This window comes from Molothrus aeneus, chromosome 2 (assembly GCF_037042795.1).
Source record: "Molothrus aeneus isolate 106 chromosome 2, BPBGC_Maene_1.0, whole genome shotgun sequence".
NCBI lineage: Eukaryota > Metazoa > Chordata > Aves > Passeriformes > Icteridae > Molothrus > Molothrus aeneus.
Window position 1 is genome coordinate 48,589,186 of NC_089647.1, and position 72,089 is coordinate 48,661,274.

The 72,089-nt window shown below is 39.7% G+C and overlaps 1 long non-coding RNA gene across 1 annotated transcript; it reads right to left on the reverse strand.

Moving 5' to 3' along the window:
* Positions 1-8,004: 8,004 nt before the first annotated feature.
* On the reverse strand, positions 8,005-17,740 carry LOC136570578 (uncharacterized). The gene is made up of 3 exons (XR_010785540.1): positions 17,622-17,740; positions 10,514-10,635; positions 8,005-9,536 (listed from the first exon to the last, which is right to left on the reverse strand). It is a non-coding gene; the product is annotated as an uncharacterized lncRNA (long non-coding RNA).
* Positions 17,741-72,089: the final 54,349 nt, after the last annotated feature.

Below are 72,089 nucleotides of genomic sequence, written 5' to 3' on the forward strand. Positions count from 1 at the left end.
GCCGTATGTTATCCTGACACATCTGGAGAGCAAATCAGAATTTAGTCTGATGTTAAATTTCAGGTCAGTCAGAAAACAGATTTTCAGTCACTGTCATTGACACATTTAAGTCAGTCAGAAAACAGAGTTTCAGTCACTGTCATTGACACATTTAAGTCAAAGTCTGAAAGGAAAACCCTCTTTATATTTGTATATTACTCACTAATTTTCTCTTCAGAATGCCACATAATTAAATACTGCTCAACAGCTTACTGGCTGTAAAACTGGCATTTCACTTTTGGGGTGATGATCTTGGAGGAAGGCCTGTATCCTGCCTGCACAGTTTCAGTGATAGCACATGCCTTCCCCTGGCACCTCCTCTGGGAGGTTCGCACTCCATTTCAGATTTGTCAGCAAGACTAATGCCAGCCCTCCTGAGCATCATGAGTCCAGAGACAGTACGTTCCCCTGACAAAATCCCTAAGTCATGCTACATTACCTGTTGTAAATAGACTCCGGAAGATATTCCATAGCTTGTGAGTGTGGATCTCTGTCCTGGGAGAATTTGATAACATGGGATAATTCATTGAAGTGTTAGAAGTAAGTGGATAGCGGAAGGTGCATCTCCCTGTAAAAAGCTGAAATGCACAATTGGGTAAAGACCCTGTGTTATTAGCAATGTCAGGCATTTTAACATTGTATCCCCTGATTTGGAGTACTCTGAACTCTTGCTTCCATCCTTTGTCTTTACTACTCAAAATCTGTGCAGCAAGTCAACAATCCCTTTTGGAGTAATTGGTTTACTTCAGTTGTTTACATTAGCAAACCTAATGAAAGCAAAAACACTCTAAGCAGTATTCAAATGGTCACAAATAATTGGGGTTTTTTTGGTGTTATTGTGATCTAGAGCAGGCAAACAATTCCTAGAGATATAAATCAAGGCATTAGAAGTAGCAGAACATGTATAGGCAGATGATAATTTTATTAAAATGCATGATATTATAAAACACAGCAAACCATTCTGTTAGCATTCAGTCTGTATCAATTTTACAATTAGCATTGTAATGTGAACAGGAAAATGGCAGTGTTTTGAATCTCCTTTGAAGGGTCCAGAACCAGCAACCTATCTGTTGCTCTGTGGTGCAGGGTTAGAAGGAGAATACATGATATTTTTCTGTCTCAGGGGACTTTGAATATGCTTGCAGAGTACACCGTGGTAACAAATATTTCCCCCGGCTATTTGACCTGGTTGTGTCTCTTACTCTCTGGCATTTTGTTAAAGATGTTTTTAAGTATGTATTTCTAAAGTATGCCTGCCTTGAGAAGAGCTGCTTTGCTTTTTCCGTCCTTTAATTTTCTTCCCTTTGCTTGGCACTCCTGGGAGAGAATAAAAGAGTTGAAATAACCACTACTTGCATTGAGTTTAGTTTTACCAGTACTGTTGTAACTAAATTATTTGGCCATCCAGCCAGAAAGACTAGAAAAGGCATTAATAAGTCTCCCTAACACACCAGCTGGGACTGCTGAACTTCACTAAAGCGAGCACTACAGATGTATGACTGGGTCATATCTGTTTATCATGTCTGGTTTATCCTTTCCTAAGATAAACTTCCTACACCAGTCAGTCTATTTTCAAATAAAAGATGTCTACACCTCATGTTGTTCTCCCTACCACTTCACCATGTGGTCTAACCTTTGATCATAAAACCTGAAGTGAGTTAACTTAAATACGAGAGGCAAGAGTCAGTCTTCAAACATCTACCAAAACTTCAAACTCTATCAAAGCTTGAACATCACAAAGACAGATGTTTAAAAGGCTCAACAAAAATGAGATCCAAATGGACACTTTTGCTAATGGGATGATAGCTAGTAAAGGCTGAGAAGTGAAGTTTACATTTGCACAGCATGCATGTAGATACACAGGTTGTGGTAATTGGGAGTGGAGCTGTGGCCGAGCCTCATCCCCAATGGGCTACAGCTGTGCAGGGCAGGTGAGCAGCATTGGAGGTAACGAGCCATGACGTGCTGAGGTGCACTGACCAATCAGGAAAGGGCACACAGGTGCAGTGCATTAACATGAGGCTATAAAAGGTTGGGCTAAAGAACGAGAAGGGTAGATGTTTACAGCCTTCTGAAGTGGTATGGAGTTCCTCTGTATGGGCAGACACCTGAAGCCTTCTGATGTGCTATGGTGTTACTCTATATGGGTTGAAGCTTTCTGAAATTGTATGGTAATGCTCTGTGTATAGTAGCTGTCTCAACTGGGACTTACGCTGTGGTGTATGCTGCAACACACGTAGCTGTAATGTTCCTGTGAATCCTCAGAACTTTTGTCTCCTACAACTGTGGATTGCATGATAATAGATTTGATAAGAACCCTAAAACCATTACCAGATGCCCATCCCCTCCACAGTACATCAAGCTATGGAACATTTCTGTAGTACACAACAAAGTGACTCAATTAATATCCTGCAGGATGAACCTTGTCCCTAGAAGAAAAGTGACAGGGTTGCTCTGCCATGACTCTTGTCCTTACAGCTGATTTTCTTTGTGCCTTCTTCCTGGCCTGGGAATTACCTACAAAGGGAATGGAAAAAGAGGAAGGGTCCAAAAACCCTAACACCTCTAGTACAAAGGCTCCCAAATTTCATGTGCTAAGTGAATGTAGCATTAAAACAGCAGGTGAGAGTATTGCTACTGTGTTATATGAGGTATGCATCTTCAAGCACTCTGTTAATAATGTTTCTATTACATTTAGTAGTGCAGCTTAAATTTAAGAACTAGATTTGCTTAGAAGGTCAGTATAAATAATTTAGACTAAATATTCTAATTAGGGTAGTCATGAGAAAAGTATTTAGTAATTTTTTTTAAAAGCACACAGCATTTTTATATTTGTTGCTATGTTAATCCCTCATAAACGTGTTTTCATTAGCATTTTTTTTGAATGCTAAGATTAATGCAAATGAAGGTCACAACCAAAGTTTTATGCAACACAAAATTGTAAAGCAACCCTGATAATTCCTGCCAAAGCCTTAGTGCACACATGCCAATAAAAATATCTAACAAGACTACTGGAACAATATCCTCACAGTCTGACCAAGTGGACCTCAACATTGCATGTATAGGCAACAAGAATGTCTCAGGGACTTCCCCATTGCTTGTGTGCAAGTAGTTAGGAAGAAGTTTGAGAAAGAGGAGAAAAGAGTGACAGTTCCACAGGGCATAAAGCTGCCAAGCTCCCAGTGGATGTGGTTAGGATGGAGCATTTGCCTCCCCAGAAGCTGAGTGTTCTGTTCAGGGTAAACAGTTGTGTTTTCATTCATTTCAAGCTCTTTGTATCCTTCAGCTTTGAGAGGTACCAACTGACTCAGTGAATTCTCTGCAACTTTGTGCTTCACCTGGGATTGTGTGTGGGGGTGGTGTTGTTCAGGTAGAAAATGCATTTCATTTCCTCATTACTGGATGGCCATGTACATATAGACAGAGAGGTATGTGTCTTTTCTACATGGAAAAATCAGAGACATTTCAATAGACTATTAAAATCAGTTTTGTTTGAGTAACACAGCCCTTCTGGATGCATGTAGATGAGATAATACCTGGCTAGTACTGATTTCTTGGATGTCAGTGATGGGATGAAACAGGTAGTTTCCTGTCTTGCAGCATAGTGCATGTATGAATTGATTTTTGTAAACTGCATTGAAAGTAGAACAAGTAATACAAACATATCATTCATGTGCCTTTTCCTGTGAGAGTTAAAAACATAAAAATTTGCTCTAAGACCAAAGCTATGGTAGTTTTAGAGCTTTTTAGCTTCTTAAGGGGAAAAAGGATGGGTTTATTGTTTTAATATTAAAATTATTCATAGGGTTAAGGGTTGGATTCGATGACCTTAGAGGCCTTCTCCAACCCTAAACACATCTATGATTCTATGTAATTTGGTTCTCAGTTCCTGAACAGACTGAGGCATTCCTGAGATTAACAAGCTGGTGGTCTTTAATAAGTCCATGTTTTTTGATGGAGCAGGGACACGTATGTAAGTTGTGAGGGAGAAAATGCACTGATTTCCTTTTGGTGTGTGCAGTGCTTTTATTCCTCCTTGTTCTGGGTGTGCTCCTGAGCCTATAGGCGTCAGGTTGTGGTGCTTTCATGTAGGAGATATCCCACATTTCTAGTGGGGGAGAAAGAGAAAGAGAAAGAAAGAGAAGAAGTTTTTGGTGAAGGTAAAATACCATGGCCCTATCCAAGTACAGGTGTTTTTTCTTTATTTTAAAAATCTCTATCCTGCATTGATGGCTCAAGGCTTTGGCACTAATGCCACTTGCTGACCTTGGACAGACACAGGAGAAGAGAGAAGTTAAATGACCTGCCTGCAGTCAGAAAGCAGAGGGTCTCATTCCCAAAAAGTTCCTGTTCTTCAGTTCGAGACTATTTCTCTTTCCCAAAGGCAGTTGCCTTGTTGCCTAGGCAAGAGATATGCCTACTTTGATGTTTGCTGTTTGGAAAAAGAGGTTTTCAATGCATACTTAGGCTTCTGGATTCTGCTGATGCTTTCTAATGGCTCTGTGATAGGTGTGGAGGACAATCAAAGTTGTTACTACTAGGCTGTACTGCAATATATTGGAACCCTCAGTCACCATGGAACATTTTCAGTCCAACATACTTAGAAAAGATGGAAAATCATTGTCTTGAGATTGTAATTTCTAAGATCTGGAATAATATTTCCTATGGGTAAAACTCTGCAGAGTAAATGTATCTCCCAACTACCTCATAATGCCACAGGAGATTCAGTTCTAGACACTTATTTTTATAAATATTAACTCCTCCAATATTAGATATTTCAATCTTTATAATGTAATATTATTAATATATTATAGGTGTTATATTGTATAACTATTAGTTATATAGTCCAATAATATGGTGATACATTTATTAGAGATGAAATATCTCAGTGACAGATTAAATTTTGCATTGTCAGGGACGTAGCTTTACTATGTGCTAATATTGTAGTGCTGAAAATTTACTATCCAAAGCAAACAGCTTTCTGAGTACTTCTGAAGCATGGTCAGCAGTCTTTAGCCTTTCTATTGAATTCTGGTTTTTAAAATTTGTGCAGTCCCTAATCTGGGGAGTTTAAATAGACCAGGATCCTTTGGAAGTAAATCTCTGGGCAGCCTCCCAGACAACAAGGTAAAGTTGGGCAATGCTCATTTCTTTTGTTAACGTTCAGATGTGCCAAGAAGGCAGTGATTCATTCTTTTACCCCAAACACTGTGTTGGTTGGGTTTCTTTCATTCAGTTGTGAAATAAAATCTTCTTTTCCTACAAAGCAGCACTAGCTCAACATTCAGGGAAAATGGACAGAATAGTCAGTGAATGTAGTAAATGGCTTCATTTCCATCAATATTTTGAAAGCATTTTGTAATGACTGGTAAATTTTTTTGGTTTATGGGTTGGTTTTTAAAGTTGCTGCTGTCAGTAGAGATCAGAGTGAGAAAACAAGTATAGACTGGCTTGAACCACAGAATCTGAAACAGAAAAACAGCCTTTAAAGTTTTGATTGTTTAAATTTAGGGCTCCAGTTGTAGTGAGGGAGAGCAGACACCTGCTTGGATTTCCTGCCAGATTTCCTTAAATATGAGAATAATTTTATCTCTGGGAGTTTGGTTTGGGCCCATTTGCAGTTCCAAGAGTATACAGCTGTGGAAGAGGTGTGACAGAAAGGCAAGGGTTACATGGAGGAGTAATTATTCACAGCTACTTTGCAGGAATAGACAGGATGTTGGTAAGGTTGCTTAGCAGCTGTGTTCCCACAGTCCGAGCTCTGCTGTGTTTCCATTAAGGATCCAACGTGCTTTTTGTTAAAGTAAAGCTGTTTGTGGTGTAGGGGGATATATTTAAAGAGAGAAGAACTTACTGGGCTTTTCTTATAATTTTAAAGCACAGCCACTGTCCACTTACTCCTATTGCTAATACTCAAATTGAAAGCTGATTTGACCATGTTAGCCTGCTTTTGAACCAGTGCTTGTTACAAGAGACTCTGTCTCTCTCTTTGTTCTCACTGGAAGTCTTTCAATCTTATAGCCTTGCTGGGAAGACTGATGGCCAGCTCTGGGCCACCACATGCACTGATGTGACTAGAGGTGAGGTTCCTGGCAATATCCACCTGAGTGGAGCATTTGCTGCTCTCTGTTGACCAATGCTCCTCATGATTCCTGCTTGACAGCTAGCCCACAGGGATTCTAAGCAGAGATGTCTGTAGTGGATCCTGTCCCTGGCAGCCCATCCTGTCCCTTCTGATTTTCCCTGCAGCTACTTGTCTAGCAGCTGCTCAACAGCCGTAGTTCACAGGTACTGAGACAATTGGCACTGGTCTAAACTGCCAGTCTGTAAAATGAAATTACATGTGACAGGAGCTGTTTCAGAAACTGTGCTGGTGCCCAGGCAGCTGTGGGGCTGGAATACATGCTGTCCACCCTGCAGCAGCTAAACTATGCAGCAGGATGGGAACCTCCAAGAAAGGAATGAAGCAGGTAACTGGGACAGAGATAGGTTTCAATCTCTGTGTTTTAAAACAGAGTTTTAAGAAAGAATTTTAGTGGTGGCATTTTAGTGGTGGAAAGCCCTGTATTAAAACCAGATGTCACTATAGAACCTCACACATAAATTCTGCTTATAAGTTGAGAGTTAGAAAAAAGAGGTGAAGCCACCAGCAAAAGTAAGGTTGTGTCTCCAGTTTTTCATGTGTAGCTTTTCAAAGTTTGATATGTAACAATTTTCTCTTTGTTTAAAATAAGCTTTGTTCCCACATTGGCTCACTGTATGTGTGTGAGAGCAACTTCAGTAGGCATGGAGAAGTCACAGAAAGGCAGCAGGGAGAAATGGACAGGTCAAACTCCTACTCTTATTAATGACATTTTTCTACTCTGCAATTCTAGCAATAAAGGTAATGGTTATCCTTCTTCTGTTGCCTGGCATAATGGGCTCTGGGGTGTACAGAGTAAATAATAATTCTCTAGGGGGCCTGGATACAGCTCATCCACAGCCTCGATTACTGCTCTGAATATTGCATATCCTCTTGTGTGGCATTGTATCTCAGTCTTCCTGTGCTGGCTGTGTATCACCTAGGCTTTTCCTCTTTATTTTGCCTCACACCATGCACTAGAGAATAGGTCTTGCACATCAGAAAGTGATGTGAGAAATGGTGTCACCTCTTTCTTCAAATATTAAGAAAAGCCAAACCAGTGAACTACCTTTAAATCATGTAGGATGTAATTGCTCCCTCCAGCACTTATAGCCATCTCATCTTCTACTATTGCTTGTAATCCATGCATGCTCTGGCCTGTGGGACCAGGAGAGGATTGAGATGGGAGCATGGGCAGTGAATGCCTCTGTGCCTGTGTCATTGAACTCAAATGATGAGAGACATAGAGCAGAGAGGGCTGCCTGTGCCTGGGATGTGTGGAGGAAAAGAGAGGTCTGATTAAAGATCTACCCATCCATTTCAGCACTCCAGTTGTACAAGTTCATGCCATCGCATTTTCATGATGGCAACTATGTCGTAGTCTTCCTGCAGCACAATGCTTTAACAGAAGATCTGCTTTTCCTCTGTGATCTCAGGTGTGTGATCTCAGACATCAGCCACTAATTACTTGCTTTCTAGATGCTTGCCTTAATTTTCTGGTTTTGGATTCATATTTAATGCCAAGACATCTTTTATTCATTCACTATGTACACAAGTGGCTGTAAACAACTTCAGCATTTTTCCCATGTCTGGAGAATTTGCTGCTATTCTATTATGGAAAAACTCTCCACTCTTCATTAATGTTAATGGTCAGATTTCACTTTAATGTTGTTTTGACATGTTTCAATTTTTTCTTGCTAAAGGAAAATATTTACTTGTCTATTATTAGCCATAAAGTCAAGGTTTTTCTGTTCACAGAAATAAATTGCTTATTGTCATTGCAATTCTTTTTTTCTAAAGCCTGAGGAAAACAACTTGTAATGGAAATTAGCAATGGCTATTACTGAAGAGGCGAACAAAAAATTTTCTTTTTATTATCTGTTCTATTAATAGTTACCAAGAAATATCAGGTGAAAAAGGAGAAAAAGTAGATAAAAATCAAGTCATGTTTTAATCTTAGTTAGTCTCTTGTAATGATGAACCAGAAGAGACCCTAATTATGCAGTTACATGTCTTAAATAGTCTTGCTTTTGGAGATAATTGCATTTGCAACATGCCTTGAAAGTGTTAGTGGAATTATGGAGCTGATTCTGAAACAACTTTCTCATTTAATGCGTCCATACAGAGGCAGATACATCTCTGTTGGAAAATGTGAAATTAATTTCTCAAGCAGTGGTAACACCACTTTTTTTAAGACAGTGTGTGCCTCAGAGGCCATTTATGTCTTTCTTCACATTTTATTGTGTTGGGAAAACAAAAAAGGTTTTCCTGTGTCATCCAAAATAGGAAGTTCATCTAGCAGATTTACCCAAAGAACACAGTGCTTTCAACAAAATTACAGTTTGTAGGCAGGACACTTCACCAGTCTCTAGACTGCACTCAGAACTTAGCAATTTCCATTCCAGTAATTAGGGAAACCAGATATGGTTTTATATTAATTTATTTTGACCATGTCAGACCAGCAATTTGTTCCTTCAATGCTGTCTCACTTGGAACCTCCTCTGTCTTTTGTGTATTGTTGGGAGGATGGAAGTGCTAATGTGGGAAAATTTAAGCAAACATTTTGCTTCCAGTTTTAGCTCTCACTCCTAACACTCCTGAATATTTATCCACATCTATCTTTATAGCTTGAAGTTACAGCAATTTTTGAACAATTATTGAATTATATTTCTTTTTCTCAGAAATCTTTTGCCATTTATTCTGTGTATATTTTGCAGAGTTGAATGCCAAGTGTAATGGAGAACTCAGAAATATATGTCATAAATGTTAAAGTGCATAAGAAGTCATAGGACTTCAGCAGAAATACAGTGGGATTCAATGAGAATATCAGCTTGTCAGATGCTTCTCACATTATATTTTTTGTTTATCATGGAAATCACTTGCAGTCAAATTACCAACTTGTACAGAAGAATCAGTTAAAGGAGAAAAAGAATATTTTCCAAAAAATGGGATTTCAAAATTGTCCTCTGTTGATTATACTTACAGGGACCTGAAAGATGCATCCTTATTCAAATGCTCTTTCTTTTATTTTCTGAGGGTAGCAACACCTCAAACTTTTAGTGCATTCAGAACCACAATTTAGTCTCTTTTTCTGGCATGTCAAAAAGATGGGTCAAAGTCCTGGATCAGAATGAAACTGTGCACCATCTGTTTTACTGCAGCAAACAGTGCTAGGAAAAGGTCATAATCTGTATAAATAGAATCATAGAATAGTTTGGGTTCGAAGGGACCTTTAAAGGTCATCTAGTCCAAACCCCCTGAAATTAGCAGGGACAACTAGATCATGCAGTCCTTGTAGCTCAGTGAGAAGAATAGATGCAATATCATTCCAAGGGTTTTTCTTCCACATGATGCTTTTCCTTACTGTGCCAAGTGCCTGCAGGTAAAAGAAGGCAACAGCATTTCAGGGAAAACCAGTGAGATTAAAAGGCCACCACCCTCCGGCTGTCATGAGGATGATACTTTGTCACCATATTCTCCCTCATGAGTAAAGCGCTTCCTTGTTCTGTCGCTGTTCACTTACTCAAGCCTTTGAGCAAACCAGCATGAGAGGCTGCACATCAGTATTCAAGGCACACCCTGACATGAGGAATCTGGAAGGGGGGCTTGACTTGTTCCCTTCTAAATAGGATTGAAATTGCTGAGTATCTAGTTCTCACAGACCCCCTTTTTCCAAAGGGCCTCAAAGGGTTTCACAAAATTGACCATATTTAGGGGGCAATAAATGGCTTGTTGAAAGAAAAGTGAAGGATTAGCCCTCGGCAGAAGCAGTGCTCTTGCTTTTTCACCTGGGCAGCACTGCCTCTCAGGAACACCCTGTGCACTGTGCCTTTTCTCACTGGGAGCTGTGGAAGGAGCCTGTTGCACCAAGAGTGGGATGGCAAGTACTTTCCCAGGGGCTGTCTGCTATGTGCCTGTGCCAGCCCCTTGTCCTACTGGGCTCTGCCTAGGTCTCCCAAAACTGCCCTGCAGGCTTCCCGCATACCCAGCCACCATCTCTGCATTCCACATGATTAGCAGGATTGTGTTCAGGACTGTGTAAGGCTGAGGTTCTTTTCCCAGAGGGTGGGATGGATTTGTGGTAGGGGACCTGTGGCAGTTTGTGCTTGGCAAGTGCTGTGAGAGGCTGTGGGTCCAGCAATTCAGGGAAGCTATTAACTAGCTATTATTAAGTCTCTGTTGAGAAGCTTATGTTGCCTCAATAACATGGATCATTAATTTTGCTTTTTAATCATTAAGAAAATGCCTTTGTTTGATGGAATGTTTGGGACAAAGTTAGATGTAAGAAACTTTTCTGCTTTTCTTACTCATGTAGCGCTAGCTATTAACGAATTCACTAAGCTTTTAACTTACCTCCTTTTCATAATTTAAAGCTGATGCAATTACTCTATTTGTATGTATACAAATTAGTTGCTGCTAAATCATTATTTTGTGTTGTCTTGCTTCCTGAGCACTTCTCTCTGTCGATGAGAAACCTAGAGCAATAGAAACGTAATGCAAGCAAATTAAAGGAAGTGTTATAGGGATCCACCCAAGACATTTATCCTGTATAGATGCCAGTTCCTAATGAAATTATGAGGAAATAAGTGGAATTTATTCCTGCTAATATACATTATTTTCTCCTTTTAAAAAATGTTCACAAGATTAAGATGTCTTCTCCCTAAGTTCCCTCTCTCTCTCTCAGTGAACAGCCTGTTGTTCTCTGCCCAGTGCCATTTTCATTTGGTTCCCTCTCCTAAAAATCAAACAAGTAAATAATCAGTCTCCAGGGCAGGCTGTGATTCATAAAGGAAATAAGCAATGCACCATGCACAATCAGTGGGTGGTTTAAAAGTAATACATGCATCTCTCTGACTGTTTTTCTACCACCACACCATGCAGTGAAGGACATAATTAGGTGTTGGTGGCCAACATATATTCTTATTTTGTCCTAGATGTATATAGTTGTACAAGAGTCACCAAGAAGAGCAGGATTTGCAGCTCGTCCCAAGGGTCTGCAGCAGCTGCTGTGGTGCTTTGCCTACAGAGGCAGGGCTGGAGCCTAGGCAGCTGAACCAGAGCACCAAGGGCTTATGCCAGTCTCCACAAGCTGACTGCTGCCAACAGTGCTCAGTACAACAAAGTGACTGTGTGTTTTTTCTGTCCATTGCAAATGATGGTTACTGCATCCAAAGATGCACAAATGGCATCTGCCTATGCCCAGAGCCAGGTGTCACCCCAAGCAGGTAGGAGTGAATGCCTCTCTGGAGATGGTCTCTGCTTTCCAACCCAGTACAGGTGCCTTTTTCACACCCTTGTTCCCCATTAGGCTGAAAACAGCTGCTATACCACTGCCTGCTTCTCTCCTGGATGCCGGTCTGTTCCACTTACTGAGGTCTCCCTGAGGTGACCAGATTAAAAAATGTCTTCCATGTGTACTGGGCACTGTACAGCTTTCTTGAAAGTAAACATCTTGCATTTAGATAACTGAGGTTAGTAATGCAGAAAATCAGTGCCAGTTTGTTATGTTTGGAGCCTTTTCATGCTATGTTCATTAACATCTCACTGTGGTGAGATGTTAATTCTTTCAGTTAATTCTTTGAGAGGCTTTTTATATCAGAAAATCATAGAACGCTTTTTAAGATTAAAATTAATATTATTGAGTTTCTTTTACTATCAGTATAACTCCTGAAAACTTTTTTAACCATAAAAAAACCTTACCAATCCAGTTTCTAAACCTACCATGAGCCATAGAAAAGTAGTAAACAAATTACAAGCAAGCAGTGCATTTCAAAGTATGACTTATAAAATTTTTGTTGTCTTAATAACATGAAATGCTAAAAAACACCACTAATGCTGTGGTCAACCTTAAGGACAGCCCCAGAGAACGCAAATTGTAGTGTTATAGAGAGATGATGTCTTTACAGGGAGACTGTTACAGGACAGGGATGAGTTTTCCTTGGTCTTTACTAAAGGCTCATGCTTTCCCAACTGTGTAAAACATCAAGAAGCACAATGATGAGTAAAATCCATTCATATGGTTCATGATTCCTCACAACCTCAAAAATTGGAGTTTATATTGCTGTTTTATCATGTTATCCAGTGATGACAGCAGTGCAAATGCAATTACAAGGCATCTCCTTCTCCCTTTGCCTGTTCTGCTGCTGCTCCTTATTAGGCTCATTCCCAATGGAGTGTGGCAAGGTACAGTTTTTGATGTGATAAATGAAATCATAAAATCACAGAATAGTTTAAATCAGAAGTGGCACTCAACATAAATCCAACAGATTCAGGTGATACTGGGCCTTCTCTAATCAAGTTTTACATTTCTACGGAGAAGGATTTTGTTTCCTGTTTAATTTGGATTTTCATTGGGTCCATTGCTTCTTGTCCCATCACCATCTGTTCCTGAGATGATTCAGGCTGTTTCCTCTGTTGAGCCTCTTAAGGCTGAACAAACCCTGCTCTCAGCCTCCTCTTGCATGTGCTCAGCTCCAGTCCCCTGACCAATTTGGTAACCCTTTACCAGACTTGCATCAGGCAGTAAACTCGATTGTGCTGTGAAGGAGAGAGATTAAACACCGCTGTGTAGGAGGGAGAATGGGAGGAGAGGTGGAGAAGAACTTGCTCTTTCCAGGTTTCCTAAAAATAGGAAGAAACTCAAAGAAACTCTGGAGATGCTACATCCACACACTGGGGGGGTGGGGGGTGCTGTGGCAGCTCAGTGAAGTAACTTCTCCTCTGCTCTGCAAGGACACCTTGTGCCAATGACTACTTGATTTGTTAAAAGTAAAAGAGAAGAGCTCGTGGAGTCCTCTTTGGCATGAGAGGGTGCCTCAAAAAGGTGAAGAGTTCTGGAGAAAAGAGAAGGGCAGGGGTTCAGAGAGCAGGACGGATTGAGAGCTTTAAGGGATATGCACCCTAATTCACCAGTTTTGATGTAGTCTGAGAGGCTTGTGTACAGTCTTGGGGCAATGAGTGAACCTGATTGCCCCAGGTGGGTAATGGAAATGCATGAGGATGTGCAATGGACAGTATAAGCTGCCAGCATGGACTGCTGGAAAACATAATCTAAAGTTTCTTTTGGCCTCTAAACCTCCCTGTTCAAACACAACACCAAAAGTATCACCAGCACCAGGATTAGAGCCACATGAGAGGGGAAATGTTACCTTGTCAAACTGAATTTCCTTGAACCCAGCTATTGGGTTGTGACAGTGATGCTCAAGATCTTTGTCTCAAAGAGGGAACATTTCTCCCATGGCCTCAGGTCAATTGCAGATTCAACAGAGTCTTCAGCTCCCCTTCAGTGCTCTTTGCTCTGCTTGCACAATTCACAGTGCTTCAGACTTTGTATTTTGCCCTTTAACACATCTGCTTTGATAGTGCTTTAAGGACAATACAGTCAAACCCATACTGGTAGGTAAGCTTTATTTTGCCAGCTGAGAAACTCACTCTAACATGCATGACATAAGTCATGCACAGACAAGGAGCCAGCCATGGCCTGTGGGTTTGGACTCCCAAACAGACCTAACACCAAGCTTCTCTAGAGATTGACAGTGGTAGAAGTTTTTGGAATCTTGGCCTGTGTTCCCCAGGTCTGTCTCACACAGGTCCCCATCCTTGGTCTCCTTGTTCATCCTCCCTGCCAGGTTGCCTCGAGCAGTTTGTCAAAACCTGTTTTTCTCTGTAAGGTAGCTGTAGATAAACATGTTCCTGATACTTGGTGTTTAGGTGGCTGAAAGTGCTCTGCAATTCTTTGAGTCTCTGCCTGCCAGCTCTTAGCTCTGCTCACTGTTTGCAGCTGGTGCAGAAGAGAAGATGCCATCTTAATTCAATGTGGGTGTTGCCTTGTCGTCACAACATCGGGCCCCCAGCCAGCTAATAATTAGCATTGATTTCATGATTCACAGAAGGTTGATTAATCTCTTTATTATACCATATATCTTTATTAAGAAATGTATTGCTTTTATAGATAGTTATGATACATCTGGACTTAACTGGTCTACTAATTTAAATACTATTACTATTGGTTAATAAAGAAACTACTCTTTGGTAAACAAATCTCTATAACACATTCTACATGTTTATAACAACAGGTGTAGCAAGTGAAGATTAGAATTGTTTCTCATTCTTTTCCCTGATCTTCTCACAGACTGTTCACCAGGACAATGCCTGGGAAAACTGTTTCTCTCTAGAAATGTGGCTAGAGAGCTATTGCCACATTGCCTCAAGCTTTCTGTGTAATGCTGGCCATTTACTCCTAAAATCAAACTCTACTGTCATTTTATTTGCATGACTGTTGAACAGGTCTGTATGAGATGCAGCTGTCCTGTAAGAAGTGTCTTTAGACAGTGTGGTAGAGCTCACACAGACTCTCTCAGGATGAGAGATGGGGTGATGTCACCATGAATATCCCTGTTGTTGGACTGACAATCTCTCTCCCTTCTTCATAATTTTTTTTAAAATATGTACTGGTTGAATACCCTTGATAATTCCAGTATCCAAAATATTTTTGGGACAAGTCATGCTACTACTGTGCTCTAAGGGCAGGACCGCTGCTGGAGGAAGGGACCTCTTTCCAGTTTAGAAGCTCCATGACATGGGAATGAAGAGGCAAAAAGATGCTCCAACTGACTTGCTTTCAGTGCCTGCCAGTGCATGTAAGTGGCAGTGCAGGCCCTCTGTGTTTGGTATATTCACACATTCACTGGAATTGCTCTTTCTGTGTGACTCAGGAAGAGTTATTTTAATTAAAGCATGTTAGTGAGTATTGAGGTGTAAAATCTGACCATCAAAATGGAAGTATTATTTCCTTTTCATTTTCCTTGTGTGGGCTTCAGGACATCTGAAACCTTAAGGGCCACATTTTGATTGCTGTCTATTTTAAAAGGGAAACTTGCAGGCTTGCACTTCAGTAAAAATGACCCAGTTGTGCATTTTTCCTTTCAAAACCAGCAGAACCACAGCTGCTGTAAGCCTGTGTGAAGCACATTCCTTCTTGTCTCTTAGCTTGTCTCCTAGCAGCTGGCTTGTGGGTGTGTGTATATTTTAAAAAAAAATCACTTAAATGTGAAAAAAAAGCAGATTGATTTTGTTAAAGGAAAAGAATTCTTTATCAATTTTTCTTTCTCACTCTCCCCTAACTGTAACAGGTATGTAGAGGTGAGAAAGGCCCATCCCTGCAAACACAGCAGGATGTTGGGATAGCTCCATGCTTTCTCTGGAAAATCCTGTATGCATGCCAAAGCATTGTGTAGTCTACCAGCTTGTGAAAATTCAGTTGTGAAATCTCTGCCATGACAATGCTGCCAGTGAAAAAGGCAGCCCCCATTTACAGTACAAAAGTATCTTAACTGGATACTGAGATGTAGATTTTTACCTCTTTGAGTTCCTCTCAGCACTTATTAGATATGAGAAAATCTGTGCAGTAGTTTACATCATTCTTCCTGTAAAATTACATTGCTTTATTTTTCAGGCAGTTTCCAGTCTCCCCAATTAAACCAGCACTTTTGCTGCAATACGTGTCTTGCTTAAGAGATGAGGGTTTTTCCTATTTGATTCATGTAATTTCATTTTGGCTTTGAATTTTTAAACAAGTGGAATAAATTGTGACAAAGTGCAGTGTTCACTCAACATCTGGATACTTTTGTACATTTCTTAACTCATTATGATAGTTAATACCAATTTACTGTGTTTCCAAGATTTTTATAGGCCATCTGCATTACTATAATTTCTTCCCTGCAATTAAATGAGGATTTTTAAAAATCCTTTTTTCCTAGCTAGTGCTACAGGTGTTTGATATTATAAATGTTGGGATGACTGTGACTCAGGGTGAGCTCCTGAAGCTACCATGTGTTCCTGTGGTTGCTGTATCCTGCAGACCCTTCCTATGGTCCCATCACAGTATCTGCCTCCCTACTCCCAGCAGTGAGGCATCTCCATCTGGCAGCTGTGCAGGGCTGTGCCAAATCCTGCTGGGATTTTGTTCAGACTTAGGCACTTGAATTTGATCTGTTTGTCCTCTTAGATCTATGCATGAAGACAGCACTCGGAATGCAGAAAGGTCACTGCTATTTGCAATTCCCTCTGAAAGTAATTATTATGGCTATTTTCATAGAATCGTAGAATTGTTTCGGTTGAAAAAGACTTTTAAGATTTATCAAGTCTAAGCATTAGCCAAGCATTGCCAAGTCCACCACTTGTGCCTCAGTGCCACATCTACACATATTTTAAATACCTCCAGGCATGCTGATTGCCCCACTTCCCTAGGCAGCCTGCCTCCAACGTACGAACATCCTTTTGGTGATGAAGTTTTTCCCACTATCCACTCTAAACTTGCCCTGGTGCAACTTGAGGCCATTTCCTCTTGTGCAGTTGCTTGTTACCTGGGAGAAGAGGCTGACCCCCAACTCATTGCAACCTTCTTTCAGAAAGCTCTAGAGAGTGATAAGGTCTCTCTTGAGCTAAATGACCCCAGCTCTCTCAGTTGCTCCTCATGAGACTTTTGCTCCAAACCCCTCCCCAGTTCCATTGCCCTTCTCTGGACACACTCCATGAGAGCACTATGGGAAATGGTGTCTAAAGTCCAGGCAGAGGACATCCACAGCCTTTCCCTCGTGCACTAAGTGGATCAACATGTCACAGAATGAGATGAAGTTGGTCAAGCAGGATCTGACTTTCACAAACTCATGCTGGCTGTGCTGACCCCTGGTTGAGCTGTACATGTTGCATGATGGCATTCAAGGTTATCTGCTCCATGACTTTCCCCAGCACTGCAGTCATGTTGAAAAACCTGTAGTCCCCCAAATCCTCATTCGGATCCTTCTTGTAGAGGGGTGTCACCTAGGCTAACATCCAGTCTACTGGTTAGCCAGGACTGCTGGTAAAGGATGGAAAGTGTAGATGTTGTCTTTTGTGCTCTTGTAGGACCTCAATGTAATATTTTGTAAACTTGGTTAAAACCATTATATATATATATGCATAATGTTTTTTTGTACCAGCTGAAGCCCTGAGTCTATGTTTTAAGCGATTTAGTTGGGAGTGGGGACACCTCTTGTCCACAGGTATGGAGGACTTCTTTCAGGACTAGTGCTTAGCAAACAATCAAGTCTCTGAGCCTCTACTGCTAAGTAACTCAAAACAGATCCAGTACTGTCCTGTTTAAAGGTCCAGACAGTGGCTAAATCATGAAATAGAGACAATAAATTCCTTCATAACCTCATTAGGACTCTCCTTTTCCAGAAAACACAGTGAGGCCACTTTGTCTTCATTGCTCTGTTTTGACTGCTGTATATCTATGGTAAAATCTAAACTAGGGCTATTAAACTCATCACTAAAAATTAATAGCCAGGAAATAAATGAAAAATCTAAGTACTCTAGAAAAGGATGGCTCCTATTTCAAAGACTAAGCACACGCACCCATTTTGCAGAACATATGCTTCAGGCAGACAAAATGGACAAAGTGGACAAGGACAAAACTTACCTCAGAGACACTGCTGTCCTGAAACAGAATACTGATGAAGAATACTGTTCATAAAACTAGAAGACTAGGTCTATGAACTCTCCCAGAATGGAGCACTGGCATGTGGCTGTGATCCTGAGACCAGCCTCCCCAAGGAAGAGCTATTCTTTGTGAATCACTCTCTAAATGTCAGCTGGACTGACGCTTTCCCCCACATGATGTTTAGTAAGAGCTGTGTAGAACATGTGCAGAGTTGTTGGATGACTACATATTCCTTAGTTCAAACCTGTTCCTTATTCTTTCAAGTGTCCCTGAGAGTGATTACTTCTCTCTTTTTTTATGAGTCATCACTTCATCTTTTGTGTAAGTAAAAGGCAGGTTGACTCAACTCAACCTTTTCACAGCCTTGATAATATATTGATTAAGTCTTGTTTTTGGGCTAGAGAGATCCGTGGTCATAAGAAAAACAAGAGAAAAATATAATTTTTTTTTCTCTCCATGAGCTGTCCTTAGACTTCATTGAATTTCACAGAAGTAGGAAGAGTCATAAACATGGTTTTGTGTTTCCGGTCTGACTATTAGACATGTATTCATGTTATATAAATCATGAATAGCTAAAAGTATGTTGCATTCAGAACAAAAAAAACACTTATGGGAGTGTTTTTTTGTAGCCAGCAAATACTTGCTGCACAAGCAAATACTTGTTGCACATGAGTGTTATATATTTTATTGCAAGATGGATTAGAGGTACAGAAAAGCTTTTTTAAAGTAAAATAGCATATTATCTTTTTCTGAATTGACCTGATTGTTCCAAGGTAGACCCCTCACCAGTGCCCTGTGGAGGTATCCATGCAAATTTAGCAACTTTGAAAAAGAAGGATATTGAACTTCCATGATCTGGTTGGTACTTACAGGAGGAGCACTTTGAGCATTAAAGCTATTGCAGGGGAAAATCTTCTGAGTCCTGTGGTAGAAATGCACTGAAGCAGTTTTCCCTTGGAGCTTACCATACTGGTCAGAACCGAGTTGCAGTTCTGGGGATTTCTGAGGGGCAGAAACTCACAAGCTGAATGTGAGGGACTCACTGTGACTTTGCTGGAAGTCTGCAGTGTGAAGATTAAATATCCTGGTCAGAAAAGGATGAAGATTTTGGAATGGTTGAGAGAAGTAGTGCAAGCTGTTCCTCTGGAAGGAATTCTGACTTGTTTGCTGAAGGCTATTATCTTCACAGCAATCCTGTTTAAAATAAAGTTGCATATACTTTATCTCAAACATTGTGATTTATGTAAGATATGCACAAATAATGCATCCTGAATTTCTCTGGCTGTATATGGATATATGTTCTATTGCCCGTGAAACACAAAATTATACAGTGGGATGAATTTACAGGTGAACTAAAGTCTACCTGAAAGAATTACAGTGAGAATTACAGCAAAAGTACTATCAGAGTACTCTAACTTTTGTTAGCTGAGGAAGATCCATCATATATATCACTTGGGAGTAAATAATAGCCGTGCGGGACACAATACTTGGGGCTTGTTCACTCAACGTGCAGCAGGATAGAGCTGTCAAAGTGATCATCATCTTACTTCGTGTCCAGCTATTTTCTTGTATGTTTGATCCTTTGAATTATATTTTTGCATGGTCTGTGACTGTGGTCTGTAATGAAATCCTATCAAAAAGGAAAGCTATTCCCTTGCATCCAGAAATGCTCTGGAATTTGATATAAATGATATGATTTTGCATTAATCAGTAAAGACAGGAGGACTGTCAGATCAAAACCATTTTGTAAACACTACCCTGGACTTCATGAAAGAAGACTTTGGTCTCTTTGAGGGTCTCCTTGGTACAATGCCATAGGATAGAGTCCTGGAGGGAAGAGGGGCCCAAGAGAGCTGGATGATTTTCAAGGATAGTTTCCATCAGGCTCAAGTGCAATGCATCCCTACAAAGAGGTAGCTTACAGAGGGTGAAATCAGGGGGAAGGTAGCCTGAGAGGAATACAGAGAAATTGTCTAAACAGCCAGGGATCTGGTAAGCAAAGGCAGAGTACTGGGAGAAGTAAATTTGGACGAGTATAAGGGTAATGTACATCAGCAATAAAAGAAAAATATTGAAACTGTGAGTCCTCAGAAAGGGTGTGGGAGACCTAGTTACCCATGACATAGCAAAGGTTGAGGAACTCATGACTTTATTGTCTCACCAGTGAGCATTCCAGACACGGCATCCAAGTTGCAGAAGGTGATAGCAGGGAGTATGAGAATGAGGATCCTCTCATTGTTGGAGAAGGCTGGAGATGGGCTTGTGTGAACCTCATGAAGCTCAACAAAGCCAAGTCCACGAAGTCCTGCACCCGGGTCAGGGCAATCCCAAGCACAATGACATGCTGGGTGAAGAATGGATCAAGGTTAGCACTGGGGATAAAGACTTGGAGGTGTTTGTGAATTAAAAGCTGGACATGGGCTGGCAGTGTGCACTCGTGGCCCAAAAAACCGACTGTGTGCTGGGCTCCATCAAAAGCACTGTGGCCAGCAGGTCAAGGAAGGTGATTCTCCCCTTCTACTCTGCTTTTGTGAGACCTCTCCTGGATTGCTGTATCCAGATTTGTATCCCCCAACAATAGAAGGCATTGACCTGTTGGAATGAGTCCAGAGGAGGGGAACTGCATTGGTCACAGGATTGAAGCACCTATCCTTTGAAGATAGACTGAGACTGTCTGGGCTGTTCAACCTGGAGAAGAGAAGGCTTTAGGGACACCTTATAGAAGCCTTCCAAAAGGTTTGAGAGGGACTTTTCACAAGGGCATGTAGTGATAGGACAAAGGGGAATGGCCTTCAGCTGAAGGAAGGTAGGTGTAGATTACATGTAAGGAAGAAATTATTTTCTGTCAGGATTTTGAGGAACTGGAACAGGTTGCCTCATCCCTGGAGGTGCTCAAGTCCAGGTTGGATGGGGCTCTGACTAAACTGGTTTAGTGGAATTTTCCCTGCCAATGGCAGCAGGGTTGTAATTGGATGATTTCTAAGGTCCCTTCCAACCCAAACCATTCTGTGATTCCATAAATGCAGATTATAAAAATAATTTTACTTTTAAGAATTAAATTATTGAAATATATTTGGGGTTGTATTTATATTTTGCTGCTATAAACAACATCATGACTGATGCAGAAGCAATAAAACTGCATTGTAGGACACCAGATATCTCTGGATATCTGTAAGTCTTCAAATAGCTATCACTCGGTCATGACAGAAAATTAAAAAGTACTGTTTTTTAGATTCATCCACAGTTAAAATAATACAGTGCAAACCGGAGTTACTGAAAAAATAGATTAATTAGTTTTTTTAACTGAGAAAGCAATTAAAGGGTTCACTGAAGAAGGCGTGTTTCCTTTTGTGGTCCATGATTCCTCAAACAATTAAATGTCAAAATGCTTTTCATGGCTTGTTACTAAATGGTTGAAAGGGAAATCATCCATTGTGTGTCTATTTTAAAGACAACAATGAAGCTGGAGAAAGATAATTAATATTTACTTTCACCCAACTGCTTTTCTCACATCATGAAAACATCTCAGTGAGCAACTCATCATTTTACCTTGAAAGCTTTGCATCATAGCATCATAGAACCATAGAATAGACTGTCCTGTGTTGGAAGGGACCTTTAAAGGTCATCTAGTCCAACCCTCTGCAATGAGCATCAAACTTTTTAATTGCTATTTTCTTTGTCTACTAAAGCAGTTTTAGAATTACCAGGAGTTCTATCTTATTTTGTTAACATGAATACATAGAAATGTTGAGGCATGTCACATTTACAAAGTCACTGAAGGGATATGAAATTGGTTTTCAAACTGTGAAAGATAATAAGTTATGCAAAGACTTCCTGGTTGACATTTTAAAAAAATTAAATTTATGTAAAATTTCAAGTTATTATAAAGGGGTAGTGAGGAAGAGAATTAAATAGCTAAATACCATTTAAATTTATTTCACACTATATTCCAAATGTTGAGGATACATCCTTAAAATGAGAATCAACAATTCCCATACACCTCCAAATTTATGACTTAATTTGTTTAGTGAAGAATAATTTACTATGGTGAATTACTAGGAAGCTAAAAACTTGTGGAATGATTCAGTGATTTTTTTTTTTTGTGGGAGGGAGGAGGGGCGTGGAACCCAACCAAAAAAAAGCATTAATTCTGTAGGAAGACAGAGAAAGATGTTTATGTGTTATGCTGGGGTTGAGGGGAATATATGAGATTCTGTCACCAGACTTATCTTAGAAGAAGGTGCACTGTTTGATCTTTGAAGAATAGCTATCTTGGTATCAATAAGCTCACCAAAATTGTGACACTTCTGTAGACCTTCATCCATTCAACAGCAGAATAATTAGTTTTCTTATGTAAATAGGAATTCATACATTGCAGAAATCTGCTACATGTTGTTTCTAAGGCTAGTCTTTCAATCACACAATTTCATCTGTATGCATAAATGCTTTTGTTAACTTATTTAAAAAGAGATACTAAAATAAACAATGTTAAATTGATGTTAAGCACAGTTTTAAACAGCCTTCATCCCAACTGTACCCTTTGCTTTTTGATTTCTGTACTATTTCTCCACAGACACTACCCTTTTAGTGAGTGCCTCTGGTAAAAAGAGCTGAAGACAGTTAGATCTGAGGTCAGGGTATCCTTCTATACTGTCTAGACAGATAAAACCCCAGTTTCATTTTATCTAACTTAAAAGACTTAACTGAGATATCTAGGCAGGCTCAACCTAGGTCAATAGAGAAAGCACATCCTAGAAATGAAGAGAGATGTCATGCATCATAGTTCATGCTATTCTGAAAGTGGATGAAACATGAACTACTTATCTATACATTAAGAAGTGAATACACTACTATCTGTGATGCAAAGTTTGATTCATATATATTAATCTATTAAAGATGTCTGTTCAGCCAACACTTATACAGTTTAGTGGCAGGTAAGAAAACTCCATCCAAATGGTTCTGAAAATCATGGTGTAGTAAAAGATGACCTCATGAAGATGATTAAGTTGAAAAGTGGCATTGTCCAAGAAAAAAGGACACATGTTTAAGCAGCCTTCCATTACCCTGACCTCTGGATATGCAACCAGTGTTTCAGGTGTGGGCATCATGAGATGCTCTTCTTCCAAGCACTCTGTTCTTGCATGCATGTGGGCACAACATCTGAGGAAGAGCTGTTAGCATAGGATAAATGTCTGTTCTTTATCAGCACGTACATGCCTGTTTGTTCATGTCTTTATAGTAAATCAGCTTAGCATGATATTAAAAACTGAAAGACGAAAAGGTAAGAAGCAAACTGAGACACAGAATGCCAGCTCACCCAGATTTACTAGCAAATCCAAAGCACCCAACAAAACAAATGCACATCAAAGTGTGCCTCAGCAACAAAAGGAAATGAAGGTAAACAGCCTGTGCAGCTTTGCCAGTCACTGCTTTCATGGCTAGCAGCAGCACAAGACCTTGCAAGACATATGAGAAAGCATCAATCAGGGAAAAAAGTATCCTAGTCTCAGCACCATGCACTTCATATAAGGGAAAACTATTAAGGTGTGCCTGAATGTTCTGCACTTGAAAGTAATATGTTTCTAGAAATATATGTTTTATAGCACTTGATCTTGAGGCATCACTAGCTGTTACATTCAGATAATTTCCTTACCATCCTGGAGGGGCTGCTGACATTACAACAGATTGAGCATGAAGATCTGGCTAATTTTTCAGAAAGAAATGCACTTTCCCACACAGTACAGCTGAAAGCAGCAGTTACACAGGGCTAGGAGAGGACCAAAAAGCTGCCGGAGTCCAAGAGCTGACAGGTTGGACAGGAACCAAGGTCAGTGTAGTGCAAATCCATGCTGTGATCTAGTAGCAGATGCCTCGCAAGGAAGGCACTAGAAGACAGCACATTGCAAGTGTGGCATACTTTCCACTCACAAATGTCTCTTCCACTGGTGGTGGAAACTGCATTTCTGTGTTGTTAGGAATCCCTGTAGCCACAGAAATAGGGAGGACTTCCAAATCACCTTGCCATTAGTTTGTGATAATACCACCTATTCTTTGTCTAAAACCTACAAGCCTTCAAATTATTGTAAATTCTTGGCCACACATTCTAGTCTTTTGTGGTTTGGCACAAGAAGAATCTTGCTGAAGTATCTATGGAGGGTGCAAGACACAAAGCTTTTTTTTCAAAGAACAAAATATAATATCTAACTCATAATGAAACTAAGATGGAAAGAGCATGTATCAAGAAGGATTTTTGAGGAAAAATTGTATTCTCTCTCAGTAGTAGATGCAGCCAATTCGTAGGTTGCCAATGGAGAGTCTGCAGTTGTTTGATGTCTTTTTTTTTAAATTTAGATATTCTTAGTATCTCTTACTAAATTTGGAATATTTTTTAGATTTTGTCTTCCATGACTTTTGCAGCAGTATGCATCTTGTCAGTGATAGCTGTGATGATGTTTAGAGGAAGCAGTTTATTTTTCTCATGGATTTAGTTCAGTCTTGATGGCAGCTATTTTCTTACAAAGATACTGGGTTTGCTGGAACTTGTTCTACTGAAGTTCGTGTTTTCTTTAGGCACATTCTATATTTACCTTTTTGTTGTTGTAATTTTTAGGATATTCACAGTATTATGAAGCAGACCATTTTCCTCACTTTTGGGCTTTTTAGATGTATGTACATAAGCAGACAAGCATATGTACATAAACAGACAAACATATAAATATTCAGTGTGAATTGCATACATTGTATGATGCATATGTATACCTTGCATAGTATTTCCAAGAGAAAGTGTACTGGATATTTTATTAGACTGTATTAGAGACACCAGTTAAAAAATGATTTTTGGGATTTTTTAGTTCATTTTTCCTTTATTTAACTTCAGGACACGTGACTGAAAAGCCTTTTGTTAAAGGCAGCATCCAGCCAGCAGCAGAAGACATTCAGTATCCTTTGAATTCCTTTGGAATTTAGGACCTGAAGCACCTTGCAAGAATAAGCCATAGTCATCACTTACTGGCATCCCACACCATAAACCCACAAACCAGAAGGAGCCCTGTGGCTCTGCACAAACTGATGTGAAAGTCTGGAGTATTTCTGGTGATGGGTTCAACTACTGCAGAATGGAGCAGGACAATCATGTCCCTGGAATGTCTGGCAATGTCCTCATGCACCCCAGGATATAATTGGTTAAGCATTTGCGTTCACCATTAAAATCAGGCAGGCTATTAAATTATTTTCATGTCTCAGTTTCATAACTCAGTGGTTCTGGTTTTGCAATAGTAGAAATAAATCCCCTACTGAGTCCTGTGCCACAATGAAGTGGTGAGGCAACCCAGAGGTGAGTAGCCCTGTGTTGCAGAGCCAGCAGAGGTACAGCCATCATACTGACAGGTGAAAAAGCTCTACTTCAGCCTCATGCCTGGTCTTTGGTGTGGTTTTTTTTCTCTGGATTTCTGTGTGGAGATCACTGCTTGAGAGGTTAGCTTAATTCTCTGGGATGTAAAAGTGCTTTCATGGTCTGTGTTGCCACACCACAGGGAACGCAAGTTTGGCAAGATGAAATTGACTGAACAAAATGCAGTGAAAAAAGAGACTGACAGTGCTTGAGGGAGGTGGGGCCTGATCTGCAGGTTCCAGGATGGACATGGTATGGAAAAGTGATAGGAGCTTTCAGATCTTTTTATCAATTATTCTGAAATTGCCTCAGTTGTTACAATGCAAGCTTTTTAATTGTACATCTTGATAAACATTCCAAATTTCTAGAGAGAAAATATATTTCTTTTAAATCAATTGTGAATTAGAACCCAGGAGAAAATTCCTTCTAAGTGTGAAATGCTGGTGGATGATGCCATTTGGAGTTAGAAAATATATGCCTCTCTCTGCTGCCTGGGGAATTGGTAGTGCTGGGAAGGGGCAAGGTGCTTGCACTGGAGCAGGGGCTTTCCTCCTCCCCTGTTCCATGAGCAGTCAGGAATGGGGTGCCCTTTGTGCCCTCTCAGACAGGGGTGCAGCCCAGACCCAAGGGAAGGAGGGACAAGATGAGGAGTGTAACACTGCCCAGCAGCAGCACATTGCCTCTTGGCCTGCCTTGTACTGGCAGCTGGCACTGCTTAAGGCTGCCCTCAAATGTGCTCTTGTGCTTCTGCTCTCATGTTGGCATCAGGAGAGGAAGACCAGAACAGTGCCCGAAACCATCTCTGTCTCTGTGATTCTCCTGGGGTTTCATCAGCTCAAACCCCTTGTGATGATACCCTTCAGCATTTCCTGAGACTCAGGATGGCCATGACTCTTGCACTGCAGCCAACAGAGCTCTGCTGCTCAGGCTTTTGGTTTTTTATTCTTGTGGTAAATTACTGATATAGAAGATGCTGAATAATTCACTGGATTGGCTTCAAATTTCTCTAGAAATTAAAGATTAGTTAATTCCACATAATTTTGGCTTTCCTGCTTTGTTTCAGAATTGGCCAAGCTGACATAGGAGAGTGGGCAGGTGCCTGGGGCTGTGGTGGGGTTTGGGGTCAGAGTGGTTGGTACCTGCAGGAAGGACTGCGCAGGAAGGACTGGCCTGGTGCTCCAGTGTACTGCTGTAGGGGCCTGTGGATGTGCATCAAGCCCACAGTGAAAATGCTCTGGATTAAAAAATAGAAGCAACTTTCTGCCAGGCAGACTTTTCCTAACCCCTGTCTTTTCATGGTTCCTGTTTATACTGTGGTCCCACAGACACCATGCTGTATTGAGGAAAGTGAGTTGCAGCACAGAGGTGGGAAGAGATAGGAGCTTCCTAAGCCTTTTTTTTTTGTCGTTGTTGTTTTGTTTTGATTTGCTGTGGTTTTTTTTTTTTTTGGTTTTTTGGTTTGGGGTTTTTTTGGTGGGTTTTTATAAAATGTTTTTTGGTTTTTTTTTTTATCAAAGAACAGTATATTAGTTAATTTTGCCTCAGCCTGGGGGAATAGGCTAGTGTCAAACACTACAGCTTACAGCAGGTCTCCTACTACTTTAAACCTTGCACAATCATTGACACCGATGTCAAGGGAGCGTTGAATAAAAGTATGGTGTGTGGGGTTTAACTGGTTACATAAGAACAAATCAAATGAAGATCAAACCCAATCTTCCTGGCACCTTGCTCAGAAAAATCAGAGTAGATTTTTTTTTTTTTTGAAAGATTGTCAAAATATTACATAGCTTGAAAAATGGAAGATTGGTAAAATCTTCCATCCTGAACTAGAGAAATGCTGCTGTCTTCAGCAGAAATGCCTTCATCATCTTTTCTGTGCAAAGCAACAGCAATTTGCAAGTATGTGTTTATTTTTTCTTAGCAAGGACAGATAGCCCACATTTTTACATTTCTAATGGTGAAGAAAGGGCCAAACAAATGAAGGAGAAATTGTCCATCTAGCAAAGCTACTAGTCCAGACATGTTGGAATAGGAAGTGGAGCTGGGGAGGACTGGTTACAGTATCAGCCTTGGGTTCAAGTCAGAGACTTGTCTTTCAGACGGTGATTTATGGCCCATTAAAGACATGGTTATTCATAGAGCACTTGACTAGTCTCTGTTTAGTTCCAGGTGCTAGTGTGAGTTACCAAAACACTTAAAAATTTTCCATGTGCTTTTCCAGCACATTTTCCCCTACTGGGGTCCTTACAGTTTGTTGTAGTGTGTTTTTATACTTTGTAATACTTTGAAGAAGTTTTGTTTTGTATCCCCATATTTTTCCCAAATGGTTTATCCCAGACTGTACCCCCCCTCCCTTCACCTGTGTTATCCCTCTCGCGGGATGAGATCATCCCCAAACCCCCACCCTGGCTCTCTGTCAATCACTCAGCATCCCATCCCCTCCATCCAGAAGCTTCGGTCCGGGTTGTCGAGTGATTAGCCAGAGGCTGGGAGTCAGCCCCCCAAGCCTTGCCCCATACGCTGTCCTATATGTCTATCCCCCAGCATCCATCCCTTAGGGTCACTCACTGGTTGGTAAAATGTTATCTACTTTTGGTTTCCACCTCCCTTTAAATGTGACCTTGGCACATCTCCTGGGGCTCTCGGCAGGAGGCCCCTGAGGTGCAGGAGCTCCTTCGGAACTCCTAATAAAACCTTGGATTAACCCCTGCTAAGAGTCGGCCCTTTCTCTTCTACCAATGTCTCTGGTGTCTCTTGTGCTGCAAAGGCACCCAGCCCAGGTGCCCTCAGCACCCTCGGGGCACACACAGAGAGTGTCTCCCTGCCAGCCCAGGTGCCCTCAGTACCCTCGGGGCACACACAGAGAGTGTCTCCCTGCCAGCCCAGGTGCCCTCAGTACCCTCGGGGCACACACAGACAGTGTCTCCCTGCTGTCAGCCCAGGTGCCCTCAGTACCCTCGGGGCACACACAGACAGTGTCTCCCCGCTGTCGGCCGTGTCGGGGCTGCCCCCCGGTGTCTGCCGACTCGGGACTGGCCCAGGGTTCCTGAGCGGCTCGCAGAGGGACTGAGACAACAGTTGGCAAGGTTGTTTGCAATGGGCGAGGACAATTTCTCAGGCTGTGGTTAGGGGGGGAGATGGCTCCCAAGATTTTCTCTGCCTTGAGCTGCAGCTCTGGCTGTGGGGAGGTTGAGGATGTGAAGTTGCTGTCTAATGACATTTTCAGCTAGAGATGTATCTCCAGCATGATTTTTTTTTTTAAGCCCAAACATTTATTTATTCATTCCTTTAGTATGTGATAATGTATGCAGGTAATGTTGAACTTCAAAGGGACTTTCATGCTTTAAGGGAGAGGTGTCAAATAACACCGTAGAGAGGTGTTTTTCTATCGGTTTGTAATGTGTTTATTTTTATGTTACTTTTTTTTTATGTAATCCAAGCTATTTCTGAACTGATTACTTCAGAACTGCAGGATCTGTTGCTACACACATTGTGTCTTTGGAGGTTACTTCTCTGAATCTTTCTACTCCAGTCAAAAGCTGAAAAGAAAGTCTCACCAATAGCAAAGTAAGTAACCACCTGAGGTAGCCTCTGCAGGGGGAGCAGCTCAGAGTGTAGCACAATCCAGAGTCCTGGGAAGAGGACAGTTGTGATGCTGGTAGTGGGATACAGTGTGATGCTGGTAGTTTCACAGGGGACATATACTTTGTTGTTATATTGTGAACATCCCACAACAATCTCTGTTCCTCAGAAAAATTGTCCCTTTCCATGCTGCCATCTAACAAATGCCCAGGAGGAAACTGTTACTTAATGCTGATTGTCTGTGATTGAGACCACAGGATCCAAGTGCTGGGGAAGCCTGTAAAGGAGCTGTGAGGCAGGTGGTTATTTCTTCCATCCTTCTCCTATGCTGGTGCCGTGCCTGGGTCTGACATACAAAAATCTCTGGTGCTAGAGTCTTCCCTATATTTTACTGTTTTATCATTCTTATTGCTACATAGTTTCCCCTCAGCTGTTCCTTGGATTTTTTATTTTCAGAGTCAAATCCATTTGTTTTAATTTGTCCAGCCCAATGCAGATGTGGATAAATGATTGTTCTTTTTCACTTTGCAGAACCCCTTTACATACTTGAAAGCTTTATTCTATTTCTCTCAGCCTTCTTTTTAGGCTATGCAATGCCACTGCATTCAGTTTTTCTTCATGTGACATGATTTATAGATCTGTTACCGTTCATAGTGCTCTGCCTGTTCACCTCCCCCTGAATCACAGTGCCCATGACCTTCTGCATCTTCAAGCAGCAGTTCTGTTTTTATAATTGAGTATGATGATGTCTTTTTCACTACAGAAAGGACATTGCTGAGTCAAGTCCAGCTCTTGCTCTGCACTAATCCTTACATCACTCCAGCACAGTGACTGTGGTGTAATTAATTAATAGTTTCACATTTTGTATTTGCTGATGATCATTCCTGACTGGATAAAGCAACTTGCATTTTCTTCTAGAAAAGAGAGAGGCACATTTTTTGTCAAAAAGATCTGACCTTTGTCCTCTGCTGCAATTTTACTGAGGAAGGATGTCCTGTTTAACCTTTCTGCAAATCAATTAACATTGTCTGTCAGTGTTCCTTGGGTATATGGGAGACACTTCCCTTTCCCACTGGGAGAGGGGCTGACTATTTTGGTCCTCCCTTATGAGGTTTTTGGATAGTGCTAAGGTCCTTTGGGAATCTGCAGTGTGCCACAGGGTAACTATTCACAAACTGCAAGCTATGCTGTCAATCATTGCTGGTCACCACAGTATTTATGACCCAAACTGTCTTGCAATAGACCTTAGCCAGTGACTTAAGAGTCAAAAAATAGAAGTAAGCATCCTCCAGACAGCAGGAGACAATGAATGTCATCCTGAGGCAGGCACATAAATCACATCAGCTGAATCTTCCTCTGAAAGTGCCTGTCCCTCAGAACTGACTTCAAACAGAGCACAGGGTGACTGTCTCAGACATAGTCATGGCACAGATGAATCCTAGCCCATCTTTTTAGTGGTCATTTTACTCAGTGGAGTGAAAAAGGTTTGTGAAGACCCTCATTTTCCAGTGACCTGTGAAGTAGGCTCTGTTTCTGGTTGTGTAGCCAAAATTATTGTAATAAACTATCAGCTCTGGGAAACTACTGCTTTCATTCAAACTGTGACTATAGACTTGATATCAATGCATCTGTTAGTTCTCTTTAGTCTGAAGAAAGGTGATCTGTTCTGTGGAACAGCTACCAATGTATTTCTGTGGACTCCAGAGGCTAGTATTCGAACAAAGGAAAGACACATATTCAGACAATGAGAGAAAACTGCTTCATGAGCAACATTATATTTGGCTCTTTGATGTTTATTTGGTAAAACCAAGTTGCATTAGTGTAGCTCACTGCTCTTGTTGATATATTCAATGCATTTCCCTGGTATGCATTCTGTACTTAGGAATGGAAATTACTCAGTAACACTCTACTTTCTACGCATATTCTGATTTCAATGTAATGGCTCATGGACTGTGTTAATGTGTATAGAATAATCTAATAATGCAATAATACCATAATGATATATTTTATATATGTGTGTGTGTATCTCCCTCAGAGCCTTTCCTATACTAAAATTTTCATACTATCTATAGTATTGTTGTGCTGGAGTAATCCTGCTGGGAAATTCTCAGGCACTGTCTCACTGGCAGTGTACATTTTTCCTTGCTAATGCACTCACTATTCACTGACCATACAGCAATAAGCCTTCCACACAACACAATTCACTAGAGACTCTTGTTTTCCTTTTGTGATGAATTCTTCAGGAGTCTAGAAGCTGCAAGGAGAGATGCCTTGAAACTTGGTTTTCTTTTTGTCAGAGGGTTGTGCCTACCCTGTGACAGCAGTCAGTATCAACAGATTTCCAGTTCTTTCTGTGTTGTTTCCTCATGCTACTTGGATATGTGAGACCCTGTGAAACAGCAGAAATGAAAATGTTTATTTGTAATATTCATAAAGCTATATACATTTTTTTTTTCTAGGGGATAATAGACTAATTCAAGGACAGAAAAACCCTCCATAGGGTAAACTGAAATTCTTCCTGAGCACTAGTAGTGCTATTATGTTTTTGTGTTTTGCTTTTTAGAGAGCTTAAAGACCCTGTGACACCAGGTACTCCATAACTATTAGGTGTTGCCATTGATTTCTACAGGGATGATGCATCAGTTAGCAAAGCTTCATCTATCATAACTGTAAAATATTTCAAATTGTAGCATGTGAAGTGTAAAGGCTTAAATCTATTTATTATCCAGATCTTGCACAGTGGCTGCAAAATCCTCTTTGACCTTGAAAATCCCTGAGTTTGGGGTTTCCAGCCCAAGCTGTCAGGAACAAGGGTGGGGGATATGTGGGTAGGATAGTAGTCCATGGGAAAACTTGCACTGCTCAGTGCCTGATGATAAGATCGTTTCATCAAGAAAAAAGAAGTCACTGATATCTGATATCTTTGTTGTCATGTAAAGCAAGAAGGAGAACAACAGCCCATACAGGTGATTAACTTTCCCTGCTCCCCCAAGGGCTGGCTGCTCACAAGCAAGGACAAAAGCAGATGATAGCATAGCCTGAGAAAGCTGACCCCATCACCACTTGACCTGTGTCTGTATGGTAGATAAATGTAAATGTATGTTTGGGAATGCAATGTTTTGTGTTCTCCACTGAAGCATGCCTACTGTTCACATTTGATCCTGGGCAACTGTCTCTAGGTGGCTCTGCTTGAGCAAGGTGGTTGGATTGGATGACCTCCAGAGGTTCCTTCCAACCTCAGCTCTTCTGTGCTTTTACCTTAAAACCACACAAGCTGCTTACCAATTTCTCCCTGCATTGAGAGGATTTTGATTCAAAGCCTAATAAGTGTTTCTTCCAGCATGAGCCTGGGATTATACCACACTGTGTTTGCATGCTGACAAGGTGCACAGCTGCTAAGTGCCATGTTGCTTATGGCATCATGGCTTTTACTAAATGTGTGACAAATGCACTACAATATGAAATACTGCAAACCACATAGTGATTATCAACTAAAATGTTTTCAATGATGTTATCTTTGCTTTTTATCTGTGCTTGTTCATTTGCAAAATGCAATCATTTGCAATTGGCCTGCCTATTGTTAGCTCAAGTTGGTTCTGTTGAATATTGAACTCAAATAATTTGAGAGTATTATTCAATGTGATGCCTGGTTTATTAGTTTCATTTTAATGTGTTGGAAATCTGCATAGAGAGCTTAGTCTTAGTGGCCATTACAGGGGAAGATCAGTTTCCAAGACAGCTGCAGTGCTGCAAGCTACATTTTCTCAGAAAATGATAGAAAAACAATTTAGAAATATATATAGCTTGTCAATCTATGCTTTTTCTAGTCTATGACGTGAAGGGTCTTGTAAAGACTGAACTCATCACATATCAGCTGGTATAAACAGGTAATGCTACATGCCATGAATTTTAGATTGTGTGTCATTTTCATTTATTTTTCTGTATTTTGAGTGCATCCCTGAAGTTTAAGCACAAAAAAAAGACTAGTTGAAAAACCTAGTGGATTTATCACCCAGCAGGTATTTGGTGACAGCTCTTGCCATGGGGATTATGACTCTTCTCTTGTCACTTTCTCCTTGAGCACAAGCTACACAGCCTGGGAATTTAAAACACCAGCTAATGAGGGATTAGAGGCATGTAATTTTTAGAACCCTTGTACTGTCAGGAGAAAAAATAATAGTAGGTTTCCTCTGTCATTCACACCAACCTGATCTAAATTAGCTGGAGAGACTGCAATGAAGGACACTTCAGTTTAAAACTCTTATTTTCATGTCAACTACATGGCATTTCCTGGCCAGCCTCTTTGCCTCCCGTGAGGCACATTCAGCTCTAGAGGTGGCTGATAGGATATTTGATTGCTTTTTGGACAGTAGTCTAAGATGCAGCACAAAGTATGGTCCAGATATGCACCATTGTGCTTGTTAAATTGGGGGCTTTAGGCTCTTCCTGTGCAGAGCTCCTTGGTGGTTGGAACTGCAGATTTTGGGGTTCCAGCTGTCTTGGTTTGTTCTAACCTCCAACACCAGCTTATCCTAAAAGCGTCTTAGAGATGTACCTCTCCAAACAGCAAAGGAGATGGCAAAAAGAGACAGCTCTGGCCAGAGTTGAGCAGACTGAGTACAGCTGGTTTTACCCACACCCCAGTGAAGTTAACTCTTCACGTTTCCAGGATGGGGGGAGGTGTAGTAACTGTGCCTCTGCTTTTGAAAACAAGGTCGAAGGCTCCTGTTATTTTTTATGTGTTTTCCCAGAGCTCTCTTTAGAGAACTGATGTGAAAAGTTATGGAGAGGTGATGCCTTTTGAAGGCTGACCTAGAACAGATGCTAGATGGAGTTAAAAAATAGGTATTTATTAGAAGGCCTTAATGGGTACACCTGGAGCAGTACAAGAGCCCAGTCAGGGCTACACCCAAGATGAACCCAACATGGTCACAAAATGGACAACCTGTCACGAGGCCTCTCACATTTATAAGTTCTGGTCCATTAGCATATTGGTATTAATTGTCCAATTACAGCTTTAGGTTATGAAGTCCCATCCTTCTTGTTTTTATGTCTTCTTTCAGCTGTGGTTTATGCTCTTGGGCCTGAGATTTGGATCATTTGTCCTTGGTCCCCAGCTAGAGAAGGAATTGTTTTGCCTACCTACTCTGTGAAGAGAGCTTCCTATACTATCCCCTAATATAAAGCTCAGAACTACATGCTAAAGCAGTACAGAATCTAAAAAAGATAAAAGCTAAAACCCGAGGCATCAGAGGTTTAGACATAGTGAGACTTAAAATGCACAAAATCATGGAGGTGGTGTTTTAAAATCCTCTCCCACACTGATGAAGAAGAGGTTTTTTAACAGAGGAGTAAAAAAAATGGTCTGGCAGCAGTGGGCTACTTTGACCTTGAATTCATATATCGTTCTTAATACCATGATTCAAGCAAGTAGGATAAATAACTCCATGCCCTTTGGGCACAGATTGCTATACACAGCGGGTACTTTCCAGCAATGCGGATATTCTGTCCAATCTCCTTAGAGACAGAGAGACTTTGTGCCAAGCTCAAACCCCTTATAAACATAGTTGAGACTCCTTCTTTGGTATTCAGCTATTTTAGCTGACATTTGTACTAATTTATCTTTAAGTCTGTTCAGCTGCCTACATTTAGAGTGTGGAAAGTTGTTACACAGGAGTGCTCTGAACAGACAGATAAGCAACCCCAGCCACCAAAAGCAAAACCCCTTTGACAACTTCAGCATTTTCAGGCACTGATTACTGGCAGTGACAATCACTTCTAATGTACTCCCTGCCTGTAGGTATTGACGTGTTTGTTCTGATTCTCAGTCTTTGTTTAGGGCTTATTACTGTGATCACTTTTTCTGTTGTAGGTTTGCACATCAGCAGTTTAATTACAAAGGCAGTTCTGTCTTAAATGTCAGCTTGCTATATTTTTGCTGTCCCTGTAGCCATTAACTCCTTTGTACTGATTCATGGGCACATGCTACCAACCTTGACGTCAATTTTATTTGTTCTTCTCATTTAAAACGGGGAAGAAAAAAAAATGTCCTGTTTTTCCTCTGATACAAAAATGCTTGTGTCACATTTATGTATGCACATTTACAGTTGTGTTTGAGAAAGATATATACTCATGAAAATGGGGGACATTTATTTTGATGAATGAATGAGTATGTTGCTTAGTGATACATCAGGTCATATAAAATTGTCACTAAGCAACTAAATGTGATCTGACAACATTATGAATTTTTTTTCATGTGTTTACTGATTTCTTAGAAGTGCAAGTATTTTTTTTCCCTGATCACTAGTAATTAACTGTAAGAATCTGTTTAATGCTTTTATTTCATTGGTTTTTGGTTATTATTAAATCTCTTCCATTTGTCATAATTTTTCTCATCCCAGATATCACAGGAGGCAATGCACTCAGTTGCTCCAAATGTGCATTACACTAAGTGAAAATAAAAATACTGTCTTTTTTATCATGTTAGGTTTTGTGCCCTTCTCTCCTCACTTACACTAGGAAGTAACAGTCATCCACTGTGTCAATTCAATTACCAAATTACAAAGGTATTTTAGTTTGGGTCATGGTTTATTAGGTAGAAATAACTATGTTTTCATGTGTTGCAGACTGAAACTGAAAAGGAATTAGTGAACCAGAAGGTGCAGGTAGCTGAATGTAGAATCACAGAAGGACAGAATGAGCTGAGTTGGGAGCAACCCCCAAGGATCATTGAGTCCAACTCCTGATCCTGCACAGAACACCTCAAGTCACACCATATGCCTGAAAGCAGTGTCCAAACTCTCATTGAACTCTGTCAGGCTGGTGCTGTGACCACTTCCCTGGGGAGCCTGTTCCAGTGCCCGATAAGCCTTTGGGTGAAGAACATTTTTCTAATATCCAGCCTAAACTCCACTGCTTTGTGATCACTGTGGCCAAAACAGCCACCAATCTCCACTTCATTCAGGAGATCCACCCTGTTGATAAGCAGATAAAGGAGGACATCTTTCAGAGTTAGTTTCCCTTAGGACCTGTTCCATAAAGTTGCTATCCAGGTTGTTTCAGGAATCTTCTGGCCTGGGCTGTACCAGCTGTGTGATGCTGCCAGTTAGTTTCTGCCAAGTAGAAGACCCCCATTAGGACAAGGGCAGTTTACTTGGCAGTGTTCCTTGGTTCCTCAAAGAATAATTAATTGGTGTCATTGTCCTGGCTGGAAGGTCTATAGAAGATTCCCAAGGTGACATTCACATTATATGTTACTCCTGTGATCCACTTGATCCCTCTTCCAAGCCACCCCTTCTCAAAATTTGGAAGATATTTTTCTTGTGCGAGCATTTCCCCTCTTCATACAAGCACCAAGGCCATGTACCTTTTGGAGTGTGTGGCTGACTTAGGTGCTACTCTGCCTTTTGAGTGTCCTCTTGTAGAAATGTCTTGTCACTCACAGCAGTGACTATTATGATCCATTATTAGAGAGATACCTCTGTCTGAATTAAGGTGCAAACGACACCATAGGCCCAAGTCAATAATACAGATTTTATTTAACAGTAAATGAAGGGGAGATAAAGAGGGGGGGAGGGGGGGGAGGAAGAAAGTAGAAAAAGGTGTCATCACTTTCATTAAGTACTTTTCATTAAGTAGAAAGAGGTGTCACCACTCTATAGATTTCAATGACACCCTGTTGCTCCTCTTCTTCTGGTCTCAGTGGTCGCAGACTGTATCCATCAAATGGTGGAGGGAAAGAGTCCACAAAACTCCTGTACTGGTTCATGAGCACCAGTCTCTTACCAGTCTCTGGGTGGGTACTGCAAGTGGTTGAATGTCAGCAGTTCAACCTCTTGCACTTGTGGATCCATTCCTCTCCTTTGACCTGGGATACTTGGACAGTAGCATCACCTTATCTTATCTCAAGCTTCTTTTGCCATCCAGATTAGGAGACATATTCAGAAAGGGGTGGGCTTCAGCAGATGAGCAGCTGTTTCTTTGCAGTTTGCTACAGTGGACAAAAGACTTTTGGTGATCTTAACAATGATTAAGCCATTAATCATTTCAGTCTCTGACAGTGACTCCAATGTAGAGCCATCAATTGGCTTGAAACCTCTTGAAAATGTGAATTATTTGGTAGGAAAGCTAAAATAGCTTTAACTTGCTCAGAAATCTCCAGCTGTCTGTCTCTGCTTTCTTCTGCGCCATCCTGAGTATCAGGACAACAGAAGTGCTAGTTTTCTGTGCTTGGGGGCACTCACCTTTCTTTTCTAGCTTGTGGATTTCACAGAGCCCTCTTTGGCTTTATGTCTATGTTTCAGGGAAAAGCTGAGAAACAAAAGTGAATGTTTCACGTTTGGGGTCCTCTTGGGTCACTTGGCCAGAAGATGCTCATCTAAACTGAGGCTAAGAAGAAGGTAAATATTAATTCCAGGTGGCATAATGATGAACCATGCATAGAATAGGGATGTTGCTAAGAATAGAATTGCTGCCTTCAAGAGGGAAAAAAAAAAAAGAAATTAATTAAAGTTTTGAAGGGCAGGAGTAACCATTAACTAAGCTGGCACCCTACCAGACTTTGCTTGCACAATTTTAGTCTTAGTTATGGTCAGGCTTTCTGAGCATTATTGGAATATAAATGTCACCTAAATGAGTAACAAACCAGATAGCCCCTGCCTGATGAGAAGTAGACTCACCTGTCCTAAAAGCATTCGCTTGAAGCTAGGGCAATTTCACATTTCTTTCAAATGTGCAAGCATTGGCATTGCCCTCAAATGGTGCTGTCAGTGTGGGCGATAGGCAGTCTATTTGTATTAGTGTTGCCAACATGATTTCAATGCTGTGGTTTGCACTGCTTATCTTGTATGCCCATGTGTGCTGCTGTGTGAAGCTGATCCAGGTAAAGTGAGCCTGCTGTGCCTTTGTCACATCTCCCTCACCTCCTGCATCTGGGTCCTCTGCTGCAAGCTATGAAGATCAGGGGTGGTGGCAACTGCCCTGAGTGTAGCTTGGGTGGGAGTGGAGGGTGCAGCAAGAACCAGGCAAGGTGCACCATCATATTGGAGGGACAGCAAACCTGCCCTGCAGCCTCACTGACCCTGGGCTGAAGAGGTTGATAATTGCAAGGGGGCTGATTACATCTTGCAGGGAACACTGTTGTGAATGCGTCAAACAGCACAGTGTAGCAGCACTTTCCGTGTGGTCCCAGGGCAGTCACTGCTTCCTGGTCCTCCCTCATCCCCTACAACAATGTTTTTTTTTAGAATAGGTCATTAGGATTTGACTTGTTCAGTGCAGCACAAGCAAACAACTTCTTGTGGGGAGGCACCTCTTTCTATACATTCCCTCCCTGAAAAAAACACTATCAATAAAGAATTGCTGTGTTTTACAAGATCATGTTAACTGCACCATGCCTCTCTGAAAATAGAAAATAAATGTATTGGGTACAGAAGCCTTGCTATACAAAATGTTGTAAATCTGACTGTATCTCTCTCTTTCCATGGTTCAGAGGGGAAATCAACAATGCTCAACTTATCTTACACTCTCCTTCTTGCTTTATCCACCTTCTCTGCTTTTCAAATGATGAAAAGTGAAGTCCTGCCTGATTTTAAGACCCATGTTTTAAAATTCATGTTTAGACTCTTTAGACAAGGTCTGTTGGGCTCCATTTGCCAAAGTCCTTCTCAGTTTAGCCTATTGATTTCAAGAGTCCTCAAAGAAGTATAAACTCTTGTAATTTAGGCAATTTAAACTGATGCAAATTTTTTATGTGGTAGGAAGCTCTAAGTTAATCCATCATGGGTTCATTTCTACATCTATTTCTAGAGTTCAGAATATACACCTTAGGGAGGGAGGGAGGGAATCCAGACTTTGCTCTTTTACACCTGCTCAGAAAGGGACTGGATGGCATTGGACTAGACTGTACTGGATGAGATTGAGACCACATAGCCATCTTAAAACAGTAGGGTTTGTTCTAGAAAAGGAGCAGAAGCAGCAGTGTCAGCTGTAATATGGTTAATTCTGTACATGTCTGACTGATGGAGAATGCTACCAGGTCATGACCCACCAATACTGCAATGGGGAAGTGAGAAGAAAATTCTGGGTGCAGTTCTGGTTCCTGAGGCTTGCTGTCTACACTGATAATATTAAATCAGTGTCAGGCCACAGCCTTCAGCACCTGTAATCACCCATCCTGCTGGGCACAGTCATTACTATTTTGGCCAGGGCTGACTTGCACTCTTAGCCAGGTCTAGATTTAGTGTGGGCTGGGGGTGATTTTCAGCAGTCTGCCGGTATGATACCCCATCATTGTGGAAGCCAAGGGAGTGGTAAAGTGGCTGTAGGCTGCTCCAGGGCCAAGGAAAAGTTCCATGAACATTTAATAGGCTGGAACAAATGCTGTTATGGTGTTGGAAGCATACCTGATTTCTTGGAATAATTTACATATTTGATGTAATTACCAGTGTAATTAACACTGATCGAAAGCATGTTTACATTTGCTGGGTTTTATGCACTAAATATTGCTGACCACCATCAATCTTCCAAGAGGGAGCAACACTTTGATGATTTGAGCCATCCAGATGCAACAACAGCCATCATGAAAGACAAGTAACCTTCCTTTTGGGCTGTTTTTGCAAATTTTAATAAAATGTTTCTTCTGCTATATTTTTGCAAATTTTAATAAAATGTTTCATCTGTCCAGGGGCACAAGTTTCTAGCATATATAAAAAGAATCAATCAGTGGAGTTTTATCACTTCCCCTGGGGTTTTATACTGAAGAGCATTGAAAAATATTTAAGAAACAACAGCAGAAAAGAAAGAGATGGTCTGTTTTTTTTGCAGCAACAGAAAGAACTTCGTGAATCCTTCTGCCTGTGTTTCAGACAGACTAAATTGACCCTGGAGCAAAATTTTTCTTGTGTCCAAACAATTTAAAACTTGAATGGAAGAGGAAGAAATTGGGCAGATCAGCCAAGGACCATTACTTGATGAATAAGGCAGTAGTGGTTGCAATGTTGAAATGGTTTTAGCTGTCACCTATTCATGAACTAGAGGTGTCGGTCAGCCACCAAGCTGCCAATGGGCACTTTCTGACCATGTGTGAAAGAAGCTCCCGCTGGGATTGCTAAATTGCAAAATGATTTCTGTGAAATATATCACTGTGAATGTCACACAGGGATTTTGAGAAAAATGCATCTATTTTAATACAACTTTCTTGTATTTTTGTGAGTTCTAACCCTTTTTTACACCTTTAAAGTCACAGCTTTTGCTTGTGGTTGTTATTTTTTATTGTGGAGAAGCAGCCACTCCAAAGAGTCCCAAAGCTTTCTGTCCTGAGTTCAAATCTTTGTGAAAGCTAAATTGCCTCTCATATGTATCACCTTAGGGTTACAATTGCTAGGAAATATATTTTCATTTAATTTCTAAGAACTAATAGGTAATGGAGATTAGTTGGATGAGACAGAAGCAATTAATTGAAACATCCAATAATTCAGAGGTCTGTTAGAGCAAGGATGTTGGTTTGTAGCTGATAGCATTTTGCAAATTTGCAATTAGGATGAGACAAAATTATACAAATTCAAAAAATATATTCTTCTTAGAGCAACAGGTAATTTTTTGAATTCACACACAACTGTAAAAAGACTTTTTGATACAACCATTCAGGATAGGGTAAGTTATCCAGAACTTGAACAATAGGAGATCTGTAAAGTAAAAGCACAGGAAAACCTCCACAGACACCATCTTTGATGCACACTTGGCACTTGCTAGTATTGGTAGAGCAAATGACTCATCACTGCACCCTCAACTCCAGGCAAATAAATGGGGGCTAGAGTTAAAATGTCTTGTGTGAACCAGTGGAAAACCTGAATCATTCAAATGTAGAACAGGAGAAGTCATGCAAGAAAAGCTCATGTTTCAAGGTAGCTCTCAAGGTCTGGCAATAATTTGTTCCCCCAATATTGGAGACTGGAGGCCTCCATTGATAGGTCTGAAAGGTTTGACTAAAGGAGCAAGGATTATTCTTCTCCCAGCAGTGTACCTCCGTTGATTTGCTCTCTGTCACATTTGAATGCTTATTATATGAATATTTAGTTCTGAATGGATACAAACTTGGTATGAGAAAGGGAAGGGGAAAGTAGCTGAGGAAGTCTCTTGATCAATTTGCATCTCCCACATGTAGTCAGAAACTACTTGCTGTGCTGTACATAGAGCAGTGAATTCCCATTGCAGCACTGTGGAAGCAGGAATTGGGAGTTTCACAGCTCTTCTGTCCCTCAGCCTCTATTTCAGATGGAGCCAGTCCATTCTTGGGTCACATGGAGCTAGCTGATGTCTATGCCCATGCCATATATAGACTTTTTTATTTCTAGAGGCTAGTGGGAAAACAACCCATTGTGTATTCTAGACTTATTAACATTTATTCAATTTTTTATTGCAGATACTTGTATGATTTTATAAGTATGTAAATGAATCTGCAAAACTCCAAAGTATACTTTCATTAGTAATCTAAAAGTAAATACTTAGTGTAAAGTGTGATATTTTTGCATTTCTTCGCAAGTTGAAGTCATTAAGTATTTTCTATTAAAAAAATAGATAAAAAGTAAAACAAAGTCCCAAGATTTCAGCATGCTATTTGCTTTATAATCAATGCAATATTGGTAGTCAGACTGTGCCCTCCACAGCAAGCATCCAGACATTCCTCTTAAAGAAAGGGACATTGTGTTACATTAGATTTTTGAACAGTGCAGGAAGGGCAGGTACTCAGTGATTTTCTCTGCCTACCTTCATATTCAGCTTATTTACTGACAACTCTCTTTAGATTTGGTTGAGGTTAGAGAACACTTCAAACGTTTAACTGCTTTCTCAGAATTTAGCCTCAAGTGTGGCTGTAAGGCTGTAAGTCTCAGTGCAGTGATGTGCCCCAGAGGATTTTGGGCCCATCTTCTTGGAGCTGAACTTTGGCAGCCTACAGCAACAACAGCCTTGGCATTTATGTCCTTGGCATTACTGATTTCAATCCTAGGTTTAAAACAGATCTGAAATATTTTGGAAATATAAAAAAGTTAGTAAGGATTTCTCCTCTCTGCTGTGTGAAAAGACACTCAGTTTCAGCATGCAGGGCCTAATAGTCTCTTCTGTGGTCTAAAATGGGTCTGGGAAAGTCAGGAGACTCCTGTGTTCTCAGTAAGGTTCTCTAAACACCTCAAGCTACATTATGGTCTGTGGTCAACCTCAAACTGCTTTCTACGGCTCCACAAAGAAACTCTAAATTTCAAAAATTGTTGGGGAAGGAGGTGCTCACATCAACAGTAGTGCACTCCACTGCATGGTTGAGTTTTTGCCTCTTTTAGCAGAGTCTTTATGTAAAAACACAGATAATTGCCTGCACAGATAATTTACCATTGGTAGTTAATTTAGCCTTCCAGAACCAAAAGGGACCTACAGGAAAGCTGCAGAAAGACTTTGCATGAGGTTATGTAGTGATAGGATAAGGGATAATGGCTTTAAACCTAAAGAGAGTAGGTTTAGATTAAATATCAGGGAGAAATTCCCTTCTTAGAGGGTGGTAAGAGACAGGAACAAGTTGCCCAGAGAAGCTGTGGATGCCCCATCCTTGGAAGTGTTAAACACCAGGGAGAATAGGGCTCTAAGCAACCTAAAGTTGTCCCTGCCCATGGCAAGGGGGTTGCAACCATGTGATCTTTAAGGTCCCTTCCAACCCAAGTAATTCTATGATTCTACACATTTGTATGGATTTCATAGGCTTTAGTAATCCACATGCAAAATAGGACAAAATAGTACTGCTTTTCTCCTGGTGTTTGTCTGTTTTACTGATTTAAATTGAAAGCTTCCTGAGATGGGACCATCTTTGCAATCTGTGTGTACATGGACTCTCATAAAGGGCTTTAGAGTCTCATCTGGGTTAGAGAGACATTGCTGCACTAGAAATATTTACCAATTATTGGCAATAATTATTCCTTCATGGAGATGCACTGAAACACAGCAAAGACTATTTGGGGAAAGAAAAGCTCACTATCACTTGGCTGAATTGCTTGTATTGGCCTGTGTAGGAATTATTTTGCTTTACATGATTATTCTTGTAACAAAGGAAACTTCAGAGCAGCTGTTGACTTATTGTTGATTTGTTTGCCAGTTAAATTTTCTAGAAAAAACAAAGAAAATAAATTTAAGGAAACTAGAAGATCAAAATGGGCACAATAATTATTTCTCTCTCTTTCTTTGTAACAGAGATACCCTGTATGCCTCAGCAAATTATTGTTGAAGTATCTGAAATATTAGCATAAAAAGCTTTAATTGAAAACATATCTCCTGAGAATTTCAATTCTTTAGTTGTGTGCTCAAACCTCCAAGATTTTCATACATATTGCTGAAGGCTAGTGCACTGGGACATACAATCTTCAGCAGTGGATGATGCAAGTAATTAATTATTATAAAAAAGACTTGGTTGTCAGATTTTCCTCCCCACTGAGCTTGGTAAAGCACCAAAGCAGATATGTTCTTGCCCCAAAGAACCTTATTTTTTATTACCATGAAATAGGGGGGGTGGAGGGGGTGGGGGAGAGAAAGCTAAACAGAGCCATGAGGATAATTTTTTAAAGATAATCCTCACAGTGTCTTAATTCTCAAATATTTTGCAGTATTGCTTTATTCTTAATTCTTGGATTTTATTAAAGAAATGAGGCTTAGGAAATTGTACCAACTTTCTTTCAGTATGCCTGCCTACAGTATATAAAAGATATCATGTTTCTGAAAGTTTCAGAACTGAGAAATTCTGAGAAGAGCAAAGATCTAGTTTTTGTCCCCTGTGAAGAGAAAGGCACTAAGAGAGAGACAACATGTAGCTGTTGGGAAATTTACCATAAAAACATGTCTCAGAAAAGCTATGCATATTTGGGCTGGGTTTTTCAAGAAAAATCAACAATGCATCTGGACATGGAAATATGAAAACTCTTATTTTTTAATAATTAAAACCTCACTGCTCTGTGGTTTTGGTTTTATTTTATTTTATCCATGCTCATAAAAAGTTTGGATCCAACATGGATTAAAATTTTAAAGGCTGAGCTCTGAAACTTTCAACAGGGTTCCCAGCAGGACCTGATGGTTTCAGACACTGTTGAAAACCCAAACAGAGACTGATCTGCTCTGAAAAGTCATCATCAGATCAGATGTCCTTATTCATCTGGAATGTAGGTCCTCATCCTGGCAGCCCAAAGAATTTTTTCAAGGGCTGCTTTAAAGAAGATTTCCCTCATTTTCTTCCTCCATTTCTGAGAAGAGCAAACTGTAGACATCAGCTCCCTACTGGACATAACTGAAATAATCTCCACCTTAAAATCTGGATGAGAAAATATTTTCACAATGGGACTTTTTGATCTCACACAGGTTTGAACCTTCAGATGTGTGTAAAGCTAAAGCTGTGGCCTCGATGTCCCAGTGATGTTTTTCTCTCTAGTTCATATACTGTAGAGGAATGTTTTATAACACCTGAGAAGATAACAGAAAGAGCAGTTGTCAGTCATCAAATGATGTTTTTTTCTAATGAAGTTCCTCAGGAATCAATAGCAGCCATGCATCTTGCCAACAATTTTATCAACATTCTGGAAGTAAATGACAAAAAATTTAAATGATTTGTAGTGAAAGCAGGTCAGCCACTTTTAGAAATGTGAGGTACTTGGTGACTGCAAGAAAGGATCACTCTAAAACCTGTTTTCTTCTCGGGGATTCAAAGCTTTGTAGCTAGAAATAGGAGCTGTGAAAACATTGTGGAAGTCATTGAAGAGCTGATAGGGAACACGGCAATGTAGAAGGCTAAAGCAGTTAATGAACATGGATGGGAATGGAAGAATGAGGAGGTGGTTTTTGTTCTGCATGTGGCATTATTGAGACTGATATGGGAAGGCTGAATCCTCTTGGTAGTATTTTTAGCACATCTGAAAAACCAAAAAGCTCCAGAAAGAAGCACAAAGAAAGGACAAAAGTCTCCACTTATCAGCTTCAGCAAGGGACATTTTTGGCTAGGCTGAAGGAACTGGTTTTTTACAGTATTAAAAACTTGGAGGTAGTCTTTTCCCTTCTTTTTCTTTTTCCATTTGATGTCTGTCAGTATTCCATCAATGGTAGGATTTAGGAATGACAGACATCTTCAGTAAAGTTGAGGAGTTGGTGCTGTGTGACCCCAGAGAAAATCTGATTTATTCGTTTTTTTGATGCAGGTATGGATATTTGTAACACTCAGCTCTCACAGGACATTTTTTATCAGTAGACCTTGGAACACATTGCAAATTACTTTTTTTTCATCTCCTCTGTTTCACTTTCATAGAAATTGAAATGCAGAGAAGTCAAGTGACAGAGTTTTCTAGGGGCAGATATGGGAATAGGGCCTGTACTCCCTCAACACCTCTGTCTTGAGCTGCTTGCCTGACTACTGTGTAGTGCCTCCTGCCTTCTCTGAGTAGTACCATATCTATTGCAGCAGCTTTCAGCCCAGTTATCAACTCATTATTTCTAAGTTTTAAAATGAATGGAGCTCAACTGCCTATTGCAGATCAGCACTGGATCACGAATGAGATCCCACTGCAAAATGGGTAGAATTGCTAGTGCATCAAAAGCATGGTTTTCTGTGAAACTGAAAGTGAGCTGGACAGACCTTGTGAGAAGGCAATGCCCAGAAAAAAATGTCAAAGTTCTGATCTAAAGCAGCTGATAACTCATAATTATGGTAAATATCCCAATATAATTCCAGCTACATAGGGGTGTCACATGTTAACAAGAGCAGTGAAGGTGAGAAAAGTTACACTGAAGGGACAAGACTACACTTGGCCTTCTCTCCTTTATCTTGTAGTATAAATGTGAATCAGCATTTTAACCTTCATATAACTGTATTTTCACACTGAAGAAATGTGAATAACATTTCCCAAGTTTTTAGCAGCTCCTTGAAATCTTTCACTTGTGAGGCGTCAGAGGTCAGTGATTGTGTTTGTTGCTTTGTTGTATTTTTCCACAACAATCCATAGAGAAGCAGAGGATAATACAGAGCAGTTAATTGTCTTAAATATGTAGCTCATAAATATCTAGAACAAAATAATAAAAGAGAGATTCAGGTTTACTGAAGGAATAATAGAATATACGTATAATAACTTTTGATGAATTTATTTTAAAATAAATGTGGTGGTTTAATTTTTGTGTATGAAGTATGCCCAAAATTTTCTGTTTCTAATTCAAAACTATATGATATAAAAGAACAATATCTCTCTACTGTTTTTGAGATTTCAATTTTCCAGTTTTAGATGTGATGATCTGGGGAAACCTGAATCTATTTCCTAGACCCATTTTATTTAGATGCTCTTAAAAAACTCCTATCACAATTCACGAGTTTTATCTAACAAGAAAATGCTATTAAAGTCTGTGAGCTTTAAAAAGCATCTGTGCTTAAGAAGAAATAGAAATACCAAATAATAACAAATACAACAACAAAGTACAAAATGAAAATGGTAGTAATTTACAGTAATGTGCCACAGAGTAATGGCCTAATTTCCTGAGGATCAACTCAAGTTCAACAGTTTGAAGGTAACTTATCATTTTCAGTGATTTTTTCAAAGTAATATCTTGAAAAGGTAGCCAGTAGTCTTATCAAAACGTGACTTGAAGAGCAGATATCTATAAGGCTTCTTTTGCATTGTAGTCAGTGAAGCAGGACAAGATGAAGAAAGCAAGACCTGTACACAAAGTGTGTACAAAGTGTGTTTGGCTTCAGTGATTACTGGGACTCTGAACCACTCTCATCCCATTAATTGTTAACTTGGGTAAATACATTTCAGGCTAATTCAAAATTTAAAAAGAAACCCACCCAAAATGCTTAGAATGCTTATAGTGGCCTCTTGGAGGCCCTTTGGCCTTTATGCCCCAAATATTAAAATTTGGAGTGTATGGTAGGATCCTTCAGGACAGTCCAAGCCATGACCAAAGGACTGCCTGGTTTGCTTTGGAGGCTGTGGACTTCCAGATCACTTTGAAAGTCCCTTGGCTGAGAACAGCATCTGAGTTGTAGAGTGCTTGATGCCACATGTGGACGGTGTATTTCCAATGCCATCACTTCAACGTTGCACTGATTTGATTGGACATAGCACTGGGGTCCTCAGGAAAAAATACTTTTGAATCAGTGCTTTGTGGATGCTCTTTTCTTTTACAAATAAGAATATGCATTTGATTTTTTTCTGCATGAACTAAAAGTGAGAATGTATTGTTTAAAGCTGTGTCTTGTTTTCTTGTAATCAGTAATGCAGTAGTTAATAATTATTGTCTGTTATTTGTTATGTAAGTTTTCCCTTTTTTTTTATTTTGGTGCAGCAAATATTGTTCCACCAGAAGATAAAATGTGACTATGAACAATGTTTTTCTACATTTTTAACATCATTAGCATTGATTTACTAATTGTATACTAAATTTCTTCAAGTGAGTTTACTACCATGGTAATTCTTGTTCCTTCTTCTTAGGAAGTGTATTTCTTTTTAAGTTCAACAGATAAAAAAGTATTCTGATTGTAACCAGTCAGTGAAGAATGATCTATCTATATACCTATATCTATATGTCTATATGTACATATGGTACTGAAAAATATTAAAAACAAGTATTTGAAGCAAAACAATGTAAGAACAATATGAATATACTATAGAAGCCAAATTTTTAGGCCTTTTAACTGTGCCTTACCTCAGAGTGTATTAGTGAAATGGTCTCCCTGGTCCATCTAGAGAAGCATATATGTGCAATACTTCTGCTGGCAGCCCCTTTGGCCTACCTTATGTTGCCACTTTTTGAAAATTTTTGCACTACAACCCTCTGAAATAGTAATAAAAAATCATCAGCAGCTCAGTGCATCTCAACCCCTTGAAATGGCCAGAGCTCACTGTTCAGAGGCAAAACCTGTGAGATCAACAGCTTTGAAGCAGCCTGCACAGATGAATTGTCTTGATTTGAGGCTTAAGATTGTTCAAATGATGTCATATCTCTAATGTGATTCTGAATGCTTCTTTTTCCATCAATATGTAATCATCTTAATTTCAGTTTTGTAACATTTGTATGCAAATCAAGACACCCTCTCAGCCTTGAGAGTTTTTTTTAATGCTAGATTTTCCTCGGTTCCAGTTATATAGTTCTGAATGTGAAATGGGGTAATTTCTACCTGCTGCTGGGCAAGGTGGAAGAAGTGAAAACTAAGACATTTTAAATTTTATTGTTACTTCTCAGACATCAGAATACCAGATTAGAACTAAGGTCTTAAATTTAATAACTGTTTGCCCTGGATACCAAAGTTACCTGAGGGCCTTAAAATGTTTTTTCTGTTCTTGATGGTTGCTCACCAGTTCTTTTAGAAAGAATTGCTTGTGAACCTTATGCTTCCAAGAGAGAAGATCTAGATACTGTCCAGATGTGGTTTGTCGTCTTGTCCATGCTGATCACTTTTGCTTTTCCCAGTAATCTTAAACTTCAGGAGGCACAAGTTGAAAATCTCAGCATACCAATTTCATGGCTGCACATGAAATTCAAGTTTATCATAACTTGCAGGCCAGTTTTCAAAAGTATTTACTGTGATGAGACTGAGAAATCCAAAAGGATCACAAAAATGGTAATAAAAGTGGCAACGGAAGTAATAACAGGAAGCTATTTCAACTAATGTTGAAAATTCTGGTATGAAGAGATGTCCTATTTTTCTCATGTCAGTTCTCTTTCAGAACAGCTAATCATGATATGGAAGAAGAATGTACACAGAGCCTAGTTTGAAAGGTTATCCCTTATCCCAGGGATACTGAGTACTTCTCTGCTTTCTGTGCAACAGCTTTTCCAGCTCAAATCATAAAGAAATGGCAATTAGGCTTCACTATTGAATTTTTTCTTCTCCTGCTCTCAGGCACAGCCTGGAGTATGCAAAACAAGAATGAAAAGCATGAATTGTCTTGCTACTAATGGAGCAGGCAGGTGGTAACCCCATTTTCAGCTCTAATGTGTATGGGTGATGGAGAAAGGCTGTAATCAACAAACTCAGAATAAAGTGCCTTTGCATGAAGCAATCTCTGAATGATGCAAACCCATGGTTGCCTGGCAATCTTTTTAAGCTTTTGATACTGCTAATTTGTTACGTATTTTTCACACAGCACCATCCTTGGATGATTACTGTAGCTGGTGCCATACAAAGAAATCTTTAAATTGTCCATGTTAGATGTTTTTGCTGATAAGATTGCCTGCTAGCAATCTTCTTATTGTCCTGTGATGATTCAAAGTGATTTTTTACAGAGCACGAACATGAGCTGGAAGCCTGGGAGTTATTGGATCAGAGTTCTGATCTTGGCAACAACAAAACATGTGGCATGATCGTACCTGAATGGCAAAAATCCACTGTGTTCCCATATCACTGGCTGTTCAGTGGAGAAATGACAAGAAATGATGCCTACCTCAAGCAGATGATGGTAGACTGTATTATTGTAAGGGATGGCAAGAGCTCCTGCAGTCAAGCTGTGAGCATACACAGATGGTTATCTGAACATTTTATTAGTTTTCCTACAGGAGGTACTGAAGGCTTTGCTCTAACAGATAATTGTCACCTCTGCTATTGTTGCTTTGAATTTCCTCACCTTCCAGATGCTGCTATGGCTGATACACACACTTTTTAAAATAAACTTCATTTTTCACTTTTTCTTTCTTGTCACATGCTTCCATCTCATTTTACTTTCCATTTTTCAATTCAGATCTCATCTCCTCCTCATCTATTTTCCTTTTCTCACACCTCTGCTTTTTCTCCTTGCATCTCCCTCCTTTACATTGTTTTTCTTTTCCTTCACAGTATTTTGTCCTCTCTTCATTTCTTGTCTTTTATCTTCTGTCTTTTTTTTTCTACCATTAAATTTTTCCCTTTTTCCTTTCTACTCAGTAAGTTAATAAAATATTTGACCATTCAAACATTTTCTGTCTCTGCTCTTCAGGCTTCTGAATTATTGCTATAGTTCTACCAAAACTTAATTACCACATCAAAGAAGAGCTGTCCTCATTTAGGCAGGATTTCAGCCGTTCCAGATTTTTTTTAGCATGTTTGACCTAATTAGAAGTCCCATTTAAAATGACACTTCTACAGAAGCAGGAGGAAATCGTACAAGATATTTCCAGGATATTGAACATGTCTTACACAAAATTTGAGAAATACAAAAATGTTAGATTTTTTATTGAGGTGCTGAAATAATATTGATGGTTAGATATAATAACATCCATCTTTTATGATAATAGCACATTCTTTCCCTATCAAGTAAATATGTTCATTTTAATATGAGTAATAATCATGTGTCAAGACCTGAAATAGCTCCATTTTATGACAGCAGCCATTATGTTATGAATTATGTGCAGGAAACCCACTTTATTTCATCACATACTTTTTATGGCTTTCTTGTTTCTAACAAGGTAAATTCACTTTCCACAGAGCCCTCATAGGAACTGTATATAATAAACTGGTGAGTGCTATGATTTCCCTTCTGTAAGTATAAGTTTTTACATTCTCCAACTACGAAGTCTTTGTATGTAAGCCTATGCTATAACTGCTTGTTATTTTAACTCTGAATCATTACTGGTCCCTTCCAACCCCATTTCTGAGATGGTGAGTCTGCAGTTATTAAATCTGTTAAAATTAAGATTGGCAGTAAAATGAAACATGTTAACAATCACACTGATTAATAAATCAGGAGAATAATTCACTTTGGAAAATGGAAAATACACAACTGCCTGGGAATTGTAATCAGGAGCACACATCCTTCTGAAATGCACAGGGATACTCAGGTTGACAGATGTAGCTTGTTTAGCACAAAAAGAAATTTCTTCTGCAGACAGGATATTCTGTGCTCTGTGTCATGTAAGAGACCAGCACACTGGGATCTCACCTTAAAAACTATAGGCAGCAGCTTCTGCCGGCTTAGTTCTGTTGACTTGGAGGGAGTTAAAAGAAAAGAGAATTTATTACTGCATCCAGTTTCTTTAAATCCCCAGGAACATGTGGATGGCTCAAAGGTGTGTCTTAAAACTGCACAGCAAAACTTCAGTGTATAAATAGGACAGGCTGCTGTGAGAATGAAGTACTTCACCTATTCTCTCCTTCTGCAGCTGAGCTCCACAGGGCAGTAAGGATCCTGCCTTGCATATTCGCAAGTATCTGAGATAATCACTTATAAACCTGGTATTTTTCAGACCTATTTTAGTCTCTGCCTAGGGTTCATTAAACACTACTATGAAAAAAGGTAAAAGGTTGGTGTTTTTGTTTTCTTTAAGGAACTGTTCTATATCTGGAATGGCTGGGAACCAAGGGCTGAACATGGGAGAATATTAGAACCAACTGAATAATGTTCTAACTCTGCAAGCACTAACCTTGAGTAGGTTATGTTAGGGTATGTTGTCCATTATAGTTTCTACATGTAGAATAGCTATTTAATAAAGAATGCCTTGTGAAGGTCAGATTCAGAAGAAAGGCAGCTTGTGTTGTATAGATGCTTGTAGCTAATTTAGCTGCATAGAATATATGCACTTTGAATAGTGGAAGATTTTGATGTTACAATTCACTTTCATTTCAGTGGTCACAGTAGGGTCCCTGCATCTTCTGATGCACCAGATCAATAAATCAGAGATTGAATAAGCCTCAATGAATATGTTTCTTGGCTCTGGTTCATTTTCTCATGAAGTCCTTGGCCCTCTGTTTACTGACTCCAGCTCAAGGGGGAGCAGACCAATAACATAAAACAACGCTTTCATGCCAAATAGCCTGAAACCAAATGGTTCTAGATTATGTACAGATTATGAATTTACAAGCAGAATACTGATTTCTTGAATCATTAAAAACCTGAAAGAAATGAGCCTTTATTTGACTGGAATCTGCAGATATGACAATAAAGTGTGCAATGATGTATTTCAAGATGACATTCAAAGTCTTGGGGACCTTTCCATATAAATTTGGTTATTTTCAGTATTTTCTAGGTCTTTTTCTGTGTGATTGCTGATGTAATGTATATGTATATATAATGTATATGTATATATAATGTAATGTATATTCTGATTATGGAAACCAGTCCAGAAATGGCTGCATTTTGGTGGTCTCATGTTTTGTCTGTGACCACTGAGTTTGCTCCACATCTTTCCAGTTATTACAGTAAAGCAATCACTACTGACTAGTGGCTGTAGCTGTTTGTCATGGGATTGGAAGATCATTGTTATTTTTGAATATACATTTTCATAATTTCCTCTATTCTTGGCCTCTTAGCACAAATGAGGGATTTGTGAACAGCATATTCTCTTATACTAATGTCGTTCTGAGCATCACACATGACAGCAGGAATGCTGACAAAAAACAAACAAAGAAACCAAAACATAGGCAGCAAAATTCTACCAATTTTATAAAACCGCCCTCTTCTTTTGCCATATAAGATGCATATCAAAAGCAGACCCTGTGCTGGATAGTAGACCAGCAGATTTCCCAAGAAGTACAGAGCAAAATGAAGTATCTTTCATTAAATACCATTAAAATAAATAGTTTTTTGGTATCATTTCATGCTGTAGCAGATTAGCTCTGTGAAGCGACTTACACAAGAAATGATACTGCATATTATGGCAGCCATTAAAGTAAATGTTGCTACTATTCCATTAATTTAAATGGAAAATTACTAGTGTGATAAACCGTTAAGAAACCTGGCTTGCAGCAAACAGACAAGGACACTTCTTTTAGAAAAGAAGGACCTTGGACTGTTCCAAGCAGAATTCTGTTTGGGAGACTTATGGTCATACACAGAGTGCATTCATTTTCCATGGCTCACCATCAGCTGGAGCTGCTCAGCATGCCCCAGTAAAACATTAGGTAGGTGTAAAATGAGGCCTTGTGCTCCAGAGATACGTTTAGGACATAAGTATTTTCAGATCTGAGACAAGTTATTAATGGAATCTTCCAGGAATGAGCAGGTTTTGGTAGTGTGATAATCTTGATTATGTACACTTTTTGGACTTTAACAAGTGGTGACTCAGCAAAATGGTCCCAGAAGAGCTTGCTTTGAAAGTTAGTGTCTTAAAATATAGCCTTTCTTTCTTAATAACCAGTATGAGAAAAAGAGATTTTTTTAGTGTCATGCAAATGAACTCTGGGAGCAAGTAGTGGATATAACACAATAGAGAGAACTCATAGGCACACAGGGCAGAACTTGTCATTGCTTCCAGTTAAATCTTGAGTTTCTCTGTGATAAATATGAGAAAATGCAGGAGTATATAAATAATTAATGCATTTGAATGCATTTTCAATAGCATTTTTATTGTTTCTTGATTACTTGTAGTGAAATAGCATCCATATACTAGAAGTGTACCTGTGCTAGATACTGTGCAAATACATAAAAAAAACCAAACTAGTTCCTTTCATAAATGCATTTTCTTTTAACTGTTTGAACAGGAAAACAGATTGCTCTGTTGAGAGTAAGTGGAATGTGCCCCCGTGGAAGTATTCAAATCTCAAGTGGACAAGTCCCTGTGCAAATTGCTCTCAGTTTGAAGCCCTGAGCAGTGGGTCTAAAGGTCCCTTCCAACATAAATATTGAGTGATGCTACTCTATACTTTGAGTTATAGAAAATGATACACTTCTACTGTAATCTCAAGGGCATATGAAAAAATACTTTAAATGCATTGTGTTCCACAGAAGGTGTTTGAGATGTACAGGAATAGTCAGGACTCATTTTTCTGTTTAGTCAGTGATATTGATCATATTCCTTGATGCCTCTCACAAACTCAGTTCCAGTCAGGCTGAACAAAATTCTACAGAATAAACTTCTTAAGGTGCAGAAAATAGAGCAAGCCAGCCAAAAACAACAAAAAAAAAATCTCAATCACCTCTCAGTTGCAGCTGGAATTTTCTCCAATTTGTAGCTTAAATGCAAGTGTAAACTTTGTTTTTTCATGTTTAGGGGTTTGTATTTTTTTTAAGTGAGGTTTGCTGCTCACAGGAATTTCCAGCAAAATAAAATCAGGGTGAAGAGAAATGTACCCTTGATCTCAGGTATGATAAGGTTCTCCTGTCATGAGGCTGTGCTGTGTCCCAAAGATGCTTTTTGTGTGTGTTTGCACTAGTTGAAAGGATTTGCTCTATTTGCAGTACCTTCAGAAGATGAGGACAGCAAGACCACAGAAACATCATATAATTAAGAATGCTCTTGGATTTGAAGTTGTTGTATCTCCCAGATATGATAACAATGGTACTAGTTCTGCTTCCATACATGGCAGATATTTAGTGCTGAATATAGCCAAGAAAATGCTGCACAATGCATGGAGAAAATTACACTCTGAACATCTTTAGGACTACCAGGTTAGTTTTGTGTTAATGCAAAATCTGATTTTCTGAATTGTTGAGGAAGAAACAGAAAATAGGAAGAACATGTGAAAAAAGTAATGAAAACTCATATTTTGTTTTAGATTGCCAAAGTAGATTTGCCATTATTTTTCTCCATTGCTTTGGGGAATAGAAAGCCTACTTTTTAACGTAAACTACACATTTTATTGAATTTGTTGCAAATTACTAAAAACTCTATGAAGTTATTCTTTATAGCAATTCTCTCTAGTGGAGCAGAACTGGGCATTCCCCCTTTGTCAAGTGGGTATGCGAGTCAAGCACTTTCAACAGGAGGTGCAGAAGCTTATACCCATTCACTATTACTAGCTGGAGACACCAGAGCTCCCTTATGTATTCCCCTACCTCCAGTAGGTGTACAGATGGAATGTATGATGTTACATCTCCTCAAGGTCACTGCCAGCCATGGGCTTCACACTGTTCCTAGTCCAGCCGTGTAGTAGTTCACCTCATGCCCATTTTGCATCCAAGGAGAATTCATATTCTCACTGGGCTAGGCTATGAAGTTGCAAATATGAGATTTTTTTAAGTGCTTTTTGCTCATACAAAAAATACATACAATCTCAACATTTCCCTCCTAATTTCTTGTTTTGTGCTGATATTTTATGCAACATAGAAGGGACTTTATTGTTCCCACAGCTCTAAACAGGTGGCCAAAGTTAGGTGGCTTTAGACTGGAATCAAAGTTGTCTGAAAACACTACTTGTTTGCTGTTGTTTGTCACAGATATAAGGGTTTTTATACTTTGATGTATTATGGGAAAAAAAGCAAACCTGCAGAATATAATGAAAAACTCCAAAAAATGCACAGATCGCATTTTAATGTCCAGTTAGTTTTTTGACTGTACATCAAAACAACTAGAAGAGTTTACAGGAAATGCTTTCTGCTGTGGCTTAGCTATTGAAATTAATGGGGCTGTTATACAATTCAGAAACTTGAAAATGGAATTTATCTTATCATACTCTTTGTGTGTAAAGAAATGTATCAGGCAGACTATGTCTTCCAAAAGCTTCTATTATAATGAATGTGGCATTCATAATTTTTCCTATACAAGTTTATTTTAGAAAAAGAAAATGAGTACAAATGGGTTATTGCAAGTCATTTGTGAATTCACTCAATATTTTGAAAGAATAAGAAAAATGACTTGGCCATTGCTAGATAAAATGGATATCTTTAATATTACAGAGAGATGGTTATACAACACAGACTGATCTCTTTCCTATCCCTTGCTAAAATTTTCCAAGTGCCTGGGCACCTGCATTGTGGCTTTCTAGCTTGTCTAAGCCATGTATTGCCACTCTTTTCCTCAGAAGTGCACAAAGACTTGCCTGCATTTCAGGTTTGGCACAACATGGCTTTCATTTTTACACTCTCCTTTTATTCAGGCAGGTCAGGAATTGAGGGACTGCAGCTTGTGTCTGCCACCTCAGTCTGAGCTGTGGTAGCTGGAAAGGGAGGATGCCTCACGGGCTGAAGGACAGCAGTTAGTTCTCTGGGAGAGATGGCAAATGGACCCTTTCTTAAACCTTGTGCTCTGTGCAGCTCTCACACTCGTTCGCAGTCTAAAACGCATCCTGTCCCACATAAAGCTGAAAAAATTAGTGTGGGAGGAGGGGTGTAGGAAGGAAACAGGGGGAATGAGAAAAAGGTGAGATAGTCAGAAAGTGGCAAAAGACAATCTTCTGTAGGCAATTAATATTTTTCCATGATTTTGTGTGAGTAAATGAGCACTTGGAACCCAGCTGCCTAACACAAAGAATGAAAAGAAGGTCCCTGACTGTTAAAGCTTCTTCTTGACGTGGGATCTGTTCTGTGGCATCAGGGGGTGAAAAACTGCTCCAGCAGAGGCTTCTCTAGCAACTCTCAGCTGTGTTTTGTCATGACAATGTCAAAGGCCGAACTGCATAAATCAAGCAATTTGCTGGTTCAGAGCTAAAAAGGTACAGAAGAGTCATTGGTTTATATCCATCAGAAAAAAATAAAACAACAACCACAAGCATCTTCTATTCTTTTGTCACTAAACAGATGGGTGATATGTAACAAAATCTAAGGAATGAGGCCATCAATTCACAATAGTGAAGGGGCTGTGGGCCTTTTAATGTTCCAGTGACTGAGTCTAATGAAAAAAAAACCAACCCACCTTCAGAGCCCTCCAGCATTTGAAAGAATTTCTCTAATTCTTCCTCTCCTAGAACCTGCAACACAATGCTATTGCATATCCCAGGAGGGCTGCTCTGATCTTGTCAGAGGTGTTCCATAGGTTATAAAAGGTACTCACAGCTGCTGAAGTAAGATTTGGAACTCACAAATCCTTCCTTTTAGGTATGTGTCTTACTTGGTCACAGAGAGTGGTAATAACTAGGTTCAACAAAGTAAGATATTTTAATATGAGTGTTGTTATTTTTCCTGAAAATAAAAAGCTGTTTAGAAACTCCCCAGTATTTTTGGTTAAAAAGATTCTTAGATCGCTTCTTAGAAAGCTTCTGCCCTCTGGGTTTATCATCCTTTAGCCATCACACTTTCCACTATTGCTGTTAGTAAAGTGTTCTTAAGATAGTCAAGCAGCTCTATTCATGTTTGAAAGAGGTCATCTTTTAAATTACATACTTCCTATTATTGATTTTGCATGACAGTGCATAGTAAAATGTGAAGTGCTATATTCAAAATGTTGCACCAGAAGAAACAGGAAAAAATGAACTTCTTGGGGATGTGGTGCTATCATTTGACATCAGCTCCCCAGAAACCCTGTTGTGACTTACACAGAATCATAAATGCCTGTCAAACCCAGCCTTGAGTATTTCCAGGGATTTGGCACCCACTACTTCCCTGGGCAACCTGTTCCAAAAAAATTTCTTCCTCATAGCCAACATAAATCTACCCTCTTCCAATTTGAAACCATAACCCCTTGTTGTGTCACTACAGGCCCTTATAAAATGTTTTTCTCTGTCTTACAAGCTTCCTTTATAAATCAAAAGGCTGCAGTATTGTCTTCCCTGTGACTTCTCTACTCTAGGCTGAACAACCTCAATTCTCATAGTTTTTACTTCACAGGACACGTGTTCCAGCCTGCCTGATTATTTTTCTGTGTTCCTCCTCTGGATCTGATGGGTGTCACTATGTGCTACTCACCTCAGAGGTTGCTCTGATTCTTCCTTCTATCTGCCTTTAAAAGCAATTGTCTCCGTGTGTGCCTGGATTCCCTCTACAGAGATGCTCTGCTATTCAACCTATTCTCTTAAACTTTAGAGAAAAGCAATACAACAACTACTAGCCACACTGAAACATGGTAATGACATTTGATCTGTTTGTGCATGAACGGAACTAAAGTCAGGACATGAATCATGTGACTCCTGAGCTACAGCCCAACTTATAGAAAAACTAGTTGAAAACTAGCCCAGTTTTCACAATTGCCATTTATGGAGACCCCAGCACAAACATGTTTTCAATGGATAAGTGTTTCATTATTTATTGAGTGTACTTGTCTAGATTCAGCTTTTAACACCAATAAACCTTTTCTTTGCAAGATCTCTGTTGGTTTGCTGTTTGTGCAGATAACTAATCTGTGATCCAAACACCTTACAACCACTCTTTTTTTTCAGCTGTGTGGTCTGAAATGCTTGAGTTTTCACTGAATTTTCCTGTCTTCTCATCCATTTTAATTTTCTTAAGCTTTTTGCCATCAGTTTCCTTCTTGGACTTCACACACCAGTCTGTAGTGGGATATTCCAGAACCAGTTGTGGTAATGCCAAATACAGCAGAGAGCTCCCAGAAGATAGGAAGTTTTATGGGCACTCTGTTGGAGCCCAGCCCACTGGACTTTTTCCTCCTTAGGTGTTCTCAGGTCTCCCGGTGCTGTGCCATGAGCTGTTATTATCACCTCCAGCAGCTATCATCTGTTACTCAGGTTATTTTTTTTCTGTGAAGTAAGCCCCACCAGCTCATCCTGCTGATAAGTGTCACCTCTCCAGCAGTTTATGTACAGTGATTCCCCACATTTCTCAATAGTAAGCAATGAATTATTGCACACCTTTGGATAGGGATAGCAAATTGTCAGCTTAGGCCTTGTATGGTATTCTTAAGCACATTACTTAGATGTTGGAGGCAATATACTGATTGAAGCAAAGATTCTTCCTGTTTACTTTCATTTCCTTTTTTCAGTCTGGGATATGCTGGCTGTTCAAAACTGAAAGAGAAGTGAAAACCATTTGGAGCTAGGGCAACAATCCTTATAGCTAGAGGAGAAGCAGTGGCTACTATACGTCTTGTGTACACAGAATATTTGACACAGGCTCACATTCCCTCAAGCAAAGAAGGGAAAATGGTCTAGATAAAACATCTGTGGAATAAGTGCAAAAGTGTTTGGAAAATTTTATTCTGAAAGTCATGATCAGCTTTTCCCTGCCAAAGGAGGAGGAGGTGTTGACTGCTGCTCTGCAGAAGAGCTGCCCAGCAACTGAAACTCTAATCAATGGAGCAATTGAGTGGAAACCACATTTTTCATTTTCCAGATGATATCAAGCTTGGAGGGACTGCAAGGCTACCAGTGAAGTGGCTCAGGTTTCAGAGTGGTCCAAACAACCGTGTGGAAACCACCTGACCTTTCCCTTCTATGCCAATTCAGTTCAACAGAGGGAGGCACATTTGACTGGGAACATGTGCAGGAAGGGAGATGAATGATTTGGCAGCAGCTCAGCAGAAAGCCTTCTGAGAATCACAGGGGACGAGAAGAACGTGAATCAGCATTGTGCAAAAAAGGCAAACATCATTCAGAGTTGTATAAATAGAAGTCCTTAATATAGGCCAGTTAAAATAGTCCCCCTGCTCCACTTGGCACTTTGGAGAACTTGGCTGGTATAAAGCTGTTCCTGAATTTATAATTCAATGATCAGATTGTGGGGTGTTTTTTTTTTTTTTTGGTCTGTTTTTTTTCTTTTTTTTAATACAAAACTAATAGAATTAAGCAGAGTCAAAGGAGTTTACTGTATTAGCTCTTGATGCATATCCTAAAGATAAAAGTAGTAAACACTGGTAACTAGCACTGGCCATGAAGTTATGGAGTCTCTATTCTTGGTTGTTTTTAAAAATAGGTAGGACAAACTGATATTAGGACTCAAGCTTGTAGAGAATGTGATCCTACCTTTTGGCAAGAGGGTGGAATTCAGGGAGCATATGTACCACCAAGAGCCTTCCCAACTCTACCTCAGCCTTTCCCTGATTTGGTGCTGGATTAATGACATGAGGCTGGAAACTGAGGCATGTGGAAAAGAGTAACCATAAACCTGGGTTGTTGTTAAGACCTCTCTACTGGCCAGAAGATGACAAGGAGATGTAGAAAACAGGAAAATGATTGTATATCCATGCCACACATGACACCACTTTCTTATAAATAAAGATATGCCAGCTTGAAAATAAATTGCATGACACATATTGTCTTTCACACTGCATTAATAGCGCCGTAAAAAATGGACACATGTTAATATCAAGACGTTTCCTTCTGGGCCTTGATCTTAAACAGCTTTAGGACTACTCATTCATCAACAGATTGTCAAGCTAAAAATTCAACAACTCTCCAAATGCCACTTGCATTTCCTAGTCTGCGGAAATCAGCCTAATTCTTCCAAAACCTCAGTGTGTTCATATGCACATTCACTTTTGTGCAAGGCCAGCAAGAAAATCACAAGCTCTCTTTATCCAGCCTAAGTAAAAGAAAAATGGATTTGACAGCTGGCCTTAAACACTTTCTCCTTGATGATTCAAAGAAAATGGAATCCATCTAAAGCTGTTGATTAATTCTTCAAATACAGATGGAGTGCAATACCTTGAAAATCTACCCCTTAGAAGTATAACAAATGAATGCTTGGGGGTGGGGGAAGGGCTTTCTTTTACAAGATTTTCAAACAGCTCTTTCCAGGGGATCTAATACCTATTTTGTATTACAGGATGACTTTACAATTTGTGAAATGTAAGAGAAGAGCTTTATAGGTTCTCATAAAGGTGGTATGTACTACACAGAGTCTAGGTTTGAGGAGTTATCATGGATCTAAGCTAAATCTCTTCCTCTTCATACAGTCCAAATAATTAACAGAAGCAAGAGTCTAGCTAAAAGACAAAATATTATTTCAGGTAAAGTATCTTTTAAAATATATTTCAACTTGTTGGAAGAATAGCAATTGCCACAGATTGCAAGGCATGTTTCTAGAAAGTACCAAAATATTCCATCAAGGAATTCAAATGTATCTCAACGTATTTGAAGCTATTTAATAATTACATTATCTCTTTAAGTCTAGTTTTAGCACACAGGAAATTTTTACTGTTGCTATCGATAAATATCCACTGTAGAGTTAACACAAACTGAAAGTTTGAGAATTCCTCTAAATTCTTACAGCTGTATCGACATTTTCCAAACACTTGCATGGAAGCAAAACTGAGCTTTTTATCATGACTGAAGTGAAATCTACCTCTAATTTTAAAATATTATAGTAAATTTGGTGAAATGTAGTCTGTCATTCAGTGTTTATATGTACCTTTAAGAAAGATGAGAGTAGTAAGAATTTTATTGAACACCCATATGTACACATTCAGTGTGCTACAAAGTATCTGATTAAATCTAATTAAATGAGAATATTGCAATTAGAAAATCCCTCTTTTCTTCTTCTGAAAATGGCAAATTTTTATTAAAAGGAATGTTGTAGAAATGTATAATTTGCATGAACTAATTTATCTTCTTTTCTTTTATTTCTTGCAAAATCATAGGAGACTTTTAGAAGTAATTTCCTCCCCAGAAAATAGGAAATAAAATAAAGTAACTTTTATTGGATCTGGAGAATATAGTTTCCCCAATTGTGCCATTCAATGGTAGTTACATGACTCTTCTAGACATGCTAACATATAAAAACCGAAACAATTTTTGAAGGGTGAAAAAAGAAACTTCAGGAATATGTTTTTCAGGTTGTCCACATTGAAGACTGCAGTACAAAATCCCCATCTTTTATGAGCCATCATTTCTAATAGTAAAACATATTAACAAAGGAAAGAAGTAAGTTAAATATATTCTTACAAGGCAAGGCACACTGTGCATGCAAATGAGATCACATAAAATCCCAGCTCCTTCCTCTTGGTGAAATATTGCACTGGAACTGTTACCGAATATAAAGTAAAGAGTAGCAAATATAGCTTACATATGCCCTCAAAGCAGAGAAATCTTGTTTTCCTTTTAAAACAGGGATTTTAATTCTTCAGATTTTAATCAGCAGTGATTAATCCCCAAATGGAAAGGAAATTGATATTCTCATTCCAGTAGTTCGAGCAGTATCTTAGACTACTGTTGCAGTCATTGTTCAGCAGAGGATCAGAAGTGCCCAAGAGAAAGTTGTTGCTGGACACATCCCACACCAATACACTGAGCAGAACATTATGGGACACCTGTACTAGTCCAGCAGGTGAACGGAGCTTGAGATTTGGCTCCAATTCATTCCATCTAGGAAATGACCCCAGGGATTAAATTCCAGTTTGAAATGAATGTCACCTAGGAGGTCATCTACACCTTACAAACATAAGATAAGGCAAAGCACAAGTGGTTTCAAAAAACAACGCCAGTCCCCCATGCTCCAGCCCAGGCAACTAAAAACCAGCTGGCTTCACCTAACATGATCTCCTGCCCCTCTGACTGCAACAGGTTGGTGAGTTTACATTAGTGATGACATCTCTGGGGTCAAATACAGTTCTGGGTCAAGGCTCAGTTCAAGATTTGTGTGTCATTTAACTCCTTCCTCTAAGTGAGAATTAAAAAGCCATAATCTGTGTTTTAAATTGGTGGTGTGCATTCCATTCATAAAGAAGATGCACCAGTTAAGAATTCTCAGAAGACTGATGTCTGTTTGATAAAAGGGGATGGTAAAGAATAGAGAAATGTTATTCTTTACACCGAGTCTTAGAGGCTTAGTATAAAGAATAAAAATAAGTTTATAAGAGTCTAGTTAATGATTAATGAATACTATAAACATGTTACATAGCTACAGAAAATTGGTATATTGTATTCAGGGAGACAGCAAACAATGTTTTCAAAGCAACCTATCAGGCCTCATGGTAAGATTTTGACTCTAAAGTAATAATTCTAATCTACTTAAAGCTATTTGTAATTGGATTTTAAATATAAAGTATGACCAGAAAAAAGATTAACATCATTATCTATAACTATATCTAGTACAAACAACACAGTATGTCTGCGAACACTTTCATGTATAAAGAAATGAAAGCTTGATTGGAAATACTTTAAAAGTATTCTTGCTTTGCTTCAAAATGAACTCTGGACTTTCTACATTAATCAGACAGAAACCAAGCAGACAAAGAATTTGAAGTATTGTAGTGGGGAAGGGCTTTCAGCTCTTATCAGTATGAAGACATTAACGTGAAGGTCAGGTGTTCCCACAATACAAGGTACAAAAATCGCACCTGTCATGACGGCTTATAATGGGAAACAAAGCATTAAATTGGCAGAAGTCCATTCATGGCAGTGTAATTGCAAAAGGTATTTTTGCAGAAAGAAAGTGTGGGTGACCCTTCTCCCCTAGGCGTGTTTTGTCATAAATTCCATTACAATTTTCATGTTTAATTTCTGCCTATATGTATTTTTCAAGGGGGGTGGTTACATTGCAAATTGATGGATGATAATTCAAAGAGTGTGACTTACAGTTTGTTATACTCTTTGCAAAAGGCACATGTATACTTAGATTATGCTATCTACTCTTGTGCCTGGCCATACAAGATAACACAGTTGTTAAGCAAGTCACATTTATTATCTTGCTACAGCATGTTCTTTTATTGCAATGGCATGCTTACTTAGCAATTCTGGATACCTGGAGAAAATCTGAAATGGCTGAATTCCTGCCAAGAGATAAGATATGTGGAAACAAAAGCCTCTTATTTTTACAGATCACAGAGTGTTTCTCTAGAATGTATCTGTGCTTTCATCATCTGTCACTCCCTTAGACAGATGAAATACTTTTCCTTTCTTGAGTGTCTTCTCCATTTGTCATCCTTTATATCATTGGAATACCATGTTCTGACGGTGTCTGCTGCCAAGTGTATTTTCCATGCATACTGTGTCTGGCTGCAGTCACAAGATGCAATTGGAACTAAAATGGGAGAAGGCAAGGCAGATCATTGAATCTGGTCTGCTATTATCTGACCAGGGACATGGGCACCCTTTGGTTTCTTTTCTTGTATGTTGGTGCTATCGTCACATTTCATCTCTGGCAACAGCACTGCACATGTGAGTCATGACCACTGGGCTGCAAAGCAAACCTCATTTTCTCACTCTCTTACTTCTAGATGAAAAACAACTCATCCCAGCACAGATGGGTGAAAGGAGTACTTTCCTTGAGGGTAAAATACAGATCTTCAGGCAGAGTCATGCACATCCAGAAATCTCAGTCTTCCCCATAGCTAAATAAATGAGCTAGGCTGGAAGGCTGTTGTGACTTAGGCTTCTCTACTTTGATTTTTTGATGTGAAAATTCCATCTGTATCAAAGCTGGCATGTACATTTCCATAAAAACCCCTGTGGTTCTGATAAAGCTGCATTTTCCAACCAAAACCAGTTTCTGTTGGAAAATTCCCAACATATCCTATAAAATCCCATTTGGATGACAAACTCACCAAGATAAAATCACCTTAATAATAACTTAGAGTTTAATATACATTTACCAGTAAGGAAGGCTAATCCTCAAAATTGTTCAGCAGTCATTTAAAGAACACTGTACCTCATCCATCTTACTTGTTTTTGAACTAGTCTTCTTAACTTGGATATTTAATGAGATCCTTTCTGTAGCATCATTAGGGTCTTGCACTCTGGAGACAAATCTCTGTTGGAAGCTACTGATAACCACTGCAAAAACTTGTATTATTGTAGTGCCTTTCATCCCTTTCCAAAGCTTTCACATTCACATTGATGATATCTTCACCTTCCCTTCTTCCCTGACTGCCAAGAAAAAATTTTAGGTGAAAGTCAAAATGATTATAGATTAGGGATTTTAAAGAAGCAATTAAATAATATTAATGACAGACAGTATGCTACATGCTAGCAGCTCAAGTACTGTCAAGTTTTGGGGGCTTAAAAAGAGAGAAAGGTAGGTAAACTTTGCAAATCTAAGGCATGGGAATAAAAGAAGCAATGCTCTACTGTATAATTGTGATCAAATTTACCACCATTTAGCACCAGTTTTATCACCAGTGTTTAGAAATATGTCATGCATGTGTGTACACACTGAATTTCTTCCCTATCTAGTTGACAGTCATGTTACTTTCTCAGAAGTGAGAGGATTAGGAATGTTTGTAAACTTGTCTGAGACACGGTAACTACACTATTCATTTAGATCATGAATATACAATACATTAACTGCTATAAATTTTTCTCCTTCTCTTAACATATGTGAATCAGAGCTCTTGTTTACACTCCTGAGCCCACCAGCAAGCATTTCATGGAATCAACAATGTGCAGCTGCCAAGCTGGTCTGACAATAACTTTTCTTATACCTTCCTTCCCTCGCAGCTCCTGGCACCATGAGTCCCCTTGGCCTTACCTAGACAAATCCTATCCCACATGACAAGAAGCACTCAAGAGATTTTCATCTTTGATGTTCTGAATTTGGGAAATTCAGTCACTCTGTGCAGGTTGGCATCACACAAAGTGTCAAAGTGGAGCGGAACAGAGTAGAGGGTTTCACATCACAGCAATAACAACGGTAGGTCTGTGTGTGGGGTGTTATCCCTTGGGCAGCAGTATGAACATAGAATCATAGAACTATTTAGTTTGGCAAAGATCTTTAAGAACATTAAGTCCAGCCATTAACCAGCACTGCCAAGTCTACCACTAAGCCATGTCCCTCAATGCCACATCCACATGTTTTTTTAATAGCTCTAGGGATGGTGACTCAACCATTTCCCTAGGCAGCCTGTTCCACTGCTTAACAACCCTTTCAGTAAAGAAATTTTTCCTAATATCCAACCTAAACCTGCCCTGATGCAATCTGAGGCCATTTCAATTGGTAAAGCAAAGTACAGCAGCTGGTTAAAAGCTGGAAACAGAAATTTGTAAGGACTTACATAGATGTTTATACCAGCTTTCAGAAATCTGCACAGAATTTTGTGTATGTACAGATGTGTCCTCTAAATAGGAGCTGGTAGGGAAGCAGGCTGGACAAGCTAAGGAGATGTTTTGCCAGTTATTGCTGCATGTGTAGACTAAAAAAAAAAATGAAATCCTTGTACCAAACAGAAAGGGCTAATTGCACTTTTAGCCACTTTCATGCTGCTGAAGAAAAGTGAGTAAAAGAGACAGATTCCTGTGCCTAGGGCTAAGCAGCACCATTTGGCTCAGGTCTGCAGTGCTTATGGCTGCTCCCCTTTGCAGCATATTTGTCTTGCAGAGAGTTGTGCAAAAGAGACAGAACAGCAATTAAACAGATTAGGGGATGAGTGTTCATTTACACCACAGTTCTCTTTTATTTATCAGTACAGTGGGACCTAATCAGTTAGGTTAGTTTAGGACAATGTAGCGCTGGAAGGACCACTCTTGTTTCATGCCTTATTTGGCTGCTGGATTACTTTACTCAAACAGTGGGCCTGTGGGCGACAAAAACATTTCCTATGTCCAAATAGGAATAGAAATTAAAATCCTATGCAAAAATAAATTTGTCTCCTGCTTATGGGTTGTGTGTTGCCCCTGTCCTCCATGTCCTGTTCCCTGGCTCCATTTGAGTGTATCGGAGGAGGGGTTACTGGAAAAAGAGGTGCATGTGAGGAAGGAGAGAAATGGTTGGATTATTAGTCACAAAATTTTTATTGCCTATGATTGAAAGAAGCAGGCTGCTCTTCTGAAGCAGAAGGGCTGGGTGTTGATGGGGAAGAATATGCTGTAGATGTACAATGGAAAGCTTCACCCTTGCCTTCTCCCTGTTGAGTGCAAGCCCCAGACTTTGGAGCTAGGAATTTTCTCCACAAGGCCTTATATGTGACCTCCTTGGTCCCTGGAGTAGCTGCAGTACTGACTACTGGGGTCAAGCACCAGGAAGAGAAGAAAGGGAAGGGAAGCCTTTTATTTAAGGCATGACAACTTCACAGTTGCATGCACCAAACACACCTGGACAGACTGTTACTGCAGATCAGATAGCACTTGTCACCAACCAGAGACCTTCTCATGCATCCCATGTCTCCTGTTAAAGAAGCATAAAGATGCTTCTGTTGGTGAATAGAAGTCCCATTTTAGAAGAGACACAAACTAAGCCACAATTAACATAGTTATGCCCATAGTAGAATTTTTACTAATATTACTATTCCATTGTATATTAAAATGATTTCGCTGAAAGGCTTCATTCTTTTTATGCTGCCTTAGTATCACAAAATCAAAAAATCGTTTGGGTTGGAAGGGACCTTAAAGATCATGTAGGTGAAGCTGACACTCAAAGAAAGGCAGTCTTCCAGTTTACATATGTTTACAGTTAAGAGCCTCCCAAGCTCTTCTTTAAGGTGTGGCCACCTCCTCATGAGTATTTAGCTGATATTTGCTATTGAGAGAGTTCACTCTGCAGCCCCATTTAATACTGCTCAAATGTAGGTCCAATGCAATGCTGGCCAAAGAAAGCCTGGAGAGTGATCTGAGGATAAAAATGGAAATCCTTAACCTAAGCAAAACAGTAATGTGAAAGTATAGGCAAGATGCTGCTGTGGAGTGCGACGTACTTTCACAGTAGGAAAAGGGACTGTATTATATATGGTATGGTCTGGGGCTTAGGTGGAGAATGGGAACAGCACAGGATGCAGCTGAGCAATGACATGTGTGAAATGAGACACCTGATCTGTTTTGAGCACTGCAAAAGAGGAGTTAGAAATCAAAACACATCATGTTAGTCCTGGGGAGCTACAGAGGGCTATGTGAACACCTTGTTACAGGCAAACATGAAAGGCCTCACCAGGCAGATTATGAGTGTGTAAGGGGCATGGTTTGAAGACACCAAACCAGGCAGATTCTTTGCCACCAAACCAAGCCTGTCAGCAATTTTAAGAGGCAAGAGTAGTGCTGCAATCTCTGGAGAACAAATCCACTGACCTCGAGGTCTTCCAGTGCTGACTGCACTGAAAGCTGTGAGATGGATCTGGAGGATGCCTGTAGCTTTGGGAATCATGCTCTCCCCATGGCGTGAAATTTTGCTGAGCTTTTTTTGGAGACACCTGCCTCACTTTGAAAAATCACATTTTCTGGCTTTCATTTGTGATCCTCAGGAAATTGCTGCTGGCCTGCTGAAATAATAATAGCAAACATGCTAAGACAAGCTTTGCACACTGCAGGCATAGATGCTCTGCCCTCACAGGACATCCACTGTAAGGGAACGTCCAGAAAAGCCCTTGCATACACAAGAGGGACTCTCGGGCAGCGATGAAAAATAGGCACGAAAAATAAGTGGATGTATTTAGTAGATCACCTTCCTTAAATTTTCCAGCTTTTTAAGTTAAAAACTGATTTGAACAAAAGATAGGAATAATAAAGAGAAATGGGCACAGATACCTTCCTTTCAGTGAACATGTGTTTGTCAGCAGGCCCAGAGGAGCTTAAATGGTAAGTTAATAAAAAAAGACCAAACTTTTAACTTTTCTTTGTATCTATGACTAAGTGTCATAAATCAGACAGAAAAGTGCCATATCAACCTTTGTGACTACAAATTGCCCAAATGACACCTGATCTGACCGCATGCCCCAGAAATTGTAGGTTACTCAATAGCTACTCTTCGGTACCTAACAGAGAAATTATTCTGGAAAATACTTCCTACCCCACTTTCCTCGCAAGAATCTTTTCCCTATTTCAGTCCAAAGAAGGAATTGCTTGATGATGCCTAACTGTAGTACATTAAAAAAATATCTAATAGATTTAAAAGTCACTGCTGCCTCCTATGAAGTAAGTTTCACAATGACAGGGCCTCGCTTCTCTCTCTAGGGGTGGACTGCCTCACTGTGTATATAGAAACGATTTTTTGCTACAAGGAATTTTTTTGTAATTTAAAAACAAAAAATGGTTTGGATGAAGACTACATGCACCATACTGGTAAGGGGGTACGTTCTTTCAGCAAAGAATGCATTTGAACATAGTTACAGGGGCTGCATACCATTTTTTTCAAGCCGAATTTTTGCATGGGTTACATTCTGTGCACATGTGAATGAACGCTGTAAATCAAGGATTTACACTTGGAAAATGCTTGCCTTAGATGCAGCTCCAAACAGTAAATAACCTTCCTAGTGGCCTAACAATTCTAGAGAAGGTGCTTGCTTAACTTCCTTACATATATCAAAGCTTAATCAATCCTTCAGCCACAATTTGGGAGTTTCCTCACTGCCAATGAGCAGAAATACAAAGCAGTTTTTTCTTTAGAATCCTCAGATGCTAACATTTTCTGGAGTTACCTGATGGATGAGGAGGACTGAAACACTGATGTGCCAACGTGTTACTTCATCGCTGTGGCACTTTTGTTACTTGTGCCTTCAGCTATCCACATTATAATTGTGGCATAGCTTGTCCCTCCTTATTAGATTGCTCATCCTTCTTTGATTTGCAGCAGATATGCACTGTAGGGGTGAATCAGAGAGGCTGGTGGAAATCAAATCACTGACCTTGAGAATATTCAAAATAGTCTCACAAACACTTAGTCTCAGAGAACTGAAGGCAGTGGTAGCACACATGGCTTCCTGCTTTGCCCTAAATGGTTTGGTCTAAAGAAGGGGTTGTTAAGTCCATCACTTAAGGGAGACAGCAACCTAAATAGACTGACTCTTGCTCAGGAAGAAGTATTAAGATCCTGACACTGTTAAATCTTATCCTTTGCCTAATTTTACTCTAAGAAATAGATGGACATCTTATTGCTCAAAAGAATAGACCTCCTTGGATTTCAGATGAGGCTAAAGCAATCCATATATTAATGATAGAAGTAGATGTATGATGTATAGAAATATTATAAATGGTGTTAAGATAAAAATTTCTCTCAAAGTACTGGTAGAGTGAGATGTTTGAGATTCAGACACCCACTTGCCTTCAAAAAGAGCTGGATGATGCAGAACTCACAGAAATCTGACAATAGCAGATTGTCACTGTAACTGGTGAGGCAAACAAGCACTATGGTCAAGGCTCCCATCTTTATACATGACATTGGGTACCATTCTGAATGTATGCAATTGCCATTGTGACTGGACATGGATCTCCCCTATTTGGCTGACCACAGGAGGGTAGATGGTGTTGTTTGACAGCCATTGTGTCATCATATCATTTACCCAAAGCTGATAGATATGACACAAGATCTATATGTGATTTGTATTGTTTTGGAATATTAAGTGGAAGACAAGTGGGATATCTAGCCATAAGTAATTTCAACCATAGTAAGCAGATGAAACCAGCCCTCTGTGCAACATCAGCAACTCTGATTGGATGTGCCAGATGCCATGAGCTGGCTGCTGGAGATGGGACCAGGCTTACATGTTTGGGCAAGTGAATTTCCTTGGTGCTTACTTTAGGCTGAGCTGAATCACTCTCTAAGTTGCACATATTACACTGCTTAGATCTCCTTGAACTCTTGAACTGCCAAGGGCTCAATTCAGTTGCCTGAACACAGGCTTCTTTTGAGATGTCCTGAGGCCCCTAGGACATTAGCATGGAATTACCAAAGTATTGGGGTTTTGTGGCAAGGTTTTGCTAGCAGGGGTGGTTTCTGTGAAAACTACCAGAAGCTTCCTACATGTTCAACAAAGCAAATGCAGATGGTTCCAAGATGGACCTGGCACTGACCAAGCCAAGCCCATCAGTGATGTAGGTAGAGCTCCTAGGACAATGGATTTAAGAAGAAGTTAATGATGTGAAGGAGCAATTGCAGCTGGAGAGAGGAGAAAGAATATGTGAGGGGAATATGTGAGAAGAACAGCCTTGCAAACACCAGGGTCAGTGGAGAAGGAGAAGGAGGATGTTCTCCAGGCACTGGAACTGAAATTCTCCAGCAGCATGTGGTGAAGACCATGTGGAGGACCAGCTGTGCCCCTGCAGCCCATGGAGGTCCACGGGGCAGCAGAGATCCACCTACAGCCCATGGAGGAGCCCATCCAAAGCAAGTTTCCTGGCAGGACGCCACAGGAGACCCATGCTGGAGCAACCTGTTCCTGGAGGATTGCACCCCATGGAAGGGACCCATGTTGGAGCAATTAATGCAGAACTACAGTCCATGGGAAAGATTCATATTGGAGAAGTTCATGGAGGACTATCTCCCATGGGCAGGACTCCCCATTGGATTTGGGTAACTGTGTGAGGAGTCCTCTCCCTCAGGAGGAAGGATCAGCAGAGAAATTATGTGATGAACTGACCACGAACTTCTCATTACTTGGCTGCAAAGTAAGGTACAAACCTTAAATTTCATTGCTGCAAGCCTACTTTGGAAATTATCAGACCTTCAGTTATTGAAGCAGTGCATTAGGTAGCAGCTGTGAAGAAATGCTTAATGCAAAATGGCTACTGGCCATGCATCCATGCTTTCATATCTCAGAGGTGAAGTTAATTGTGGTAATTGTCAAGGTTTGGGGTGGTTTTTTTTGCTGTTATTAGAAGGGCCTACTTTGCAAGTCTGGACTGTTGCAGCTTACTCTGTCTTGGTTGGCCTAATCTGGTTCAGCTCCTCAACCACATTTGAAGAGGTAGACCCTGTGTAACTGTGCATATAAATGTCTTGGCTTCCTGGTGGTTTTGAGCCAATCTTGGAAACACAGGAGTAAACCCTTGATAGAGTAACTGGAAATGGCTCCCAAGTACATTTATATTAGTAGACAGCAGCACTAAAAGACTAAACAACTTCTCAGTTGACTATAAGTCACATTTCAGTACTACACACTTCATACAGAACTAAGTTTTTGCTCTCCAATGGAAGTTGATTTTGTGTAACATAATAAGTTGTGTTTCTTAAAGAACATCATATAACTGTTGCCCTGAAAAATGTTTATGCATTTGCAGCCAGTGTTGCCTGTGCATTTAGTGATGCAGCAGCTTAGTGCAATATATTTTAAATTACTAGTTTATAAAGTTTCATCTCACTTCAGTTTAATGTGATATAACTCTTAACTGCAGAAGAGTCATTTAGGCAGAAAAATCTTACAAAGAATTAACACACTACAGTAGTTTTTTAAACCAATCCTATTTCTTTGTAAGCCAGTTTTTGCCTTGTAGTAAATGAGACCAATATTTTAATGAGCTGAAACCAACAAGAAATAAGTATCTGAACTGCACTGTCATTCAAGTGCTTATTGAAATACAAACTTAGCAAGTACAGGAGTAATTCTTATCAATTTACCTACAGAAAGTGATCTAAAAATATGATGATAGAAGCAATTTTGCGACACATTCTTCCCTCACTGAATTTAATGCATAAAAAATTCAACTTTCATGTATGTAAAACTCAACATTGCATTTCCATTTTTGAATAGAAGTGCTTTTTATTTCTTCATTTAAGTCCCCTGGATCCTTCTTTTCATAGAAGATGTGGCATTTTGGCAGAAGTTTTAAAATACTGGGAATTTGAAGAGTAAAAAGAAATGCTTCAGTTGTGCCTGAACTGAAGAGATAGGATGACTGTACATGAACAGTCTCCATACGTGTCTCCAGAGTGCTATCAGCTGTAGACCAAGGCACAGGATTCAAGTTTTTGAGCCATCCTGGGGAGACTGAATAAAATTGGTTCCAAAATTATAACAGTGTATCACAAAAAGAAATTAAAACAGCAGTGAGAAGAATGAAATTATTTTTCTGGTCTTTCTTATATTGCATCACAGACCACAGACCAGAATTTTCAGAGGTGTGCAACTCTTAGAGTTGGCATCCATTTCTTCCAGATCCCTCATCTAAATTGTTAAATCTATTTCACCCTTGTGAGTGATTCAGTCACTCTGCTTTGCAGGATTTTCTACCCTAAAAGAGCCAAAATTCATTAGACAACTCCCTTTTTGGCTTGTAATTTTCCTGGGCACCCCCGTCACTTGTTCATACAGGCTCAGCA